This window comes from Dermacentor silvarum, chromosome 1 (assembly GCF_013339745.2).
Source record: "Dermacentor silvarum isolate Dsil-2018 chromosome 1, BIME_Dsil_1.4, whole genome shotgun sequence".
Classification (NCBI taxonomy): domain Eukaryota; kingdom Metazoa; phylum Arthropoda; class Arachnida; order Ixodida; family Ixodidae; genus Dermacentor; species Dermacentor silvarum.
Window position 1 is genome coordinate 76,616,901 of NC_051154.1, and position 53,900 is coordinate 76,670,800.

At 46.4% G+C, this 53,900-nt stretch overlaps 1 long non-coding RNA gene and 1 other non-coding gene across 2 annotated transcripts; both read right to left on the reverse strand.

Moving 5' to 3' along the window:
* Nucleotides 1–17,418: 17,418 nt before the first annotated feature.
* On the reverse strand, nt 17,419–41,788 carry LOC125946526 (uncharacterized). The gene is made up of 3 exons (XR_007467645.1): nt 41,661–41,788; nt 38,901–39,128; nt 17,419–17,466 (listed from the first exon to the last, which is right to left on the reverse strand). It is a non-coding gene; the product is annotated as an uncharacterized LOC125946526 (long non-coding RNA).
* Nucleotides 41,789–50,933: 9,145 nt separating this feature from the next.
* Trnat-cgu (transfer RNA threonine (anticodon CGU)) lies at nt 50,934–51,005 on the reverse strand. The gene has a single exon. It is a non-coding gene; the product is annotated as a tRNA-Thr (tRNA).
* Between the last annotated feature and the right edge of the window lie 2,895 nt (nt 51,006–53,900).

A 53,900-nucleotide genomic window follows, 5' to 3' on the forward strand; every position in this document is an offset into this window, starting at 1 on the left:
TTGGACACTTTCTTGTTTTGTCGCTTTTTTATTAGGTCCTTTGTTTCTTGGGAGAGCTTACCTACCGGTTGCCTTGGTGCCTTCCTTACCTCCCACTTCAACTGCTGCTTCTGAGATCAACCTATAGTTACGGTTTCATTGATTACCTCTATGTTGTCTTCATATTCCTGTTCTAAAGCTGCATATTTGTTTGCGAGCACCAGCCTGAATTGGTCTGCTTTTTTTACCCTTACTGCGTCTAGGTTGGCCTGTTTCCTCTTGACTAATTTCACTCTTTCTCTCTTCAATTTGAGAGAAATCCCAGACCTCACTAACTTATGGTCAGTGCACTTTACCTTACCTAACACTTCTACATCCTGCACTATGCTTGGATCGGCGGAGAGTATGAAATCTATTTCATTCCTTGTTTCTCCATTAGGACTTTTCCAGGTCCACTTCCTGAAGAAGGTATTCATTATTCGGAGTCTTTTCCGTTCCGCGAATTGTACTAACATCTCTCCTCTTGCATTCCTAGAATCGATGCCGTAGTTGCCAATTGCTTGCTCATCAACCTGCTTTTTCCCTACTTTGCAATGAAGTCGCCCATGGTAGGGTGGCTAGAATTGGGAGGTGTGAAAAGCGCGGCGCGTTTCCCTTGCCAGACAGGGTCCCTCGGTGCGCCGCTGCCGCTAGGGACGCTGCTGCAGGGGGCGCGGGGCCGTGCCGCCACCGCCGTCGCAGATTCCCTGTAGGATAACGCGGCAGCATCACGGGGTTGCTGCTGCGTCTTTTTTTTTTTATCGGTTACGTGATTTTTATTTTACGTGGGTCATGCATTTGTGAGCTGTAGTAAAGATGCACTCTAAAACGAAGAAGAAAACTGGTGCTTCGTTCCTGAGTGCAATTCTGGGTACCGGTCGTCCGCCGAAAAAAATATCATTGTTCCCAGCACCGGCGTGCAAAGACGTGTTTCAAAAGTGGGCTCGCGCAATACCGAGATCTGACAGGCAACTCCAAGAGAATAAAGTAAGCTTCTCTTGGAAGGTTCTGCGAAGTTCAAATAAACTTGTTCCTGCATGCATGTGTTTTACAGCGAAGCTATTAAGGGCTAGTTCCCCCAGGATCGTGTCCGCGTGTAAAATAAAAAAAAAAAGAAAAGAAAACTAGTATCATCAGCATTTCGGCTCCATGTGTGTGGCGGTTTCCCCCCAGTTGTGCCTTAATACAGGTGTCAATTACTCAACTATTATTGAGTAACGGATACAAGTAATACTTGTATTCCATTACTCCATTACATTACATCCATTACTCAAGTAATACTTGAGTAATGGATTACCAACTTGCCCGGAATGCTGCTGTCACAGGTGTCAAAACGGATGAGTAACATGACTGATAGGTCATGACATCAATAACATCACATGCACGTCAGTTACGTCATGATTAACGATAATACAATCACGTGTGGCGCATACCCGCATTGGATATGCGGCTATGAGCCAGGGACAACAAAGAAAGAAAGAGAGTACGAAAGAAAGAAGGAAGGTAAGAAAGAAATCACGTGTGGCTCATACCCGCGTTGGATATGTGGGCATGAGCCGCCGAGAGGAGGAGCGGGAGAGATCTCGCTCTGGGAGCACACGGAAATACACCAAATCAGGGGGTACAGGGTGACATGGGATGGACGTCATTCGAGGGCAGGGAAGCCAGCAGCAAGATAGAATTTGAGGAGCGATTGAGAGAAATGGCAGAAAAGCGGTGGGCAAGGAGAGTTTTCAGTTATTTGTACATGAGGAATGTTGATACAATATGGAGGAAGCTGACCAGAAAACTGTCAATCAAATATTTGGACTGCAGGAGGGGTGCAAACCAGGAAACAACGGTTAAGAAAAAGGTTAAGGAAACAGAGGGGAGTCTGTGGAAAACAGGGATGCAGACGAAATCAGCACTGGGAACATACAGAACTTTCAAGCAAGAAATTGCCAAAGAAAATACCTATGATAATTCTAGGGGAAGCTCTTTGTTGTTTGAAGCCAGGACGGGAGTATTGCGGACTAAGATGTACCAAGTCAAGTACAAAGGTACACGTTGTGCTGTGCGTGTGGAGAAGAGGAAACGGCTGAACACCTCATACTTTTCTGTAAAGGGCTTAACCCTACAGTGCAAAGCAACGGGGCTGATTTTTTCAAAGCATTGGGGTTTAGGGACAGTGAAGGCAAAATAGACTTTAAGCGGGTAGAAATAACCAAACAGAGGTTATCTGATTGGTGGATAAAATCAAGGCAGAGGTGAATTTCACCCACCACAAAGTACAAAATACGTTCATAGTCATGGCTAGGTGACGTATGCCACCGCCCGATTTAAAGGGTTCAGCCTCATCCATCCATCCTTCCATCCATCCGGCGTCGCGGGCGGACGTGACGCAGCAAAGGGAATACTTGGCCATCGCGCCGCGCGAAAACAAGACACCAGTGTCCTTGCTCTTTGACGAACATGCCGAAGACGCTCAATATTGTGACTGGCTGATGAAGAAGACGTGTACGATTACTCCAAAGAAGACGATACTCTTAATTTCGCAAGCTAGGCGACACCAACAACTACCATCTTGCCAGCCGCTACAGTTATTGTAAATATCCTGTAAATATATTGCTTACGTCTTATCCCCCGTAACAATTAAGATAATCAATTAAGATGATATATAAATTCACTAATAGCAATATTTACTACAGCAGACCCACCATAGTCACAGCTTCGCAGGCTTCCATCTTCACAATAGTGGAAGGGCTCTGGATTTCTTTTAATTCAATTTGCCTGTGTGCAGAGAAAAAGTACACACAATTTTGAGACCAGTGGCATGTAACGGGTCTAAATATATGTTTATGCAAAGGAGCAGGCAAGCATTTAACAATGGGAATAAACATTAAAAACATGGTTTGAATTAGTTGCAGTGATTCATAATTGTAATGGGGAAAACGGCGTGACACTAAAGTACATTGGAATTAAAATTAATGCTAAGTTGCTATCTGGAAAAGTTCTGAATAGAGAGTCTGGAATAAAGCTTTTTCTGACATAAAAGTTTGGTTAATTTCTCTATAGCTGTAACTATAATGCATAAGCTAATATATCCTTTCATTTGCAGTTTTGATGTTTTTTTTTTTTTTTTTCAGCGGAACATGTTTCCGCAAAGAAAAAAAAAAAAGGTGCTGCATTCAACCCTTGGCTAAATGTTTACATTGCGGAATGTAAAGAAAGATCCGTGTCCTGGCATTTCTGCACCTGAAAGGAGGAGCCTAACACGATCTGAATGAATGTGTAGCTCTCTGATACACTTTCGCTTCTAAATCAGGTGCTCTTGTGCCGTGTCGAACCTCGTCATCAAATCCAGTTTCTCGTTGGTGCGCGCCACGTCTCACTCCGTCCCCTCTCGACGCGCATGCTTTCACGGGCATCCGAGAAGAACAAGCTGCACGATTAGAGTGTGCCATATGTTAGTGCAGAAGCTCAGAAAAAAGCGAAAAAAAAAAACGCTTAATACTCAGAACTGGTGCGCGCAAAGGAGCACGAGCGAGATTCGTCGGGCGCGAGCAGCGCTACGCAATACGCCGTCTGCTCCACTCTACTGCCGTCCTGGCTTCAACAACAACAATACTCCCGTCCTGGCTTCAAACAACAAAGAGCTTCCTCTAGAATTATCTTAGATATTTTCTTTGGCAATTTCGTGCTTGAAAGTTCTATATGTTCCCAGTGCTGATTTCTTCTGCATCCCTGTTTTCCATAGACCCGCTTACAGTGCCTCCCGCGCCCCCGCGTACAGCGCCCCTTGCGGCACCGGCGCGCTTTGGGGACCGGTTTCCGCGGCCGCTTTCCACACCTCCCAATTCTAGCCACCCTACCCATGGTTACAGTATACTGAGTTTGCACCTTTCTCATTGCTAATTCAACATCTTCATAAAACCGTTTTATGTCTTCATCATCGTGACTATAGAGGTTGGGGCGTATAGGCAGAGGCGTACCAACTATTTCTCGAGTGGGGGGGCAAACCGCAGATCTGACTCTCTCTCCATATATATATATATATATATATATATATATATATATATATATAGAATTACTATTAAAATAAGTGAAAAAGCCTGGAAATGCATCAGGTATTTATATTTGTAACAATACACCTATGTCTAAATAACACATGGTGAACCATCGAGGCCCAAAAAATTATTTGACTTGGCATTTATTTCTTGTCGCTATAAAATCTATATGTGATGCAGGGACAAAAGGCATTGAGTGTCCAGAGGTCCCTGATCCAACCCAGTAGCAGCACTGCAGCTCACACAAAAAATGCACATCTGCTGCAGTCAATTTTACTAATTGGTGTTTAAGTCTACAGCATAAATGTATCGCTAGTAAAGTAATAGTACGGTCGAGGTTATACAGAACGAAGCACAATCAACATAAATTACTCTCAATACTAAAAAAAAAAGACGGCAGAGGTGTGCGAACTTGGTGAATTACAATCCGATTTTTAGTGAAGCTTTTTTTATTTCGAACAGGTGCACTAAATGTTTCAGTTTCCTGTAATAACATCGCATACTTTGAAAAGTTACCCGTATATTAGTGTTCCGTTTTAAACCTTGTCACCGGGTAATGTTTTCAAACACTTCTTGCTGGAAACTTAAAAAAAAAACAGTAATTCATCAATACACATCTTACTTCGTCAGAAAATTTCATTATCCCCAGATATAAACAAGATGCCTTGTTTAGCTCACGGAGGACACCGGAGAAGCAACCTATAGGCATCCCGTATGGTACACGGGAACAAATGGGAAAACAAGAGTTTAGTAATTATCTACAACACTTGCATTTAAGCCAGGAAAGTGAGATTTTCGCAACGCACTGCGCGTAAAATTCTCCCTATTTTCATGGAATTTCAAGTCCATATCTCATGCAATTGTTTTAGGAATCGGGGAAAGCGGCGGTATGGCACCCTGGAAGACTTCAATATGTAACTTTCTACAAAGGCTTGCAATGAACCTACACAGAAAAAACATTTATCGCTCGTCACTCAGAATATTGTTTCGTACTTCGAATAAATATTAACACCATGTCCCTCATAGTTTACTGGGGATACCGGGATCAACAACTAAATGCCGTGTCTAAAGCATAAAAACTGGGGGAAAGCTAGTATTCAGTAGCGGTTTTTCGAGTATACGTAAGCAACCACCACAGTTCAAATTTTCGGAACACGTCACAATAAGGTGGTCTTCATTTCTTCAAAATATAAAATATCTGCTGTTCTTGCTCCTGTCGGGAAACAAGTAGTAGGGTAGCCCATTATTCAGAAACGGCATGAAAATGAAACCGATAAAAGCATAAGTAACACAGGCCTTTAGAAAAAATTCAGTTAAGTGTTCTATTGGCACTGAAATGGCTCTGCACGTTCGACCGAGGACACCTTCACGAACATACCACCTCGCAGACCCTCATGTAATGTCCCGTTCTGGGACCTTTGAGGTATCATGAATAAATGAACTTGCATATAAAACCCTAATCCGTTCTAAACTAGAATATGTCAGTGCTATCTATGACAACCACCAGGTTAATATGATTAATCCCCTTGAATCGGTTCAGAACCGTGCTGCCAGGCTCATTCTCTCTGACTACTCCTATAATGAAAGTGTCTCAGCCTTAAAATCCCGGTTGTGTTTTCCCTCGCTCAACTCCCGCCGCAAAAGTGCTCGTCTTTTTTTTATTTTTTATGTTATTTCATTCGCTGCCCACGGGTAACCAAATCATCATTCGAGCGCATCGTTTCTCCCGCCATACGCATCCCAATGCTGTGTATCTACCACGCGCCCATTCCACCACGTATCAGCGTTCTTTTTTTTATTGCGATAGCAATTATATGGACACTTCAACGGGATTTCTGCCGTCGGCGTCGTCGTCGCCGTCGCCGTGAGGTTCCGTATAGACTCCAAGGGCGATAAAATCCGCCGCGCGCCGTATGCGCGAGTAAAAGCGCGCGGGGGACGCGCGCTATCACGGAGAGCCAACGCACGGCGGAAAGCAAACGCGATTGTCGCCCAAAAGGCCGTGGGGGTATGGAGGGGGGGAGTGAGGCGGGGCGACGCTGTGCTACGGCACCAAATGCTTATCTTGCAACCCAGTGCAAGGAGAACTGGCAACGCAATCTCCCACGCGAAAGCAAAAAAAAAAAAAAAAAAAAAGATGTCGCAGTTTCGCCCGAAAGGCGAAACATCGATTGCGATAGCAAATTAGTAGAGCGCTATTCGGAGTAGGGATAGTAGTTTTATCGGCCGCATAAACTTGGACACATTGGCTTACTAACTGAATTAACAATCGTGGTGTCAGCGCGCACAAGCAAACATGAATAGATCACACTGAATGACCGCAGCCAACGACTGTCAAAACGCTGGCAGCAAGCGCAAGTTCGCGCGGTCTATCGCTTCAACGGAAACTGAGCGGCAAATGCACAGCCCATACAAAGGTCAGAGCCGTGTGGAGATAAGAGACGGTGCGGGCGACCGCCGGGCAGAGAAGTTGTTGGCAGAGGAGAAGCTGCCCCCCCCCCCCCCCTCCCTCCCTCTTCCCGTTTCTTGCTTTCGCGTGGGAGATTGAGTGGTAAGATACGCCTTTGGCGCCGGAGCACAGCGCCGCCCCGCCTCCCTCCCTCCCATACCCCAACGGCCTTTCGCGGGACGGTCGCGTTTGCTTTCCGCCGTGCGTTCGCCCTCCGTGATAACGCGCGTCCCCCGCGCGCTTTCGCTCGCGCATACGGCGCGCGGCGACGATTTTATCGCCCTTGGAATCTATACGGAACCTCACGGCGACGGCGACGCCGGCGGCAGAAATCCGGTTGAAGTGTCCATATAATTGCTATCGCAATAAAAAGCAGGGAGGCAGCGCGGGAGGGACGGGGGGAGCAGCTTCTACTCTGCCAACAAATACGCTTGCACTGGCTGTGGTGACCGTCGCCCGCACCGTCTCTTTATCTCCACCACGGCCGGGCTCGACTGGCGCGCGCACTCGCTTCTTAAGAAGCGAGCGAGCGCGCGCGCCAGTCGAGCCCGGCCGTGTCTCCACATGGCTCTGACCTTTATGCGCTGTCCATTCACCGCTCAGTTTCCGTTGAAGCGATAGACGGCACGATTCTTCGCCCGCTGCAGCGGCCGCGCCAGCGTTTTGACAGTCGTTGTCTGCGGTCATTCAGTGTGATCTATTCATGTTTGCTTGTGCGCGATGACACCACGCTTGTCAATTCAGTTAGAAAGCGAATGTGTCCAAGTTTATGCGGCCGATAAAACTACTCTACTATCCCTACTCCGAATAGCTCTCTACCAATTTGCTATCGCAATTGATGCTTCGCCTTTCGGGCGAAACTGCGACATTTTTTTTTCTGCACACAGCGCGAGAATGGAACACCCTTCTTTCTGACATCGCCCTCATGACCGACATTTCCCGTTTCAAAGCTGCTATTGAAGACCATCTTTCAAGTCACGCCACCTAACCTGTCCCGCCATTTTTCTACGTGCCCACCCCTCATGTAATGTCCTGTTCTGGGACCTTTGAGGTATCATGAATAAATAAATAAATAAATAAATAAATAAATAAATAAATAAATAAATAAATAAATAAATAAATAAATGTACGATGAGTCGTGATTACACAAAGAAATTCGGCAGTTACACCTGTAAGTGGTTTGATTAGATTTTTGATGGTGATAACATATATATTTATACTGCAACGCTACGTAGACTATCTCTGGGCGGAGATTCAATAGTTTCAGCATTTGATAATCCAACCATTTCATGCAGTAAGTCACACCCATCGTTGGGCACGGCTGATTAAAATACTTCATCTGGACCTTTCCCCTCACCCGAAGGTTATATATATCAAGCCGATTGTTCTGTTTTTTCAAGTATGGTTAGGCGGTAATTTGTAACTGCGGGAACTGTCAAGCGCCAGGACTTCTGCGCAATGCAAGCGTGTATGGCGAATCTCGGGCGTCGCCCGCTACAGCGCGTCACGAGGAGGCACAATACTCGCTGCCCAAACCGGGGATACGTAGTAAAGAAAAGCATTATTAACGTGGTGACTCTATTAAGAAAAAAAATTTAGCTTCAGTTGTAGTTTTGTTGGACTTTCCAGTGTGTAGCCGAAAGTGCCCGCTTTCGAAGGTGGGGCGGGGGGGGGGGGGGGGCAAATGGCATGCTTTGCCCCCCCCCCCCCACTTTTGACAGTGGGGGTGCAAGTGCCCCCTCTGCCCCCCCGGTAGATACGCCTATGGGCGTAGGCTTGTAACACCTTCATTTTGTACCTCCTATTCAACTTTATTACGATGACTGCTACCCTCTCATTAATGCTGCAGAATTCATCAATGTTGCCCGCTATATTGTTTGGACTACAAATCCTACCCCGGATTCTCTCTTATCTGGAAGACCTCTGTAGCAGAGGACGTGGCACTGTGTAAGCCTCACCAGTTCTTCTAGCCTCACTAAGGCCAATAATATTGCGCTTGTAATTTTATTTTTTGTGGTCACCGCCTTATTAGGTAACAGGGAAAGGTTGAAGTACGAACATTTTGCAGCCTCGCGGAGGAACAGTGGCTGGCGGTTATGAGGGCGTGGGCGAGGCTTCACTGCAGACTATCGCAGCACGCATCGCCACGAGCAAACTTCAGAAAGCCTGCACAGTTTCGTATTCATAATTATTCGTGGATGGAAGAAAACAGCTTGTGACTTCACATTTTCCTATTGTAATGAAATTGTCTGTATTTTTTTAAATGTTTCCATTGGAGACGTATTGGATGCATAATTTTAAACTAGTGTTTCCCCCGCGAGATGTAGTCGAGCTTAAATCGCACGACCATAATTGATGTCGCTGCTCATTGGCTTGGAACCGTATTTCAGCCTCGCCTTCCCGACCATGTGACCATGGGCGAGGACGACCACGTCGTGTGCTGTACGGTGACCGCCATTATCTTGTATCCGCCGGTTTCGGGTGCTCGCTGCAGGTGCTTGCATTACATCTCGTTTGATATTCATTCCTACCCGCCGTGGTTGCTTAGTGGCTGTGGTGTTGGGCTGCTAAGCACGAGGTCGCGGGATCGAATCCCGGCCACGGCGGCCGCATTTCGATGGGGGCGAAATGCGAAAGCACCTGTGTACTTAGATTTAGGTGCACGTTGAAGAATCATAGGTGGTAGAAATTTTCCGGAGTCCCCCACTACGGCGTGACTCATAATCAGATGGTGGTTTTGGCACGTAAAACCCCATAATTTTTTTATATTCATTCTTTTGCGTGCGTATGTAAAAAGTGAAAGTGAACATTCACGGGCGCATCCATTCTTTGGAGACGACTTTTTACAAGCGAAGCTTGTTTTATGTCTTGCATAGATGTCCGTGTCTGTTTGCAGAAACTATCATCATCAGCAATGGCTCGAGCGTCGTCGTCTTCTCCCACAGCTGGCAAGTCAGTGCTACGTCTTTGTCTTGGGTTGCCACGTTTTGTGGCTAATGATGTGCTTTATCTGGAGGCGGGAATTTTCCCGCTTGAGTCCAGGTTTAAGCAACTTACTGTCGTGACTTTTCTAAAGCTTTAGGATGCATCCCTATCCCGTTTGCAATCCGTTTTCATCAATTATCCCGATTTATTTTTCCGAACACATTGGCGGCGTTATCGACAACCTCAAGTTGTTTTTGTTCAGACGCTGTTATCAAACTTCATGTTCGCCTACCGTGCCTGATTTCTCCAAAAACTGATTCGTTAAAGGTGAACTTGATTTTTGATTATGTTTTTCCAAAACACGAAAAACTTCTTCCGTCACGCATACTTGAAGGTCTCCGTCGAGATCATCTTAATCAATTTCAGTCTCACTTGGTTATTTCTACGGACGCTACACAAAATGCAGACAAGGCCGGAGCGGGCATCTTTTCAAATCAGCTTAACTGGTCTTTTGCTCTCCGTCTAGCAGATTACATCCCAATATTTCTTGCAGAATTTCTGGCCATCATTCTAGCCATTAGAAAATTGGGTACCCAGACATCGAAAGTAATAATTGTTACCGATGCGCTGTCGGTTTGTACACATTTAACTTCTACCAATCGGTCACATCTACTGAGTATATTTTCTACTCTTGTTCCAGACAATTTGTCTGAAGTCCGCTTTGTATGGGTCCCCGGTCATAGTGGAATTTCTTTAAATGAATCAGCTGACTCGCTCGCATCATTGTCACTAAATGGTCCTGTCTTAAATATCCTTCCTGATTTCGCTTTTATAACAGGTGCTAGATTTAAACGCTTTTTATTTCTAAATTGTACTAAATCATCCCTACTTTCCGCAGAGGATTTTCGACATCTAAATTTCCGGTGGAACACGAGCAAATGCCTTTCACGACAATGCCAGGTGACATTATCAAGCTTCCGTTGTAGAGTTCCCCGCCTAAATTTTTATCTTCATAGATCTGGTTTGTCCATAACTAACCTATGTTCTTTTTGTAATGAACCAGAAACTATGGACCATTTCTTTCTTTCTTTCCGCCGCTTCTCCTCCCTCCGAAGAATGTTCCTAGTATTTCCCTACAAGTAAGCTGGGTTTAGCGCTTACTACACCAAACATTTTGTCCTTTGGTGCGTGTTGTCAATTAGGAACAAGCCATGCGTTAATGATTTCTGCTATCCACAAGTTTATTGAAGCCTCAGGAAGGCTTCACTGCTAGGGTACCGACCGTGGGACACTGCACTTTATTTTTTTCCCCTAAATTCATGAATATGCCATCTCAAATTTTCTGTTGGCATTGAGTTGAATATTGCTTTGTGTTAAATGTTTCCCTTTATCCCATTTTGTGTTTTGTTAGACGCACATTTCAAACAATCTAATGTGGCCAATCCCCCCTGTGGGTACGAGCCATGTTTTGAGGCAACAACAGCAACAAGTCGGTGCCACTCGGCGCAACCGCCCGAACGCGCTCGTTCCATTGCCCCCGCGTTCGTCGTCGTCGACTTATTCCACAGCTGGCTCCGTTGCCGGTCATCATTCCAGCGTAGAATTTCACTTCTCTTCTGGGAAGGCCGCGTTTACGAGGGTATATATGATTGATCGCTTAAGGGGGTATGAGCCATTCATTGTCTTACGTGACTGACAGATTTAATTTTGATGCAATTTCATATTGAAGAATCGCAAGTGGCAATGGCGTGCGGATGCTGGTAACCATGCCACCGAGCAAACTCGAGACACCTAAAGCAAGCTTTTGTGGTTCGACAACATTTTGTCCCTCATCAGTGTGATCCGCTCCGACGAACAGCGGCACAATGCCTTGGAAGTGTTGAATGAACATTACGCTACTAGTGGAGAAGACCTTGGTGAATTTAGAGTTTGCGTTACGCGTAAGGAATCTTTAATCAAGGGAAAACTGCCTGCGTTCAGCACTGTGAACGGGAACGTATACCCCCCATTTGTTGTGAAGCTCATCACCCATCTTCATGAAATGGAAGGACTGATGATTTTTTTTTTAAGTTGCGATTCTGCTATGTTTTGTACTTGTGCTAGGTTTTGTCTCTACCAAGGTAGAATCGCCAGATTCGTTTGATAGATTGTTGCGAGGATTTGTGAAAAAGAAGTAACATACTTCTTACTATCTAGGTTCTTACGCGCAAGCTGTGCTCTTGGAAAACTTTGAAAACTTCTTGCAGACTTGATACATTCTCCAGGGGGTATAGAGACTCCTGTCATACCATTTGAACTCTATCAAACAGCCTTTAGTCGACATGATGGTCGCAGGTAACGTAGCTTGTATACTTTTGAGAAAGTGCACATCTATATATAGGCCGCAGAAAAACATGCAGCGTTTTTCTATAGTAACCACTTTTATTTTATGTATCTGAAGACCGAGGAAGGTGGGAGCAGGGAGCCAGTTGAGTACAAGACAGTTGTCAAGTTTCTCTTTCTCAAGGGCAGCACACTCCAACAACTTGTTAAACAAATTACGTTTATGTGTGGGGCGGATATCCCATTGTATAATGTCGTATAGTAATGGCATCGGTGATTCAAATGTAGACGGGACTCTGTCGAAATGTCCGCTGTTCCCGGTCGACCTCATTCAGACATTGATGGGTCACTGTCGCCAAAGTGGAGGCCGCCATTTTAAACGATCGCCGCATAGCGATTCATGAAATAGCTGAAAAGGTCAAGATAAGTATATAGGCCCTATGGAGCAAAATTATTCAGAAACATCTGTACATGCGAAAAGTGCAGGTGCGTTGGGTTCCTAGCTTACGTTCTGCTTTTGACATGGAGGACCGTGTGACCTGTAGACGTGAACAGTGGTCATCTAGGTTTTAAAGACCAAGATCACCTTTTTTTTGCGAGGCTAATTAATCGGGATAAGACATATGACTTCATCATTATTAGCCGAAAACTACAAAGATTGGCTACCTCCCAAAAAGACACGTGTGCCACCCCCAGCTGACAAGATGATGCTGATAGATTTATAGGACCACGAAGGAGTGGTGAAGACAGATTCCCTGCCGAAAGGTACCACAGTAACTGTGACCTGTTGTGCTAACTTGGTGACAAAGACACGAGAAACCATAAAAATTATCAGGCGCGCTTTGCTGTCAGAAGGCGTCCTCCTCTATTCATCTTTCCTTATCATACGTCGCGCCGATTGGCCGATCTCAGCAATAACAGCGGCGCGATGGCCTTCGAGTATCCTTGACGAACGGCGAAAAGAATGGAAAACAGAATGGTTGATTAGAAAATACGGCTCTAGGCTGTCTCCTCCAAAACGACTATAGACAGTGAAGCGGGCTTTTCCTCACAAACAGTCTTATTGCGGAGAAGCCAGATTTTGCGAGTGGTTTTAAGCAGGGCAGTTCGTTATATAGGGTAATTTATTATTATTATTATTTTTTAGCTGCACCAACTGTTTAAAAAATCACCTGTGGCCGATAGCACAATTATAACCCTCGAACAAGATTACTCGATGAGGCCGACACTACTTCCACGAGCAATCAAACGCGTAATTGATTAATAAGAAAATATCACTTAAGTTTTTGTAATAAATAATTTACAGCACATATTGCATTTTACCAATTGTAGCTATTGAATTTGGTAGGCATATCGACTTGGAACAACTTCTGAGGAGTGCATCGGTTTCGAGATATGCGCCGTCAAACTTCATATAAAAATGCACTGTTGCTCTAGTTTTTTTTTTTTTATTTTTTTATTTTTTTTATTTTTATGAAAGCGCTGTTTTATGTATTGAAGCACACAAGTAACTGGAACACCCATGCATCTCGTCGGACACTGAAAATTAATATCTCGGAATTGATGTAGTCCCGATAATTCGTTCCAACTGGATACGCCTTGCGAACTCACCGGCTGTAATTTGTAGATTGAAATATGTGCCGTAATGGAATTAATTAAGCGATTAGTTAGTGTAATAGTGTTAATTATTCAATTTAGCATTTTAACTTCTAGTAGTAATAGCCGCCTCACCGTATAAAATTTAGCTCAAGTGTTAGAATGGTGCTATTTGCCACAGGAAAGCTAAAAGAAGACACCTGGTATATCTATAGTACTATAACCTTGATTTGAATTTCTCTATGAATATCGAATTGTCAGATGAGATATTTTTTCTACTTTTAAAATGTATAACAATAGATATGGAAAGGGCAAAACAGGAAAGAATTGTAACATTTCAATACGCCAAATCTATATGGCAAACACGATTACCTGGACAGCTAGTCAAAAAAAAAAAAAAAATTAGAAAGGCTCAGTTTTCAACATTCCCCTCTATGTTGCCTAGAAACAAAGTACAGCGAAACACCATCAGAAGTGGAGGACGCTTAAGCTTCGCCTTTAAGAGTGGAACGCGATAGCATTCAAAGATCCCTGGCTGCTTATCAGATTTTTTTCTCGTATATTCAAATTACAACCCGACGCTATCGCGTCTGTACGTTGTGGTTAAGTCGTACTTTACGATTATTCTGACGGATTTTACTTTGAGAAATTCAATTTTTGTTCACTAACGCCTTGCGCCAAGCGAAGGGCCCGCCCGGTCGGGGTGGTTCGGGAAGATGCGGTTCGGCATGATTATTTCCGCCAGACGCCGATGCTTAACGCCGACACCGCCGCCGGATTTCCTGCGACACGGGGCCCTTAACGCTATCGCGTTAAATAGTAACATTAAAATGACATCAGGGCCAGAGTACCTCTGCCAGTAGTTTACATATTCTAACATATCCGAACTATCTATTGTCATTTACAACTGCCGTTTCTTCTGTCCTTGTGTGTACCGCGCTGAGTGAACCGACACATCGCTTCGTGCGACCTCTGCTAGCGCTGAAAACAGCCTTCGCTCCTTTCTACTGGTCTTCACCAGACGATGGAGTCGTTTTCTCAAGTTGGCCTTGACTTGCTTGGCCCATTTCCTGCATCACTGCCCGGCAACAAGTGAGTCGTCACCGCCATAGACTGTGCTACACGATATGGGATTACGCGTGGTCTTCCTACTAGCTGCACAACTGACTCCCCGGACTTCCTCTTCCACGATGTTGTACTTCATCATGGCGCGTCTACTCAACTTCTTACGGACAGGCTCCGTCAATTTTTGTCGATATGTATAGACGATATCCTACTCTCCTGTTCGACGCGGCGTAAGCTCATCCGCAAAACCACAGACGTCAACTACGAGATCACTGTTTTGGTCCCCGAAAACGTAAGCTTGCTCGTGTACTGATATTGTTCACGTGTTCCGACTTATGAGCGACTACACGCGCGAATTCTAGGTATATCCTATAGGAATCCTTACGGCCGACACCCGTCACCTCCGTTGCCGCGCGACTTGCCGCTCGAGGCACTTAGGGTGTATTCGCGGGCTTCTTTCACGCTCGGAAAAAACTTTTATGTAGCACGTACTGAGCAACAGAAAGCTGTGTCGGGAGTTTTTCATGTTGCTCTATAATTTTCTTATTGACACTTTGATAATTAGGACAGTACTTCTCGAGTTAGATAATTAATTACAATTACCTAATTAAATCTCATATAATTACTGGCGGCTACTCCACTGTACTGGAAACAATATGCGTTACGTTATCTTCGAGTAACGCAATTGCTCTTTTTTTTTTAATCTTGGTGCATGATAGTTGGGACGCACTGCATATACACCTGCGGTAGTTCAAGCCGTCGCGTCTGCATGAGATGCTTGCCTGCTATGTAGGCTAAATTCTGCTTTTAGTTGGCTCAGCGCACAACGAAGCGCATCGAAAAACTGGAGAATGCATGATTTTCACAAACTGACAGGCTGTCGCCGTGCGCGCCGTGTGATTGGGAAATAATACGAATCATGACTTGAGCCAGTCACCTGGCTTGAAGGGTACGACGCGTCATTCATATTCCGTGTGATTGTTTCCCCGCTTCTAGAACTTCTAGATGCGTCATGGCCGTCGTATCCAACATCTTTGTTGTCGGTGGCAAGAAGTTCTGCGTTCAACTCAGTACTCCCATGCTTGTCTCTTCCTGGTACTCTATGTCATGTCAGTATCCTCGTATATTTGAAGCCTTTGCGTAATATCGTACTCTAGTTTCTCTGTCTGCCTGCTCCTCCTTTGCATATTCGTAGTCATACGCACGGCACGTGTGACTAGGACATGTAATGCCCCCTCCCCCCGCCCCTTTTTCTTTATTATTATTGAGCGCGTACGTGCCTTTGTCTAGCCGCTTGCATCGTTCTTATCACCCGGTATCTAAATCGGAACACCGCTTGTCGCAGCCGCCGGTAGCTCCGCAGGTTCAGCTCCTGCACCTTTTGAAGTCATGAGGCTAAAGATTGGAACCAAGGTGAACGTGAAGTTTTTAATCGTTTGTTGTTGTTTATTATCTGCGTCAAGTAAAATAAAAAATAAGAGTACAGGAACACACAGTCTCTATATTGGAGATATTAAACGTCTCTTGGCTAGGGACACCGAAAAAGAAATCTGGAAGCACTCCGTACTTGCAGTACCTCATCGGTGATAATTTGCAGGAGGTAGAAAGTTTTTGTTCTTTTATTTCGCGGGCTTCAATGCCCTCGAAAGACCCACTAATAAAGGCTTTGTGAGAGCGGTCGCCGTCAGACGTATCGGAACCTGCAAATGTGATAACGAGTTCATGCGCGGTTTAAAAGTGACTGCGAAACGGGTAATGTGCAGACGTCGTCAATTGCGCTCGTCCAGTGCGGACATAGTGAACTGAGTCCATTCCTTGCTGCCCTCTGGACAGTTTTACAAGACCCAATACGATATTTTCGAATTGCACGTAACTATCCTTAACAGAATTGCCTCTTGCCTTCGCCACAGGTCTTCTCACTGAATGATCAGTATGCTATTTAGTGCCAGGAAGCTCCATTGGCACAGCTCCATTTCGCGTTTTCGTTGGACGGCTGTGCATTTGTTGCTTATTGTGTGGATGTTCAGTGTATATAGTAAATAGAGAGTCTTGCTTTCTTGGAATCAAATTCTTTTTCTTTTTTCGTTTACGGTACAAAGCACAGTTGTGAACAAACGTTATGAACAGGAACAGCAATGACTATGATGACAAAAGTATTTTACAAATCGCGGCGCATGACTCATATGTGCGCGACTACTTGAACAGGTGTTGCAGAAACCAAATACGTTAATGACGAAAAGCGCATACCACCGTGTCACACCGGCATTATGCGCTTTCGTGAGTGTTGCGATAGGCGTTGGGTCTGTGACAGGCTGGCCCATGGCCTATATCAGCGAGCGCTTCTTTACTCGACCGACACTGTCTTTCGAGTATGTCTTGCCTTCCAAACGTTTCCTTGGTCGGGAACTGGAGTCGGGCTCCGCCTAAATTTACGCCTATATTCACGTACTCAACCTCGCTCTTTGCTCAATTAGTCTTGCATCGAGGCACGCGCTCAGACCCGTCGCAGCGTAAGAGGCTGCGAGGTGCGGAACAACAGGGGCACTCCTGACTGTCTCTTCACACAAGCCGTAACACGGCAGTGGCATCCGTTGCGGGTCGTCCCGCCAAGGCTTGAGGTTGCCCGAAGCTTTCTCTACCGCGACGGTGCAGAATGGCGATGAGGTTTGAACGTGCGGGGCACCGTCGCGATCGTCCTGCGCATTCGGTTGTAGCCTCCTGCTTCACCAGCCACCTCCGCCGCCCCCTCCCATGTCCCATCCGCCGCCGCCTCCACCGCCACCCATCCATCCGCCGCCTCCGCCATGACCTCCGCCTCCGCCTCCGCCGTGGCCGCCGCCGCCGCCGCCGCCGCCACCATGACCTCCGCCGCCGCTGCTGATGAGCTCGACTTTCCAGACCTCAGTCATGCCGCCGCCGCCGCCGCCGCCATGACCGCCACCGCCACCGCCGCCATGACCACCACCGCCACCGCCGCCTCCAAGGCTCCCGAGCAGAGACTTGAGGTGCATCATGGCTCCGCCGCCGCCACCACCGCCCCCTTTCCTGCGAACAAGAAAACGTGCACGTCAGGGCCTCAGCGGGCTCGACGAGAGGGTCGTGACGCCGCTCGTGATGCGCTCCTCCTTTCGCGACACACAAGAGAGGCATCCGCTTGCCCCATTGCGGATGCCTTTCTTGTCGTATGCAACTCTCGCGTGAATGGTTCGCTACGCATTATTTTGTTTTGTTCTTGCAGGGATCAACTGGTAAGGTTGCGTTGCCAGCACAGCCCCATCGTCGGAGGATGCGCTGGGAAGCTGTCTTGGTAGCCTTCTCCGCCGGAAACAATCGGGGTTCGAGGCACTACTGAGAAGGCAACACGGGAGCTGACGGTTCGAGACAACGCGTGGCTACGATCAGTATCACCAGAGGCCGTTCGGACATTTAAAATTGCCAATAACACAGCTAATTCTGTTTCCCCTCAGATACCTCAAGGCATCGGAGTTGCCCAAAAAGCGACCTTCAATTGCAGCGGCACCACAGGCAAGAAACTCATCGAAATATATTGCTTCTTTGTCTGCATCTCTTGACGCTATGAGCCACTGTACTGTGACAAGAAAAAATATTGGGCGAACGCTCACAAATATTCCCTAATGTAACAGCGCTTTGTCGTCGGCCTCTAGGCGCACCCACCAATAATAGCGAACAATGCGATATCGGGACAATAGCCAAGGCCCACCAGTCAATCACGAAATGCACTAACTTATAACAAGGTCTATGCCCAAGGCCACTGATTACGAGGACATACGCGCCAATTCATTGCTCACTAACTGCGATGTTCTTTTGAATTGTAAATAATTTTAAAAACATTTTACATGACATCAACATAACTGGCCGCAGTTCTGCATGACGTATGGCGTCGTTTTCTTGAGATAAATTATATCTTCTTGAGACATGTCGAGTTATTAATAGTGAGCTCTGTCTTTCGCGCTTTATAATAAAACAGATGCGTCAATACCAAGGCATGCAGAACAGTCACTCTAGTTCACTAAGTCCACATTTTTTTTTTTTTGTCATAAAGAATGAAATGATGGAAAACACGTCGAAATATACGTCCGATGCCCAGTAGTTCGAGCCAGTTACCGTGGATGCAAAAAGGTACGCACAGTTCACGCATTGCACCCGCACATGCACCCCCCGCGGCATATACACTCGCAGCAGCGCACGCTGTTTGAGATAAAGGCGACGACGCCGCACCGAACACGTCCGTGCGAGGAAACGGCTCTGCTCGGCGCTGGTCGTCGCCTTTGCTCCCTGCTGTACTCACTTTGGTATGGGTATGGGCAGTGGGATGATGATTTTCCCTTTCTTCATGAGCTTCTTGAGCAGGATGAGTTTCTTGAGCTTCTTCTTGCTGGCTTCAGCCTCTATAAGCAGGCAGGCTACCAGCAGGAGCGCGAGCACTACCGCGGGCCTCATGGCGCTGCTGGCGGCCGGCTGTCGTCGCTGCCCTGGCAAAGACCTCGCTGTGGCTACCCTGAGCGCGCTTCTTCAACACCGTGCCACTGCGACCGTCACCCGCCGAGTGCCGCTTTTATATACGGCGGCCGTGAGGGAGTCGTGACCGTGTTTTTGTCCTGACAGGCGGAGGGGAGCAGATCTGGGTCATCCTCTCCTCGCGCGGTCCTTGCGGTTTCGCACCTTACTCGCGCCATTCGAGGGGTCCGCCCGCGACCACTCGCAGTTCGCGCGGAGGGGGGGGGGGGGGGGGGGGGCGCAATGCCCACCTGTCCCTGCCCGGGGCAGGAAGACGTTCAGCTAACAACGCAATCCCGTTGAAAGCGCGCGCAATATACTGCGGTTGCTCGCACTTCTCTCGCTTTTAGGAATGACGTCGTTGAAGAACATTCTCTGCGGGATGCAGGTAACAGCGCGCATGATCGGAGGAGACCTGACCTATGTGCGGGGCTTCAAAGTCCTTCCAGTGCCGCTTCGCTTGGTACTCACTGCTTGTAAGACAGACAGATATCGTGGACACGGGTTGCATGCTTCAAACTGCGGAGCCTGGAGATACGCCAGACATAAGCCCAGGGGTGTTCCTCACCCGATACTCGTATACAACAGCGAGCATGGGCGTCGGCAGGGGGTGAAAAAGAGGCACTCCCCCCCCCCCTCAACGTAAAATCCTGCCGACGCCCATGACAGCAAGTTCCCAATAGCTACCTGCCGCGCGGTGGCTCAGTGACTATGACATTCTACAAGCTGAGCACGAGGTCGCGGGATCGAATCCTGGCCGTGCTGGTCGCATTTAGATGGTGAACACAATAAAAGAATTACGTATTTCTATTTATGTGCACGCTAACTAAGCCCACAAGGTCAAAATCAATCTGATGCTCTTTTATAAAACTACGGCATTCCTCGCAGCCCAACGTGCAGCTTGGCGGCGTTAAAGGCCCTCAGTCATTATTAGGGGCGCGTTCCAATCATAAAATCTGCGAATAGAAATAGAATCGAATACTAATATTCTAAATATGTGGGCTTTGAACACCTATTATTTTTCTGATTGTGTAAATAGAAAGAGGAGCATGCAGAGGTATGTGGCAAAAGAAAACCGGATTCATTTTTCAGATGCACCGATTCATTTTCCACATACACGCACTAGCTGCTAATCAGAAGTCGACTCAACTGAGCAGTTCGTAAGTGAGCTAAAAGTGAAAGGGCAGCCTATATTTTTTCTTTAGCTTACAATGGGCATTTGAAGCAGTCAGCGGGATGGAAGCATGTTGGGGCGTATTCATGGCAAAAAGATCGAATACCTCACCGAATACTTCGATTTGAAACTTGAGCAATCCGTTCGGCTTCAAAATTTCGAATATTCTCCCATAATTATTATTAGTGGTAGTTCATTCTATAAAGTTGTGAAAAGAAAACGAGCGCAAAAAAAAAAATACAAAGGCTGGAGCTCTGCAACACTATGTGTATGCATTGCAGTCTTCAGCTAGATAGATAGGGCGGCGAACATACGGACATTTAATGGTACAGCAATGTGGGCAAAATAGGGCACGTGGTCACAGTTTTCTTTTCGGCACTTTCCGAGAGGATAAGTCACACAAAGTATGGCTAGAGGAAGAAGATAGATTTTATTGATAGGAACGACAGGTCGACCTGAGCTAGTACGCTCTAGTCTGCTACCCTGTACTGGGGAAGAGGGAAGAGGAGTGAAAGTATTGGGATAGATGGATGGATGATGATAAGGGAAGTGGTGAGTGCTTATACCTATGTACATTAGATGGTGTCTCTACTAGAGCCGTTCGTCTAGCTCCGTGTCATGTAGAAACTTCAACAGCGCTTGAGTTGTCCGCATTGAAGTTGCAGTGTCAGGCCATGGGCCGAGAATAGCGTCCTCCTATAGTGGTTGCCTGCCAACGCTGGCTGCATAATTATCCAACGTCCTTCGCTCCAGCTTGCATGCTGGACAAACGCACAATTTGTGTCCCACCATTTTAGACGTCTGGCAGTGTTCGCAATCAGGGCTGTTCGACTGACCGATGAGATGTGCGTAGCGGCGGGTGATTCGCCCAGCCGAATCCTGCGTTGCACTTTGCTCCGCGTAACCTTCGGAGGCAACAATTTTTCGCTTAAGATACAGCTGGGCCGCTATTTTGTAGCTATGCCTTTAAAGTTATAATGCCTTTTCGCGCTTATCGCGCTTTGTCAGTGGTCAGAGCGACGGTCCGCTCGCGTTATCAACGTTGATATCGTGAGCGGACCGTCGCTCTGACTACTGACAAAGCGCGATAAGCGCGAAAAGGCATTATTACTTTAAAGACATCGCTACAAAATAGCGGCCCTGGCACGTAAAAAGCTTCGACACTTTGCTAAGGTAAACCGCAAGAAAAACGAGCACTTTAATTACTGTTTTAACTCACTGCGCATGCAAGATGACACCTATCGGTACATCTCATTGTCTGATTCTGTAGTTCTAGTGACTAAAAAAAAGCCAACCCTTGCAAGAATGACCGGTCGCATCGATTCACTACAAACCAACTGCGAATAAAGTTTCATTGCTATACTGGCAAATTTCCGAAGCTTACTTAAGAAAGTTGATAACATAAAAGCACTGACACACGCGTGTGATGCTGATAGCATGGCTCACCGAGCATATGTTTGAAAATGAAATGTCATTGCCGAAGTCATTTGTTGTTCTTGCAAAGACCGAAAAATGGTGCGGGTAGGTGGCGTGATAATTGCTGTGAAAAATGAATTCTAGCCATCTCATATAACTATTAACTTGCCGCTTGAAATTATTTGGGCTGTTACGCGTCATTGTCATGTGCACTGTGTTATTGGCTCGTGCTACCGACCCCCTGATAGCCAGCCCGATTTTGTGGATCGTTTAGAGCAAAAGCTCTATTACGCCATGCCTCGCAAGGTCATTCATCACGTCGCAATGACCTTGAGTCGCCGGAGCGCAAGTGTGGCAGGTGTGACGTCACGCCACGTAATCCGCTGCGGAGAGGCGTCGCCGCTGCGCTCGCTCGGAGCCTCGCCGCTGCGGTACCACGTGACCAGGCGAGGGTTTAACGGCTGTTTCGCCGGCGCTTGGTCACTCAGTCTCGCCATGGATGGCGCTCCGGCTTGGCTGTCTGTGAGATTTCAGTTTCAGAAATTTCAGTAGCTCTGAAAAGACATTTATCGATAGCATTTCTGGATATTAAAGGAGCTACGTATAGAGCTATGTATAGAGCTAAAGGAGCTATGTATAGTATACCTGATTAAATCAAGCAGGCTAGGTGACTCTTTGTCGCCGCCCTATTTCAAAGGGGATGCCAATAAATCATCATCATCATCTGTGCGTGCGCTTCAGCGCAAGCGACAGGCTGAATACAATCATCCAGTACATATAGCTAGACAGCAGGCTGCGAAATCTCAAGCAAAGGCAAAGTTGGCTGCTGAAATACTGGAGCAAAGGGAGGCCAGATTAGCAAGTTATAAAGAAGCTTACCAAGCGCGGAAGCGTGCATTAATGAAACACTGTGTGCATAGCACAAAACCAAACCAAACAGACATTTCAACCGTGATAACTAGGTTTACAAGAGTTTAATCTCTTTCTTTTTTAGCGATGCTATCGAGCAGGTCACAAATAAGTTCCCGAATGCCGTACTTGTGTTGGCCGGAGATTTTAATTATCCAGCAATAGAGCGGTTGCCACTTTCTGTTCTGGGTAACAACAATTGCCAAGAATACCTTCACTTTCTGCATACAGTGCGCATTCATAACCTTTCCCAACTGGTAAAAAAAAAAGAAGAAAAAAATAATGCACACCCCAGTTTCACGTGGCAGCCTTGGCCACATGCTTGGTCATGTGACCGATGTGACGACGATATCGCCACCTTGCATAAGGCTGGATTGTGTTGATGGGTTATTTATAGCCTCTGAGATTTGCGCGCGCCAGCTGGTTAACCAGGCAGCGCGCGTCTAGTTTCGTTCGTTCGTTCGTTCGTTCGTTCGTTCGTTCGTTCGTTCGTTCGTTCGTTCGTTCGTTCGTTCGTTCGTTCGTTCGTTCGTTCGTTCGTTCACTCTCTTGTTGACTATATTTCGCCCGCCCTTTCTCCGTCGGTCTTTCGTTCGCTCGCTCTTTCGGGCTATTCGCATGTACTGACAATCATCGACGGTGATTTCTGCACATTTTTTTATATACATTGTGTTCACAGTAAAATTCGCCGCGACACTTTCCACAGAGCACCGTTTCTAGTAAAGACTGTACCGATGTATTCCTCCGGTGGCACCGAAAGTGATCTTCGCTCTTTAACTCGATTATTTTATTTGTGCGTAATATAGAAAAAGGCTAATAAATACAGCGCATAAGGAATGCTTACAAATATGGAACAAAAGAAAAATTAAAATGTCATCGCCTAAACACATTTCAATGTGTAAGAAACTGTGAAAACAAAAGGCGTAAAAAGTGAACACAGATCAATTAGGTCAGGCAGTGCGCTCAGTGTGTAGCACCTCTTCTAATTTTGCTGCATTTCCTTCAGTAGCGACGTGCGATGGCAAGTTGTTCCATTCGACGATAGTGCGTTGTATGAATGAATTTTCAAAACAATGAAAGTGACATATCGGTCGTTTAATATTAGACTGCTGATCGCGGCGAGGAAAAATGCAGGGGACTGAAAGAAATCGTCAAAAAGAATTGGATGATGATAAAGTTATTGATGTAGTGGATCTGCTGTAAGAATCAGCACTAACACCAGCATGGTCTACTGACCGGCAGCGCTCCTCCGAGGTGTATGTGGAGCCGTTGTCCGAGTCACGAAAAGCGGCTTCAATGTTACTGCATTCGCGTTCATTTCTTCATGGCGCAAAACACTTCCCGTTGCGGTGTCAGCTTCATTTGCTATCCTTCGTCTCTTCTAACGTGAGGTCAACACCACAAAAGGCTTCTTCTTCCTATCCGAACTCATGCTAATGCAAGGCGAATACAGCAACTGACACGACGAGTGCCGCTTGATAGATCAAGAATTCTCGCGCCAACAACGGCGCTGTCGAAAACCCGGTACGCTAGATAATTGAACAGATACGGCCAGTCTCATGAAAACGTTTTCAAAACGTATTCCACCCTCGTTTTTAGGATGTCCTGCGTGCGACGTTTTTACTGCGTCGAGTTTGGTCAAAAATCTGTTTTAGACATTGAATCCATTAATGCGACGTTTTGAAGGCTGTGTCTTCCAGTCGCGCGCAACGCTCCGGAGGGAGGGTAAAGAAGGGGTGGATGGGGGGGGGGGGGGGGGGGGGGGGGGCGTTTTACGCCGCGCCGCCCGAGCGACCGCGAGCGCCCGCCGGGCCGGGAGACCGCGTACTACGCCGCGCGCTCCCGCCTGGGCGGCTGTATCTTGAAAGCCGTCTGCGGCGGGGGCAGAGTCCTTCCTCCCTTCGCTGTGTTTTCGCAGCTCAGTTCACGTTGATGCGAGCGGCGGGACTAAGGTGAATTCGCTCGCTGCAGAGTTTTGACAGTGCATTTCCGCGGCAATCGAGTGAGATGCGTTCATGTTTGCTTGTGCGCGCGTGACACCATGGTTGTTAATTTAATTAGTATGCCTATGTTTACAAGTTTATACGGCCGATAAAACGAGTACCCTTACTTTGTATAGCTGTCACTAGTTTGCTATCGCAATCGATGCTTCGCGTTTCGGGCGAAACTGTGACTTTTATGTTTTGAGTTCAAACGCAGCATGCTTTGTAATCAGCGCACTCATTGTACCCGCGTTTAGACAGGGCGTTATCCTAATGCGTCGTCATGTGTCGTCTTTATTGAAGCATTCTGCCATCTGCAGCGAGGCACAGTGAGACCTAAAGCTATTGTAATTGTTTGCGGTAAAAATTGCACTTCATCACCTAGACATATATAGTACACTTCTCCACTACTGCAAAAAAAGTTAATGGAAAATGTCTTACGGTACAACTGTTCGTAAGACCAGGTGCCAGCCAACCTTTATGTAGGGCACATTGCTGGAAAAGGCAGCCGGCCGCACTGGCAGGCAGCTCTTATAAACGAAAAGGTTCGGCCTCAGAGCCCGTGTTTACAAAAATCCCTTACGCCAGAACTGTTCGTAAAAGCAAAATTTCAGCCAATCCGGATACTGGACATATCATTACCAAAGGCGGCCGGCCAATGGCAATGGGATTGACCATGGCAACCACTTGGCAACCATGTCCGGTAAAGAACGCCAGATAAGAGTGAAAAAAAAAAAAAAAAAAAGCATGCGAGAGTGCCTATCACGTGGGTCAGGCTGTTTGGTAGGGATCCATGATTATTTACTTTCTTCGCAAAAAATACGGAGAAATAACTGAAGCACATATTGCCAGCTGCATTTTTAATACGAACTTATATGTACTTAAACAATGAAGCAAGGAAAATAAACATATAGAGAGGAAAATTTATGTTTACAACACAAATGAGACGATACCTGGAAAGGCAAGTGCGACGCAAACAAGCGGTTATTGTCCACTGAAATCTTTTATCAGAACAGGAAAGGATATAATCAAAACGAACGGAGGAGCTTGCGCAGAACAAAAAGGGAAAAAAGAAAGAAAGAAGATAAACGTACATTTCACGAAGAAGACACACATGCGAACTCTTCACTTAAAGGTTTACTAACGCAGTAATCTAAAAACATTTTCATATAAACTTCACGTGTGCGCTGCTGTTTCAGCAGAATATCAGTGTTCTCCAGCACAGACAAGTACGCGCAGTGACTATAATGACTATAAGGTGTGCCTTTTAACGACCTGTTCCCGTAACTTAATCCTAACCTGCAACCTGACCTATCCTGTCCTGAATAAACTTCTCTCTTGATATCGGTTGTTTGTTTCGTCTCGCATTTCTATGGACCTGAACCAACTAGCCTATCTGAATATTTTACTGAGAAACGAATAAACCAGTAATTACGTTGCATCCATGCCTTTTCAACCGTCGCCACTGCGCACCATGCAAAGAAAAGTTCTTTACTGCATAGCGATATGGACGATGTGCTATAACACAGCCGTCAGCGCTTGGTTTCTTCACTCCTCTGTTTTTATTTCTCTTTGCTCTAATGTACAAGAATGCACAAGTTCGCATTAAAACTTCATTTGTTAGTTTTCGCTGCGGTTGTGTCCCCGCGCTTACGTGCAAAAAATGCTAGTCATGTATCAGTGGAATAGTTTGGCTTCATTTAATTGCATTGTCATGCGTGATGTTTCAGAAAGGTATGAAGTCACTTCAGCAAGCTGCCGTCATAGCAATATTGTTTTATTCAACACATTACTTATGCATAACGGAAGTCGATCGCCCTTGTAAGATTACGTTTATATTCCAGTTTACTAACTGTCCGGATATTTTCCTCATACAAGTTAAGCAATTGCGTGGTTTTCACTTCTAACTCGGCAGAATGGGAAGCACGCGAGTGTTGCGGATAGTGGTTCTACAGTGTTTATAGTATACTGCAACTGCAGGAGTAGGCGTGACAAATATGCGGGAAAGGACAGCTCTATTAGATGATGCAGAGCCTGGCAATTGTGTAGGATTGATATTTGTCACGTGAACTTTCCGCTGCTTCCTTGTGCTGCTCAGAAAAGCTAGCAGTCGGAAAAGCCGCAGGAAACTGTACGTTGGGACGCTTCTTGTGACCATTGGTGCCGAGATATAGTAGTGGCAAGCGTCCAGAGGCGTGCACTTTTATTCGTGCTGGCTGGCCGAGTGACCCTGACAGCAGGCGCGGTCGTCGAAGCGATCCTGCAGCGGCATCGATTGCTCTGAACGGCGAACGTAGTCATTTTGCGAAGCGGTAGACAATGGCGAGCAAAGGCCACTGTTCCCGTGGAAGGAGAACCACTTTGAGCGACCTCGTCAGAACTTGCTATAAACGGCTGCCCATAGACGAAGCCCTGCAAGAAGTCATTTGGCGGACCATTGAAAAGGGTTCGCTAGCCATATCGTGGTGCACCATTGTATAGTAGCGTTGAGTATACGGCTAGCTCAAGCGGAAGCGGAAAACAACTTTCGCGGAGGTTCCTCCGCCGATTAAGCAGGACAGGGAAGCATCTCGGAAGGACTCATGGTGCGAGCACTCAGGTGGCCTCGAACTTGTCCGTTCCTGCATGCCTAGATCGTTGACCCTGTTTCATCGGGCCCTGCTCACTCAGCACCTGTCTTAAGGATACTGCTAATGGAAAAGGACCACGTCACGCTATCCGAGCGTCCGGTGCATTTATTCGCACTCGTTCGTGTTTACTTGTTGACACATGCCTGTCATGTGCGGGGCTGGCATTGCGACAGCGCCTCAGAGTAGGAAGAGTGGAGACACTCTTTGCGACACTACTATACGGGGTGATCATTTTTATTAAAGGAATATGGATCGGCACTTCTAAACTACGAGGTAACACAGAATGAACAAACACTAGCGCTGCTGTTTGTTCATTCTGTGTTACGTCGTTGTTTCGAAGTGCGGTGCCATATTACATCCTGACTGACCAACTAGCCCACCAGTGCGCCTTAATATCATTTTTAAGTTTTCCGGAATTTTTGATAATCGCCTGTCGCAAATAACATAGTTCTAGTCCTTGAGCTGGATTCTTCAGAGAGGCGGATATGAAGGAGAATTCGAAACACATACTCAAGTAATTGAAAACAATTCAACAACTTAATTACTTTACAGAACGTATTGCAATTTACGAATTGTAGCCACTGAGTTTGCAAGGCGTATCCACTTGGAATGAATTTCCAGAATGACACCAGTTTGGAGATATGCGCCATCAAACTCGCCGTAAAAATACTGTTGTTCCACTTGTTTAACAAAACGCTCGTTTATACATCGAAGCACAAAAGTAACTTGAACGCCCCTGTATTTCGTTCCACACTTTGGGAAATAATATCTCGAAACTGGTGTCATCCTGGAGATTCACTTCAAGTGGATACGTCTTGCAAACTCACCGGCTACAATTCGTAAATTACAATATTACAATTACAAAAGACATTAATTAAGAAGTTAATTAGTTCATTTTTGTTAATATATTGAATACGCATTTTGATTTCTCGTGCTAGTAATGTCCGCTTCACCCGCTGCGGTGGCTTAGCGGCTATGGTGTTGCGCCGTTAAGCCCGAGGTCGCGGGATCGAATCCCAGCCGCTGCGGCCGCATTTCGATGAGGGCGAAATGCAAAAACGCCCGTGTACCGTGCATCGTGGGTACGTTAAAGATCCTCTGGTGGTCGAAATTAATCCGGAGTCCCCCCCCAACGGTGTGCCTCGTAAACAAGTCGTGGTTCTCGTATGTAAAACCGCAGAATACAATTCAGCAAGGCCCGCTTCTTCGAGTAATCCAGCTCAAGGACAAGAATTATGCTATCTGCCACAGGTATGATTGTATGGTAAAACTTTATTACGGTCCCTCGGAACGCGCGTCAGCACGTAGCGGGCCGCTCCCACGTGGGTACAGAAAGGCCGAGCCTCTCTGCTGCGTCGCGGGCCCGTTGGACAGCGCATAGCTGTGCTTCAAGATCGGGGCTGCTTAGGGCAGCCTCCCATTTGGACGACGTGACATCGTCTCCGTCGCGCAACGCGGGACACCGCCAGTACATATGTTCCAAGTCAGCTAGGTCTGAGCATAGCTCGCAAACATTGGTCGATTGTATCTCTGGACAGGTTCTGTGTAACAGTGCGGGGTTAGGGTATGCCCCGACCTGGAGTAATCTGAGTGTCAACGCCTGTGGTCTGCCTAGTTTCCTATGTGGCGGAGGATATCGTCTCCGTCCCATGTGAAAATGTTTGGTAAGTTCGTTATATGAGGAGGGAGGGTCCCGATTGTCCATAACCTCAGCGCCGCGCCACCCAGTAGTTACGCTGTCAACGACGCCTCGCGCCGCTCTGCGGGCTGACTCGTTGAGGTTGGGCGGGGCGCCCTCGATCTGCCCCATGTGTGCGGGGAACCAGATGATCGTGTGCGACTTGATGTCCTTGTCCCGCAGAATGCGCAGGACCTGCTGCGACACGGTGCCCTTGGCGAAAGTTCAAACAGCCGTCCGCGAGTCGCTGTAGATCATGGTCCTTCTGTCAGTACAGCAGGGTCAGGGCTATGGCCACATGCTCCGCCACCTCGGCCGACTTGGTTCGAACAGTCGCAGAGTTCGTGATTTTCTCATCGTGATCGATGCCCACCGCTACGAACGCCGTCCCGTCGGGGTACCGGGCAACATCAACGAAACAGCAATCCCGAGCCTGTTCCCGAGCCTTGTCCAGGAGAGCCTTGGTTCTATCCCGTCTCCGACCCACGTTGTGTTCGGGATGAACGTGATATTTAAAAATTCCGGCAATCTTAAAAATCACCACCCCGTATATGCACCTGCACAAAACCTGAAAATGTTTTGACCCTGCTTTGATCTTAATTAACGCGCACCCCTAGTGTAGAGCTGCTACCGGGCGTGGAGGCCTGCCTACAGCACGAAATATAAAGAAGGAAGCATAAGGAATAAATAATAAGCCATCCACGCTCTTAGTGAGGTGCCGGAGAGAATCCCTTAAGAAAAGAAAGAAAAAAAAGAAGAAAAAAAGGGGAAACGTCCCTGGTGGTTGTAGGTCGTTAGATCTGATCGAATGCGACCGTCACAGCCTCCTCGTGCGCGCGAGAGCGACTGCTGTGTGCGCCGTTGCTTGCGGTTTTCACTGACGTCGTGCCACCGAAACCTGCCGTGGGTGATGATAGACGTCCGTGCGTCAGGCGGTGTCGGACGCTCTCGTTTTCCGCAACCGAGGAGTTCGTGCCGCCACTGCGTTCCTGCATTGAGTCACCAGCGTGTACCGCCCCTCGCTGTTGCTCATCGATCGGCCTCCGAGCGAAGCGGCTGCGAGACAAAGCGCAACGACCGCAGGCGCGGCCGCCCCGGCGCGAGCAGCGGCGGCGACGTCCTCGCTGCCGGCCCCTCGTGCCCCCGCTTTCCAAATTGACTCGCGAAACCTGAAAAGTGATCCTGAAGGAAAACGCGCTGTTCTCTTCAGGAAGGCGCGCACCGCTGGGCGAAAGACGGCCCCAGTCGTGAGAAGGAAACGGGGGAGGAAATAATGTCCAGAGCGTCCGGGCTTTCTGAGATCGCGCGAATGCGCTCTCGTACGATGCGCAAGGCCGGCACCATAGCAGAATAGAGCTGTGGACGACATTTTTAGCAGCTCCACGGGGCTCGGTCGCGGCCCCGTTTTCTGCACTGCGGCTGTCCACGCGCCATTCCTCCCTGATGGTGTGACGCGCCGACGGCTCGCCCCGTACGAGAGAGACGGTGTTTTTCCCTCATCATCTGGCGCCGCTAGCGAACGTTCGCCTTCACGACGTATTCTGGATGGGCGTTACGTAGTACCACGTGCTCGTAATGAAGGTGTGATAAAGCGCAGATGTTACGGAAGGGAAAACGATCAAGACTACACGCGTATTTCACTTACGTCCGTAATCACCACGAGGGACGCAATTTTGGGGCAGGACTCTCAATTATCGCCGACTGTCATTTGGCGTTCTTTAACTCTCATATAGATACCTCGGGTTCTTCTGCACTTCGCCTCCAGAGAAAACGCGGCCGGCCATGAAGCCAATAACCGAGCCTGCGATCGCGCGCTCAGCAACAACTGAGCTGCGCGCCGTGAGCGTACTCGTGCGCTTCTGAGAAGAAGGAGGCTCTACAACTTTTCATTATTGCGAAGCAAGCTTGCACAACTTCACGTATACCGTCCCGGGCACTTCGTTTCAACTTCCTTTACCGAATTTATCGATAGGTTTCAACTTCCGTCACCGGCATTCAAACTCTTTTGCTTGGACACATTTTGCTATCTTGTAACATTGAAAACGATTTTCTCGGTTGATTGATAATTATTATTTTTATATGGCCAATTTAATTACCTTCATACATATATGTTTCTACGGTATTGCTCCCTGGCTTTTTGGTTTAGTGCTATTTCTCAGCGTTGGCGTCGGGCGCGTTGCAGGGTTCGAGACCGTCAGGAGCGCTAGGAAGATTACGATCTGCATGGTTACTATATGATTTATGTCTCTTTTCCGTATGCCTAAATTGTGATCTGCTGCTGAGGTCTGACCTATATATACTATCCTACATGTGTTGAAGCGCAGGGCACAATTTGTCAATGAGTTCGGGATCATGCCGGACCCATTCTTGTAGGAATTGGGCCTATGGCACTCAGGCACCAACTTGTTTTGGGTGCGTTATTCGGCATGTCTTATATGGTGTGGATCGTTATTGCCAGTAGTTGGAAGGCTCTGTAGCGTGCCTCAGACATCCCCTCTCCATACATCCGAGTTCTAAAGTTGCGGGTGAGTGAACTGCCGGTAGATATAAATGCTATGGCTGTACGGTTTTTACCGTCTGTGTGTAGGTGTACGAAGCTAGCTATATAGCTTGTTATATAGCTTGTTTTATGTAAGCTATAGTATATGGAAGTTAAGGCGCCCTCGAACGAATCGTAGCTTGATGTGGCTGCACGCGTTGGTTAGTGCCGTGCGATAGGACACTAACCACTCGGGCTTCCCAATATGTTCGTGGCGTACTCTCTCTCTCTCTCTCTCTCTCTCTCTCTCTATATATATATATATATATATATATATATATATATATATATATATATATATATATATGGTGTTTCAGCGAACACTTTCAAAAATTCTTCAAGGTTGCCTGTGGCAGATAGCACAATTCCAGTTCATGAGCTGGTCTACTCGAAGAGGCGGACATTACTTGCACAAGAAATGGAAATGCATAATCAAACAATTAACAGAAATTCACTAATTAAGTTTTAGACTAATTACCGGATGGCCCATATTGCAATTTACAAATTGTAGCCGTGGAGTTGGCAAGGCGGATCCACTTGGAACGAATTCTCGGGATGACGCCAGTTTCGAGATATTAATTCCCGAACTTTGCGGAGAAATGCATTGACGTTCCAGTTAGTTTCTTAACAAAATGTCGTTTTATGCATTCAAGCACAAAATTAACTGGAACGCCAATGCATTTTCCGCAAAGTTCGGGAATTAATCTCTCGAAACTGGTGTCATCCTCAGAATTCATTCCAAGTGGATACGCCTTGTGTACTCCACGGCTACAATTTGTTAATTGCAATATGGGTCATCAGGTAATTAGTTAAAAACTTAATTAGTGCATTTTTGTTGATTAGTCGAATATGCATTTAATTTTTTTATGCAAATAGTGTCCGCCTCTTCGAGCAGACCAGCTCAATAACTAGAATTGGGATATCTGCCACAGGCAACCTTAAATAAATTTTCAACGTGTTCGCTGAAACACCCTGTAAATATATATATATATATATATATATATATATATATATATATATATATATATATATATATGCTGACGAAGGCCGCGTGCCACGGCCGAAACGTCAAACATGCAATTTTCGTACGTGAATTACCTATTTATTTATTTATTTATTTATTTATTTATTTATTATTTATTTATTTATTTATTTATTTATTTATTTATTTATTTATTTAACCCAACTCCGTGCAGGGTTAAATAGGCTATGGCTCGTGTCAGCCAATCACTAACGAGAGCCCGCTGCGTGTTAGAAGGAAGGAGAGTTCACCAGGATTGTAGGCCTCGTCGGGCACACACAGCCTTTAGCCCTCCCTCCTGATGTGGCGATGTATGGATGCTGTATGTGAAAAGTGAATCTCGCAGTAAACTTTCGATAAATTTTCAACCTATTGTGCGCTATTAAGCCTTCTGTGACGCTTCCATTCAGCCGGCGTCGCGCGGAAGGCGATCAGAGTTGGACAATGCAGGACTCCTTCCTGATTCTCTTTTCTGCATGGATTGGCTGAGTCGAGCCATAGCTTTCGCATCAGCGCGCGCAGTTGGTGACACGTATACTATAAGCGGACTGAAAGCCCTAAATTCTATGGTATACATCTATATGTTTTTGTATGTATTTGTTTTTTTCTTTCCTCTTCATAGCATGTTACATCTGTTTGTGTATACATCAGTAGCATGCACATTTATCTGTGTGCGTTTTCATGTGGTTTTGCCGGGCTCGCATTTACGTGGTGCTTTCTATTGACCTCATGATTGAGCACGATACCTATGGATGTTTGATTCCTATCAATCAAGAGGGCGAAGTGACAGAGAGAGGAGAAATAGAAGGCAGGCAGATAAAACGCCCGGTTTGATCGTTTGATAGCTAGACCGGACACAAGGGAAAAGGAGGATAGGGAATCAAAATGAAGAAGGCAGGAGAAGAACACCATTCACGCACCCAAGTTAGAGACGTGACTCACACGTATATAAGCGGTGAATGAGGCCTCATAGGCTTCGGAAGCTACGGATGCTCGCGAATTGCTCTTCGCACTGGTCCTGATATGTGAAAACGGGCGTGTGCCGAGCCGGTTTAACGCTGTCCAGTGAGAGCAGCTTTGATAAGCGAGCACATAGCTAGGGGACATGCTCGATGGCCTCCTCCAGTTCGCGCAAGAGTCGCAAATCTCGATGTCACTCCGAGGAGAAACGAGTAAGCATCCCTGAAAGGCCGCTCGGAGCCAGAGGTGGCACGGCAGCGTCGCATCGCGGATTGCGAGGCGTTGTGACAGCTGATCCAGTGCGTACAGACGATATATATATTCGGAGAAACCCAATAAGTGTGTGTCGCAGCGCGAGGAATTGGTACAGAAGTTGCCTTGTCTCGTCCGCTTCCGCGTTATTTCATGGGCAGATCGGGCATCTTGGTCCATGAGGTTGTTGGCGGCGATTGCTCAGTGACCTGGCACCGAGCAAAAGGTGATGTGCCATTTACTGAACCTTGTTTATGTCGGACGTTCATTTCACGGGAGCCCTGCGGCTGAAAGGCTGCTTTCGTGTCTCAGAACACAGCCCATTGTCGAGATGATTCTTGTAGAATATATGGTTATAAAAGCAGAATGTAGGGTCACGAGCTATGTCGATGTCGGCGTTGTGAAGTGTATACCAGACGGGTCGAATTTGGTTATGACTAATGTAGCCGGGATGGCAACGGTACTTGTGAAACTAGGGGACGAAACCGACCTCTCGTTACAAATGTGTATATGCTCTTCACACGCGTGTAGCCTAATAACAGTATAATCTTCCAACTGATTAACCTTCTTCGTTGTCTGTAGTATGATGAGTCGCACTTGATGCCCTCGAAGGGGTATCACAAAGGGGTTAAAGTATATTAAATAGCGGTGACATGCTCCGCCTGTGCGCCGGCTATAGGCAGACGGATGCTGATCGGGAATTTGGAAAATGTGTCAAATATGCGTGCTCTGAGACAACTCAGGGCGGTGTATATAGGGATCAGGTGAACTCTGGCGATCAATACAATTGCGAATGACCACGTTCCTTAGTTTCATCAATGAAGTTGCTTTCGTATCCAGTGTAAACCGTGTATGCGAAATGCAGCTCCACTGAGGTGCTAATTATAATTCAAAATGAACTCTGCCAGTTGTCGAAGGAGAACCCGAGAATCCGTGCGCTCTACTGCGGAGATGGTTCTGCCATATAGTTTGACTGTGGCCAGTAACGATAAAAGCATTTGTTTTTCAGGGAACAAGGTTGCGCTCTTGGGCTCCTTCTGATGCATGCATTCGTGCATATCCGCTAACGATATTGAATATTGGAATAAGATTCTTTAAAAAAACATCGGTAGCTATAGGACCACACGAAGACGAAAGAACACAGGCGCCGAGCGCCGCCGACTACTAGCCGATTTTTTATTTATAGGAAAGACACATACTCACGGAAAAGGCCGGAATGTATTAAAGATATATAGCCAACCTCACACCTGCGTGCCATCAAGCAAAAGAACAAAAATAATGAAAGGACGGTTGGCCGGCAACAGTGGTAAAGTCAAGCGCAACCTATATCAGGCGGATGAATTGAAGATAGCTTGATCAACAAAATACGAACAACAACAAAAAACACAACAAACAAGGATATATAACTCTTGTAAACGACTAACAAGGAAAACGACGACAATAAAAGCAAAGAGAGCGGTAAAAAAAAAAAATGGAGCGTGACAAGGTGCGCGAAAAGCAAACAAATTGCACTGCCCAAGCAACGATTTCGAATGTTCGCGCATTCTGTCGTTTAAACAGGCTCCGCTTTGTCCTACTTATGTTCTTTGTTCCCACAAGTCCACGTAATAAACAAGTTTCTTTTTTTATTCTTTTTGCACTCTACAAACTTGGTGTTATTTTTTTTTATTCAAATCGGTGTGTCTATACGTATATTGACGCGTTTGCATAAAATTGCCTGTGTTGTTTCGTCTACCTGTGACCCTGTAGCTATAGCGCTGATGTTCTTTAAGAATGTTGCTCAACCAACTAGCCCAACATCGAACTCTTTCTAGCTTATAATTTTCGTCTTTTCGATCTAGTCTTTGTGAAATGCTATAGTGAAATGCAGTGCGTGCCCGGTCGTGCATCCCATAACATTCTGCTTTCCGCATGGGGAAGGTTTCAAAAAGGGGCCTAAGTGGAGGGAATTATACTAGATGGTAGTCGACATGGAACTTCGCACCATTTTCTCCGCAATCATCCGGTGACTTCGACAGGTGTAGTAGATGATGCGTGTTCATCTAGCGAATCTGTCGGCTTGGAATTCTTTAAATACACCCGTCGCTGTGGCTCAGTTGCTTTGGCGTTCTGCTGCTGAGCACGAGGTGACGGGTTCGATTCCCGGCGGCGGCAGCCGCGTTTTTTTATAGGGGCGGAACGCAAAAGAAAAAAAAAAAAAAAACGCTTGTGTGCCGTGCTCTGGGTGCACGTTAAAGAGCCCATGCAGGTGGTCGACGAAATTGATCTGGAGTTCTCCTCCACTACGACGTCCCTCATAATCCAATGTGCAGTTTAAAACTCCCTATTGTTCCTCAATGAACTATAGCGCCAGTTCCCTCGGCACTACCTGATCGCCACTCAGCAGTCGGCGTATACAAATGAATGCGCATTAATGGGCGGCGATACATATCGGCGTATGATAGGTGCATCTGTGTAATGGATGTTTGCGGCTGTCGAGATCTGCTCCCCACAAAGTTTATCACAGTCGCCAGCTACGCGAATAGTGAACCTGGATTTTTTGATACCAGAAGTACACCATTATTCTGTTATCACAAACAAGATCGAGCTCGTGCAATCCTGAGCAACTTTACTCTTTCTCGACGTCATGTGGAGCGAGACATGGTTCGTAGCCCTCCGAGCAACCTTGAATGTTTGCGCTTCAAGGCGTGTGTATATCAGTGCGTACTCGGCGCGAAAATACACGGTGGCTCCCCGCCCGGGACGCGCGCGCGCGCCTTGGGGCCACCCTGAGCGAGGAGCAGGCACGGGGAGGGAACTGCAGCCCCCACAGCGGTGATTGACAGGCCGATTGACGAGTACGACGAAGGCTTTTGTCTCAGCGTGGGAGAAGGAAGTGTTCAGAGGAGAAATCTGCGAGAAAAAAAAGCGAAAGCTGCGGCCCGGTGCGAGCGGCCCGGTCGCGCCGTTCCCAGCAGCGCACGAGGAAGGCCGGCGTTGAAGAAAACTTTCGCCCACGTCCGCCCGGCCGTCGCGCGCGCAGTGCTGCTGTTCGCTGCAGTGCTGGCGCTCTCCCGCGCACAATGCGCCGTCTCTCTGACGCGGGGGAGTTTCCAGGGCGCGCTAACGACCGCGGGGCGCGTTTTCAAAGTCGCCGGTCTTTGACCTCGGCCGAGTCAAGAGCGTCGCCCGCACTGCCAACGGAGCCTGCCCTCTCTGTTTGCGGCTGCGCCGGCCGATTCGCGCCTGTGTTAGCGGCGGGCGCCAAACGGTAACTCCCCGCGCGCGGACGAGCCATCGCTCTCGCCTGACCGCCCTTCCGAAGGCCACCGAATGCCGCGAGTGATACGCGCACCGAAACGACGAAAAAAAAAAAAAAAAAAAGAAAGAAAGTATCAACAAAAGCAAGACATGCGTGCAAACGCCTTTAAACCTAAAAGAAACCTCTTGTCTGCCGTGCACATGCTCGGTTCGAAACACTTGTTCGGTGCTCTGGACATGTACCGTTGGCCTTAATCGTCAAGGGGCCTCGATTCCCTCTGTGGCATCGCTGACGCGAAATGGCTTCTCCTGGCTCACATTGTGTCCGCCAGTAGGAAGCCAAACGCGAGACAATCCTTTGATGCCGGCCTTAGCGTTCCGTGCCCTGAATGTGGTATTATGCTCAGTATATATAGCGATAACGCCGTGTTAGCTGCCGAAAGTGTAGCTGCGTTTAGCTACTTTCCGCCGAGACACGCTCCGCATCTGTTTGCGCATTTACAACAGCCAGATTTGATGTCCGAAATGTTTAAGCACGTTCTCGTTAAGATACTCATAAGGACGGGTACACTTATGATAACGGCTACCTTCTGCTATATGTAATGTAACTGCAAAATGCAATCTGTAATGTATTCACTTAAGACTACCATTTTTTACCGGGTATAATCGAGCATCTAATATCCGCGTGGCCAGGTAACATAGTACTGAATGACACTGGCAGTAATGTAATTTGTGGTTACACCAAGTGTTTCTTTTTATGGGATTTTTTTTAAGAAACTCTTTTTGATTATAGGATACGTAGCTAGGCGGACATAAGCAGTAAGAAAACTTTCTTACTGGGCGCATGTTGTAATTGCGAAAGTAAATCCTAGGAGTAGTGAATTATGTCTGTTTAGCAGCAATGAAAAGACTAGCACCACTTTCTAAATATCCGTCCCCTAAATATGCAATAAAATGCCTCAGCGTTCCAGTTAATATCGTCCCGAACTGTTAGCTAGAGCCACGATTTTAGAAAACTGTTAAACTGGAACGCCCATATTAATGATTTCTGCTGAGCAGACATGAGTTCACTACCACTTTGGCTTCAATTTCGCAATTAAAACATGTGGCGTAAAGTTAGTAAAATGTTAGCACATGTTAGTTAATTAGTGAAATTATCGTTGAATTTTTTGTTACTGCTAATGTCCGCCAGCCACGCACGCAGACTATCAGCAAAAACGGCAGGGGCCTAGATATGACCGTTTCTTTTTTAAGAAAGGGTTCCGCACAAGAGTAAATATCTGGTATACGTACAATAATACATATAGTATCTCTCTCTCTCTCTCTCTCTCTCTCTCTGTGTGTGTGTGTGTGTGTGTGTGTGTGTGTGCGTGCGTGCGTGCGTGCGTGCGTGCGTGCGTGCGTGCGTGCGTGCGGCAGAAGCCATTTTTCGATGAATGAACCGAATGAAACTGACAAGATTGTCGGAGTATATATGACGCGGTTTCGATTCCGCCGAGCACCGGAGAACATTTTTGATCGTTTCTTTTTTTTTTTTTTTTTTGCCATTGAAGAGGAAGCACATGCACAGCGGCTCGTACCCAGTGACCCAAGCTGGCGTGAAAGAGGTTCATTGGAGAGCGGCACGTACCCACTATCGCATGCCAAAGAACCCAAGTTGGTACCACGGTTGGTTGTTGAGCCCTGTTCCCTCAGCAGAGCAGTCCGGTGCTGTATACAGCACCGGACTGGTCTGCGGACTGATCGCAATAGGTAGTCAATTATCGAATGGGTATACCCATTCGATAATTGACTACCTATTGCGACCCAAGTTGGCGGAAAAACAGTTAGATAGAAAAATAGTGCCTTGAAATTGCGCGAAGTTCCCAAAGAATAATGCTAATCGCATTAAAAAGCTGCGTGCTGTGTCTACACGCCTTATGATTATGTAGTCGTATGTCGCGCCCTGTGAAAGAGAACCATCGTGTTTATTTAACCCCTCTACTCCGTCTCACAAGTCGTTTGCAGCGCTGCCGAAGGTACGAGGCGTATACACAGGCAATATCCCTGCGCAGCGGAATGTGTATAGTTGCGGGCGTAACTGTCAGAATAATGGCGGGATTAGAAAGTTACCGCGGCACGTGGTTTGTTACGACCTTTGCGCGTGCACGTCGTGTATACGGTGAATTCAGCAGCCACGGAGCAGACGTCGCGGCGCGGATGAACCCATATCGAGGGGCGTTCGGCCTTCCTCCGTGGCTAAGGAGTCCCGCAGCTTCCACAGTGGCTGCGAACGACTTGCGAGATGGAGTATAGTTCCGGTTCCTGATGCCTCCCGGGCGGCACTGATATGTGATATCAGAGTCTCCTGGAAGATTGCAGTGATGGCAGGACAGGGACCTTCGCCAGCTGCACAGAGATGTCGTGCAAGAACGGTGAGGTATTATCGACAGGAACGCCTTGGGAGACGTTTGCGAATGGGAGAAGGTTCGCAAGATAAGGGCGTTATCGAAATAACCATCACAGTGTCTGCACTGTGGGTGCCCCTCCTGGGTACTCGGACTATAATGTACAAAATGAGCAAACAGAAGGGGAATTAGCCTGTGCAGCTCGCCAAAGCGTGCTGTCTTTTCGGGAAAGTTTTTTTCTGTGGAGAAGTAGAGAGAGCAGCGCTTAGAACAATTTCCAGTTTCATTTTGAACGTAGAACTTAAGTAGCAAATGAAGGCCTAGTTTTTGTACGGTTTAGTTGAAGGTTTGGACATCCATCAGATATCCTATCAAGGACGTCACAAGTATATCGCGTCTTGACCTTTTTAGGCTCACACATGAATATATTCTCTCCCAGAGGCTTACCCTCAAGTATATAGTGATAAGTAAACAAATATGCTTATTTTGATTTGTTCAAATGATAAGTTAGAGTTATCACGTCTGCAGCTCTTGTGCACCGTAGTTTACCTACTTCAAGAGCGCAAAAACTTCAATTATTCTATTATGCCACCTGTGCGAAGGGTCTTGAAGAATGGGACGACCGACTGCACTTATGTGTGTAGCGCGCACGATATATCGGATACATCATTGATGGCTTTGTGCCCGCAACAGACGTTACACTCTAGACGTTGCGTCTATCAGATAGCGTCCGCATCGAACATAGTATTGCTGTATGTCGGTATAGCAGTATCGACAAAACTATTCGTCGGTTTAGCACATGTAAATATGATTGGAATCAAACTGGGTCTACTAAGCACCACCATATTGACAAGCTTCAGTTTTGTTCTACTTGCCCACTATTTTTTATTATTTTTTACTGAGAAACGTCTGAATGTCCCATAGGTGTGCCTTGCAATGTTTGCAGGTCTTGCTATGGATGGGACAGTGGACGCCATTAACACATATCACGAGGTAAACGATGTCCGTGGACGACCCAAATGGTTGAAAGAAAATGCTGTTTCGGATGTTCGGCGAACTAAAAATACCCTCTGGGAATATCGTGGCATAGCTCCTTCAATCTGTGATTTGTACACGACCCCCGCCACGCCTAACGTCGCTCGAACCCACTAGAAGGGAAGGGAAAGGAAATATATATATATATATATATATATATATATATATATATATATATATATATATAGTATATATATATATGTGTGTGTGTGTGTGTGTGTGTGTGTGTGTGTGTGTGTGTGTGTGTGTGTGTGTGTGTGTGTGTGTGTGTGTGAGAGAGAGAAGAAAACGCCATATCTTCCGACCTTCCCTTATGACTTTGGCGAAAATGAAATTTTGCTGACACATGCAGGGAAGTCGCAGTGGTGACAGCTGCACACTCACACTTAATCTGCCACACCCATTCAAATGATCCTTGTGGTCTTTAACTATGCATACTAAAGGAAATAAGCTTGCTAGTGGTGTCAATGATTACGTGCTCACACATTCTGGAACGCAGTCGTACATTACTTTTTTGAATAATTATCAAAGCGTACGTACATTTGTTCTGCAAGAACGTTAGCTTACTCACAACAGCAGAAAGGATGAAAGTCGTCAATGCAAGAACCGCGGCTTGCTTAAAGCGCACACTGGCAAAATCTAATTTAGTGAATAATGAATTTAATGAAATAAAGATTTTCTAGTCCAGTCCAGTGAATTAAACATGATCCTGCTATATTATTTGTGAATATATATATATATATATATATATATATATATATATATATATATATATATATATATATATATATTTCATGTACCCGTTAGACTTGTCGAAGAACATCCGACGATCACCAATTCCACCTTAAATATAATCCCATTTCCCTAAATTTCATTGAATTATGTGGCTTTACGTGCCAAAACGGAGATTTAAATATGAGGCACGGCGTACTTGGGGGACTCCGGATTAATTTCTGCCACCTGGGGTTCCTTAACGCTCACCAAGCCTAAGTAAACGCGCGTTTTTGCATTTCGTCAATCGAAATGCGACCGCCGCGGCCAGGATCGAACCCGCATCCTTGAGCTCAGCATCGCAACGCCATAGCCACTAAGCTACCGCGGCGCTTCCAGCACCCCCCCCCCCCCCCTCCCTTTCCTTCTCGTTTAAAATGTTCACAAGACATCCCTCTTGGATAATCCCGGAGAAGCCTCCTTCCGGAAAGATGCTCAAACGTGAAAAAAGCTCGCACGCCAGACATGCGAACTTGGCTGCTTGGTTCGAACATAACACAAACACGTATCCGCCCCCCCCCCCCCCCCCCACACACACACACACGCACACACTTGTTTCGCGCCGTTCCATGGCGAATATATTTTTAGCTTCTAATGTCTCCAGAGCCGTTCACAGCAGTCGACTACTTCCCAGTGCTCAAGAGACGTGTGTGTTGAGTACGGCACAGGCATATACGCGCACACTGTCGGTGGAAGGAAAAGAGCGGAAGGAAATAGCTCGACTTACGTTCGTATTTTTCTTCGCATGGCAGGTCAATGTGCACGCGAGGGTTCGCAGCATTTTTGTTGCCATCAGGAAATCACGTCTGTAGTCGGAACCCATGACGTCAGTCTGGAGAAGACGGTGGTTTCAAGGCCGCGCTGGCGCGGGCGCCCGCGCCACGCGGCAGCGTGTCCACGACCCCAGGCTGTCCCCAAGGAGACGCCCGAAACTCCCTGGCTGACCCCAGATGGTACCTAGCTGTTCCGCTTGCTCCCGGCGAGGCGAGTGCCGGAGCTTCACCCCAGCGAACACGTCGAAGCTGTTTGCTTATGGCGGATTCCCAAACTCTGCGAAGAAATGCATTGGCGTTCCAGTTACTTTCTTAACAAAACGTCGTTTTATGCATTGAAGCACAAAAGTAACTGGAACGCCGGTGCATTTCTCCGCGAAGTTCGGGAATTAATATCTCGAAACTGGTGTCATCCTGAGAATTCGTTCCAAGTGGATCCGCCTTGCGAACTCTACGGCTAGAATTTGTAAATTGCAATATGGGCCATAAGGTAATTAGTTAAAAGCTTTATTAGTGAATTTTGTTAATTAGTCGATTTTGCATTTCAATTTATTGGGCAAGCAATCTCCGCCTCTTTGAGTAGACCAGCTCATGAACTAGCATTGTTCTATCTGCCACAGGGAACCTTTAAGCATTTTTGAAATTGTTCGCTGACACACCAGGTATATGAGGAAGGAACAATGAGGATTAGGCTGGGGCAGCTCCATTGACCGTACAAAAGAAACGTGTCATTTTAATTTTTGTTCATTTGTTGCTCACTTTGCTACGGCTCCAATTTTTTACCCAAGTTTTCGTATGAAACACTTTACGGCTTGCAGCACTTCAGGATCGTTCATCGTGCATTTTCGGTGTGTGGATAAATAAATAAATAAATAAATAAATAAATAAATAAATAAATAAATAAATAAATAAATAAATAAATAAATAAATAAATAAATAAATAAATAAATAAATAAATAAATAAATAAATAGCGGAACTGATGTAGGCGCAGAAATGCTCAGTTTGCCTGGTACGTAATGTACCCATGGGACTGATCATTTTCAGAGAAGGCCGTTTTGAATCGGAGGAAACCTTTTGACAGACTATACCGCTGGGGGCAAAATCTCAGACAGGCGCCCCATCGGTTGGTTGTCACAACAGCTTTCGAGTGACGTCCATTCAGCGGCGTAGAAGGGGAAGAGGCAGTATTTGAGCCACGGTTTTCTCTTATGTAGAGGCGGGAGAACACGGCTAGCGGCCGCCACAGTCACCGGTGTCTGGCGGACGGTTCAGCTGTTCCACACTGCGACAGGTTCAGTCGTCGTGGTTGATAGATATTGCTAAACGGAAAATGTGAGACACGCATAAGTCAAATTCATTCATACCACAGTGGCACTGCTTATCCTTCAGCTTATGATGCAGCTTCCTCGCAAATACTTTGACGGTTTGTTAGTAACCGGGAATGAGTAAGTAGTGACTGCGACGTTGGCGATGATGACGAGGGTGGCGATGCAGGTAAAGAAAAAAAAATGCCTTGACTCCACTTGCTGCCACATTGACGTGTGAAGTTTACCGCGTACACTGTTATGGGGCAAGCGATATGTGTTAGGTTAAAAAAGTTACCCAGGGGGTAGGGGCTAATTAAGTTAAAAACTTAATTAGTGAATGTTTATTAATTAGCAAATTATGCATTTTAATGTTTTGTGCAAGTAATGTCCACCTCTTCGAGTAGACCAGCTCATGACCTAGAATTGTGCTATCTGCCACAGGCAACCTTCAAACATTTTTGAAAGTGTTCGCTGTAACACCCTGTATATGGGGCTTCATATGAACCGCTTCGTTATACGAGTGTTGTCCCTTGTGTGAGTTATTCGGTAAGACAGCAGGAGAAGCCGTCACGGTCAGCAAAGTCTGGAAGGGTTCTCCTATAAAGCTTCGGTCTAAAAAGGTGTAATGGAAAGTACAGAGATTTTGGGGTTACAAGCTTGTGACGATAAAACTCGGAAAGGCGCACAAGTGTTTTGTCGACGTGTAACCTCTCTGAAGAGAAACGGCAGTAGAAGATGAGCTGCTTCGCATGCGGCATTTATGATAAAACTGATCAAAATAAGGAATGTCGTTGCTAAGGGGGCAAACATATACTTAAAGGATGCCTGTTGTTAAGGGCAGATTAGCAATGAAACCCGATGCTGGAGTAGAAAAGATTGATCGTGATCTGTCCACATTCTTTAACACAGGAATAGCGCCGAGTTCACTGTAATTCGATGGTGAAACTCGGATTGCCTGTTAAGGGTTGTAAATGCGGATGGGATTCGATGTTTTCAGATCAACACAGAGTACAAGCAACGCAACGTGGCACGTATACGTCGTTGAGAGATTTATTCCATGATATTGAAGTGCTCCGCAGCTTGTGTCGTCGGCACTTCAGCAACTATGGATTATGAACTTGTACCGAAGATTATGACATGACATATACAAGGAAACAGACACACTGACACCACCCTAACCAATGTCTCCAATGTCGCTTAGCGTGATATATATATATATATATATATATATGTGTGTGTGTGTGTGTGTGTGTGTGTGTGTGTGTGTGTGTGTGTGTGTGTGTGTGTGTGTGTGTGTGTGTGTGTGTGTGTGTGTGTGTGTGTGTGTGTGTGTGTGTGAGTGTGTGTGTGTGTGTGACGAAACCCACATGGATGGTGCGGTGGAATGGTGGTGAAGGAGGAAGACGAAGAATAAAGGCAGTGTTCGGGCGACCATGTTTGTATCCGTCCGCAACCTCCTGCTCACGTCACACAAGTCGACAGGATGAAGACCTGGCAGCCACCTCATCAGACGCACATCAATATGGAAGTCTTCCACGCCATGCATTGAACCCCGAGCACACAGCTCCCCCACCGACACCGGCCAGCATCATGACAGCATCATGACTGCATTACCGCAAGCCTTGCACATACCCAAGTATACACCGGATCAGTGGACGATGGGCCCGTGGAAGACTGGTTCCGCCTCTTCGAGTTCCACGCATCCGCTGCATCATGGTCGGAACGGGAGATGGTCGCCAACTTCAATGAATACGTCACCAGTGAGGCATTTCGCTTCTACCTCACGCACATCTTGAAAATAACGAATCATGGAAGAAAATCAAAGAAGAAATGATTAGTCAATTTAAAGTATACGCTGCAGATCTATCCATTATCCAACAGCTAGAGACGTTTCAACTGTGTCGCCGCAGTCACCCGCAGCCTCCACTTCGCAATCATCATCAGTGCCAAACAAGGTCTCATATGAGGAGATCATCGATGAGTTTTTCATGCCATGATCCTCGCGAGAACACGATGCACAAACGCACGCCCAGCAAGGTGATGACTACCACAGAGCCATCTTCACCATCTATGCTCTCGACACGCCGCAAGAATCATGTCACTGAACCATCTGACTCGTTCACACCGTTGCCTTGTACGCGCGGCCCACCACCGGTTTCTCGTCACGTGACACTTCCACGGCTGTAAAACAACGCCGCATCTCAAGCGCAACTATTACTCATTCTGATGAATCGAAGCCGACTTGCTCTCCGACAATACGTCACAGGGAAAACACCAGCAACGTGTGCTCTTTTCACACGGAAGACATTACACTTTCATCAGCAGCGGATGAACAGCTTACACTTAGAGTTCAAGCTGCTTCAAACTCTTGTGTGCATCGAAGACCTCAACAAAGCATTGACATCGCAAAAGAATCGGAAGCACCAGATGTCAAACATTGCCAACAAACAAATTTCCGCTCAGCACGACGTCACATGGATGTCAGCCTTAGAAATGGCTTCTGAAGAACCTCACACATGGACCTCGCCATCAGACAAGTCACACGAAAGCAAGCAGTGTGTCAATTACCTGCCGCTGACGGCACGAATATGCCACCAGATACCAGCGTTGTTAAAGAAGTAGTGCTATATCAACAGCTGTCGCTGCCACATCAGAATGATCGAAATCAGTCACTCCAAGGTCATCTTCAGCTACCTCGACGACGACTTCGACACCGACGACGACGGCGAGCGTCGCCGAAAGCAAATTTGCAACAACAAAGAAAACATCACTGCGCAAACCATCTAAACATAAGGCGCACTCAACGAAGACGACTTTTTGCAAGCAAGAAACGTCGCCGAGTACACCGTCAGCACCACCAATCAGGATTGCTCGCAGCTCAAGGATTCGTGCGACCACGCTGCGCACAACGACGCAACGGACACGGGAACTTTCCCCGTCATACCGAACCACCAGAGACGTCACCTCGACTACTCAGTCCACCGAACGTTCGAACAGGATACACCGCGTGCTTACAAGTCGCGACGAGTAAGCCGACGCCTTCTACATCCGAGTTCCCCCTGCTGCGACGTTTCCATACCTTCCTTACTCGGGGCATGCATATGTCGTCCAGAGTGCAACAGCCAGCCTCGGCCACCTGAGCTATGCTAGACGTCACCGGACAGATACAATTTTCTATGAAGTTGTGAAGAGTTATAGAACCATCTTGGAACATTGGACTCACTGCACAATTTATGCTATTCATTCATCAGACACTTTGCTCCCTCTCATGTTCGCAGCACGCGCTCTCTCGGGTGGAGGGGGAAGCGGGTGACGAAACGCACAAGGATGGTGCCGTGCGATGGTGGCGAAGGAGGAAGACGAAGAATAAAGGCAGTATCCTCCTGCTCGCGTCATACATATATATATATATATATATATATATATATATATATATATATATATATATATATATATGTGTGTGTGTGTGTGTGTGTGTGTGTGTGGAGAGAGAGAGAGAGAGAGAGAGAACATGAAATATATAATTCAGCCAGCTACACGTGCCGCACTGGTTGAACTCTGTGTTTATGTGAATACACCGAATTACCGTATTTTTCAAATATAGCTCAACCTTTTCTCTTTTTTTTTCGTAAAAAGAATGAGCTAGCTATCAACCTATATTTGTGAACAAAGCTGGCAAACGTACCCAGCTAACGGAGTTGTTCCGTTGCGTCGGCCGTAAAGCTAGTCTAGAGATTCACCAGACTGGCTTTAGGAAGTGCTGCTTATCCAACGCATTTGACGGCACCCAGGACGACGCGTCGCATGGGGTGCCAAGAACGCCTTGCGAAGCATCCGACGAGGACATTTCTGGCAGTTCGGACGAGAACTCTACTTATGGCGTCGACTAGAGAGATTTAGGAATCAAGCTTACGGTAAATAATCGTGTGTCACGTTCAAAGTTTTCCCTTTTTCTAAAATGATATGAGTCGACCTATATTCGGTTTCGACCTATCTTCGAGTAAATACATACATACATACATACATACATACATACATACATACATACATACATACATACATACATACATACATACATACATACATACATACATACATACATACATACATACATACATACATACATACATACATACATACATACATACATACATACATACATACATACATACATACATACATACATACATACATACATACATACATCTTTTTCTTTTTTCTTACTCGTTTTTGACCACATGCCATCCATGTTAAAACTGCAATGCTGCAGTATTTACCATCCGCGCCCCAGAATGAGCTGCTGCCGTTGTCGGCGCTAGTGAACTTTTTAGGGTTCTTGCGGGCGGGTCATTTTCCTGCCCTCTTGTTTGCTTCTGGCGTATAGAGCTTGTCGACGAGGTCGCACTTTTTGAGGCGGCGAGTTTTCATTCTGCTTACGCCGCTATTTTCTCGGCCCTTTCACGGCCTATTCTTCTTTTGGAGAGAGCCGAAGAGAGGCGGCTGTCTCTCTTTTTTTTTTTCTTTCTTTCTTTCTTTACGACTTTCTTTTTCAACTTCCTTTACTTCTTTCTCCATCACCGTCACGAAGCCCTTCAGCTTACGGAGTGGTTGCCTTGCCGGGCTGCATGGCCCTGAATCTTGGCACAGTTGCCTGCATAAAAAGAACTCAAAAAGGACATTTCGACTTTTAGGTATACCAAGTGCCTGCCCTCCGGAGTATCACGTTGTGGCCAGCAGTTTGATTCACGAGTGTGTGTACTTCATTAGCCCGCATTTGACTAGCGTTCTAATTGTAACGTGACGCCATTTCAGACGGTCGGACAGACGGGTCAAGCCGCTCCTTACAGCAGCTAGAGCAATGCAACAATGAAGCGGTTCGAAAACGGTTGCACGTTGATCGCTCCAAGGTTTCATCATGGCAAGTTTCTTCCAACGTGCAATCGAAAACCAACGTGAGAGTAGTGTCGCAGGTGAGTTATTACTGACCTTGACATGAACCAATCTCTGGTCGGGCTTTAACCCTCCGCGCAAGGTCCCATCTGCTCAAGTTATACGCGTTGGGTAATGTGGCAGATTGCCTGCACCGGAAAGAACGTGCGCTGAGGCTAGCTACATGCCCGGTTTGTGGATACTGCAGCGATCCGCTTGAGCACTTGCTTTCAGAATGTCCAACTGTCTTTCACTACCTTCGCTCGCTGGCTTCTTAATCCCCGAAAGGTCGAGCTTCAAGTCGGTAAGAGGCCCTAGAAGCTATTCTAGAATTCACCCGAGGAAACTCATCTGTAGTGTTCTTCCTCTTGCATGTGATGTGTTGTGCTGTGTCTGTTTTCTCTCCTATTCAAGCGGATGGTGTCCCGTTCAGGAGACAATTGCTAGTCCGCTTCTCTTGCTCTCTCTCTGGCGTTCTTCCGTTAAAAAAAATAATAATATAGCAGTGAAAAAAAAAAACAGAAACGTTGATAAAGGCAGACCTACATTTGTCGCCAAAGAAATCAGGTCGACTCCTAGCTTTTGACTTCATGCAGATGCATTCTTTGAAAAGTCATGCCGCTCCTCAGCGCAGCAAACAACGCTTGATGCGATTACATTCAAGTACTATCCCCACCTCCCTTTTGTGTTCATTTTCCTCGACCACGTCTGTGTATGACTCAGGCCCTGTTTTCCATATCAGATGTGATCTGCTTGATGCTCTATCCTGCGCAAAGAGCATGCACTCGCCTAATTAAGTAGATACCTCCTTCTTCGTGATTCTCATGGGATGCGTCTAATCTAACCAAATGAACGGCCACACCACCGTGTCCCGGAAGCACCCACCAGTCTGGGATTACTTCCCAAATAATAGTCAAAAGTTATGTGGCAAAATATGTCACGGAAGCGATAAAAAGTCGTCGCTGTTCTGTGCAAATTAATATTTTTTTTCTTCTTTCCACCACAGCAAAATGATTCGGAAAGTCCCGCACTTGATTAGAGGTTGCGTTGTATGCTGCATTCGGAATACGACCTATTGCGACTTACGACCAATGCGATACCAATTTTTTTTTCTCGAACAGATTTTGAGAATAACACTTGTGACAGCAATGACAGATAACTCTGTTCCGCCTTTTCTATTGACTTTCTGGAAGAAGCGGGAACTAGCTGCATGAGAAATCGCAATGTGCAAATGGCTAACGATTTACCTTTCAACGATTACCTTTTAAATCATTCACTTTAAGGAACATTTTGCAATCGCTAAATTGAAGCCGAACAGTAGTGAAGTCATGTGTCACGTAATACCCCAGAAAATAATTTATTAAAATGAGCTCACCTACTGCTAAAGGAAGTCCTTGATGGGAAACTGTTAACTGGAACTCAAATGTATTTCGTAGCACATTTTAACGGCGGATATATCTCGAAAGTGGGACTAATCTTGATTTTTGCTAAGCAGACATGACTTCCTTACTACTAGCTTTTGCATTGAAACAGGTGCCCTAAAGTGAATAATTTAAAGACTAATTAGTGGGTATTTTAATTAGCCAACTGAAGATTGCCGTTTGTAATTCAAGTAATGTCCTCCTCTTCAGATAATTCATCTGAGGAAGCTGAATTGAGCTAAATGGTTTATGCGATATGTATATATATATATATATATCATAAGAATCCAACAAACAATGACACCAATGACAACATAGGGGAAATTACTTGCACTTACTAATTGAATTAAAGAAATTATAAATTAATGAAAATGGATGAAAAAACAACTGGCCGCAGGTGGGGAACGAACCCACGTCTTCGCATTACGCGTGCGATGCTCTCACCATTAAGCTATCGTGGCGCCGTTTTCCCATCCCCTTTCTGGGGTATTTATGTCTTACAACTAGAACTAACCCTGGGAGTGTTAGCCAGCGCCACCACTCACAAACCTAGGCGGCGGATGTAGAACATCCTTTCTGCCGCAGGCGTCACGAGTACGTGATCTTTTTAGGGGCGAAGCTCCTTAGGGCGTGGGTCTGTCCTTCCTCCGATGTAGTATGTAGCCACCTGTAGTTTTATGAAGTGTTCACTAGATGGCGTAAGTGTCGATCTTTCTATATATAAGTGTATATAATGTCACTAGATGGCGCTAGTTTTTCGTATAGTTGACAACCACAAAGTACAAAATATGTTAATAGTCATGGCTAGGTGGCGTATGCCACCGCCCGGTTTAAAGGGTTCAGCCTCATCCATCCATCCATCCATCCATCCATCCATCCATCCATCCATCCATCCATCCATCCATCCATCCATCCATCCATCCATCCATCCATCCATCCATCCATCCATCCATCCATCCATCCATCGTTGATGAGAAAACCTACAATGTAGTGCGACGGGTTACCGCTAGGGGGTGTTATAATAAATGGTGCTCGCTCTTGGCGCGCTTTCTCTTTCGCTCGGAGTCGCCGGATGGAAGACAAGGCTGCGGAGCGGAGAGCACGGAAGGCGGCGGCGGTGCGCGCAAACCAAGCATCTAAGAAGAAGCGTCTAAGAAAATAAAACGTATTGTATATATATACACACACTGTTTCTCACGTGTTTACTTGATCATACACTGGGCGAATTACTCGGAGTATTCACGGTTTACCGATGATCCCTCCGGAGCTTCGCCCCATCATCATCATTCACTTCGTGGATATATGCTGTGATTTTTTTTGGGGGGGGTAGAGGCAACTGGTCAATAAACCCACATATGCTACCTGAAGGCATCAATGTTGCCGGATTCGAGCCCTCGTAAGTAATGAACGAGAAGAAAGGGAACCGAGGGGCCCGATTTGTACTAATCATATCATAAGAAGCCAACAAACAATGACACCAAGGACAACATAGCGCAAATTACTTGTACTTACTAACTGAATTAAAGAAATCATAAATTAATGAAAATGAAAATCGTTGAAAGAACAACTGGCCGCAGGTGGGGAATGAACCCACGTCTTCGCATTACGCGTGCGATGCTCTCACCATTGAGCTACCGCGGCGCCGCGGTAGTCTTCTGCATATTAATCTTCAACCCCACTCTTACACTTTCTCGGCTAAGGTCCTCAATCATTTGTTGTAATTCGTCCCCATTGTTGCTGAATAGGACAATGTCATCTGCAAACCGAAGGTTGCTGAGATACTCGCCGTTGATTCTCACTCCTAAGCCTTCCCTGTCTAAGAGCTTGAATACTTCTTCTAAGCATGCAGTGAATAAAATTGGAGAGATTGTGTCTCCTTGCCTGACCCCTTTCTTGATAGGTAACTTTCTACTTTTCTTGTGGAGAACCAAGGTAGCTGTAGACTCTTTGTTGATATTTTCTAAGATATTCGCGTATGCCTTCTGTACTCCTTGATTACGCAATGCCTCTATGACTACTGGGATCTTTACTGAATCAAATGCCTTTTCAAAATCAATGAAAGCCATATAGAGAGATTGACTGTACTCCGCATATTTCTCGATTACCTGATTGATGACATGGATATCATCCATCGTAGAATATCCCTTCCTGAAATCAGCCTGTTCTCTTGGTTGACTGAAGTCAAGTGATTCTATTGGAAATTATCTTGGCGAAATCCCTAAGCACTATCACCTGGGTAGGAGGACTTATCCTCCACCTCATAGAAAACTGGCTAGACCTCTGTCGTCCACTTTACGCATGCTTCAGACTAAGTCCTATCCCAACCTGGCCCTTTTTCATTCGATCACTCCAGAGGCTTTTACCTCTACTTGCCCCGACTGTGCGGCTGTTAGCAATCTAGAACACATGCTCTGGCGATGCCCCTCGTTACAGGGGCCCAATTGCATCACGGAAGAAGAATGGAGCTCTGCCATCCAGAGCTCAGAACTGTCACGACAAACTTGAGCTGCCCAGAGAGCCCACGATGCGGCGGTTAGGCTCGGCCTACCCCTTCCCACGTGGGAGCGGCCCGCAGCTCTGCCCTAGGGCAGGGCTTCTCAGTACTTAGTTAATAAAGTTCTTTGTCTGTCTGTCTGTTGGTGAATATTTTATACAGTACTGAAAGCAAGCTAATGGGTCTATGATTCTTCAATTCTTTAACGTCTCCCTTCTTATGGATTAGTATAATGTTGGCGTTCTTCCAGCTCTCTGGTACACTTGAAGTCGTGAGGCACTGCGTATAAAGCGCCGCAAGTCTTTCAAGCATGATATCTACTCCATATTTGATTAAATCGACTGTTATTCCATCTTCTCCAGCAGCTTTTCCGCGGGTCATGTCTTGCAAGGCCCTTCTAACTTCATCACTATTTATCGAAGGAGCTTCTGTATCCTGTTCATCACTACTTCGAATAAAAGTATTTTGGCTGCTCTGGGTAGGTCAGTATAGAATTATTCCACTGTTTTTACTATGACATCGAAATTGCTGATGATATTACCGTGCTTATCTTTCAGTGAATACATCTTGCTTTGTCATATATGCCAAGTTTTTTTCTGACTGATTTCATGCTGCGTCCATATTTTACGGCTTCCTCAATATTTCCCACGGTATAATTTCGAATATCCCTTACTTTCTTCTTGTAGATCAGTTTTGACAGTTCAGCGAATTCTATTTGATCTCTTGAGTTGGACACTTTCATGTCTTGTCGTTTCTTTATGAGGTCGATCCTTTGTTTCTTGGGAGAGCTTACCTACTGGTTGCCTTGGTGCCTTACCTCCCACTTCAATTGCTGCTTCTGAGATCAACCTAGTTACGGTTTCATTCATTACCTCTATGTTGTCTTCATATTCCTGTTCTAAAGCTGCATATTTGTTGGCGAGCACCAGCCTGAATTGGTCTGCTTTTACCCTTACTGCGTCTAGGCTGGCCAGTTTCTTCTTGAATAATTTTTCTCTTTCTCTCGTCAAATTGAGAGAAATCTTTGACCTCACTAACCTATGGTCACTGCACTTTACCTTACCTAACACTTCTACATCCTGCACTATGCTGGGATCGGCAGAGACAATGAAATCTATTTCATTTCTTGTTTCTCCATTAAGGCTTTTCCAGGTCTACTTCCTGTTGTTACGCTTCCTAAAGATATTCATTCTTCGGAGCCTATTCCTTTCCGCGAATTCTACCAACATCTCTCCTCTAGTGTTCCTAGAATCGACGCCGTAGTTGCCAATTGCTTGCTTACGTGCCTGCCTTTTCCCCACTTTTGCATTGAAGTCGCCCATGAAAACGGTATACTGAGTTTGCACCGTTCTCATCGGTAATTAAACATCTTCTTAAAACTGTTCTATTTCTTCATCATCGTCACTGGAGGTTGGAGCGTAGGCTTGTACTATACCTTCATTCTATAGCTCCAACTGCTACCCTCTCCTTAATGCTGTAGAATTCATCAATGTTTTCCGCTATGTCCTTACGGATTAGAAGTCCTACCCCGTATTCTCTCTTATCTGGAAGACCTCTTTAGCAGAGGACGTGGCCGCTGGTCAGCACTGTGTAAGCCTCACCTGTTCTTCTTACCTCGCTAAGATCAATAATATCCCAGGCAATCCCTGATAATTCCTCAAACAGCCCTGCTAAGCTAGCCTCGCTCGAGAGGGTGCTCGTGTTGAACGTTCCCAGGTTCAGTTTCCAGTGGCGGCCTGTCCGGACCCAGAGATTCTTAGCACCCTCCGCCGCGTCGCAGGTATGACCGCCGCCTTGGTCAGGTGCTCCGCAGCCGCTGGGGACTGAGGGCCATGGGTTAATTGCAGGAGTCACGAGGGAGGTAGTGGCTGAACATTACACCAGGGAGGCCAATTCCTGTTCTGATGAGGGAGTGAATTTCTTGAAGCTTAGTGGGCCTTCCTAATTTGGTTGCACCTGGAATAGTATAGCCCCACTAACTTTCGGCATTTTTTTTGCCGGTGTCAGGCGCCACTCCATGCCTGAAAATGTAGTGGACTGGA